Source organism: Conger conger, chromosome 2 (genome assembly GCF_963514075.1).
Source record: "Conger conger chromosome 2, fConCon1.1, whole genome shotgun sequence".
Lineage (NCBI taxonomy): Eukaryota > Metazoa > Chordata > Actinopteri > Anguilliformes > Congridae > Conger > Conger conger.
The window spans coordinates 72,514,119-72,586,207 of NC_083761.1; the positions used below are offsets into that span (position 1 = coordinate 72,514,119).

The 72,089-nt window shown below is 46.1% G+C and overlaps 1 protein-coding gene and 3 pseudogenes across 1 annotated transcript in view; 2 read left to right on the top strand and 2 right to left on the bottom strand.

Annotated features, from left to right (window-relative positions):
- Positions 1 to 785: 785 nt before the first annotated feature.
- On the bottom strand, positions 786 to 11,391 carry LOC133121306 (serine/threonine-protein kinase/endoribonuclease IRE1-like; annotated as a pseudogene).
- A 25-nt stretch (positions 11,392 to 11,416) lies between these two features.
- Positions 11,417 to 22,900, bottom strand: LOC133121307 (sterile alpha motif domain-containing protein 9-like; annotated as a pseudogene).
- Positions 22,901 to 31,106: 8,206 nt separating this feature from the next.
- LOC133121308 (serine/threonine-protein kinase/endoribonuclease IRE1-like) lies at positions 31,107 to 44,104 on the top strand (annotated as a pseudogene).
- Positions 44,105 to 57,973: 13,869 nt separating this feature from the next.
- LOC133121309 (serine/threonine-protein kinase/endoribonuclease IRE1-like) overlaps positions 57,974 to 72,089 on the top strand; it is a 21,602-nt gene continuing 7,486 nt past the window's right edge. Inside the window, exons 1-13 of the mRNA XM_061230511.1 lie at positions 57,974 to 57,988; positions 60,022 to 60,283; positions 60,905 to 60,995; positions 61,149 to 61,338; positions 62,729 to 62,828; positions 63,749 to 63,948; positions 65,874 to 66,021; positions 66,487 to 66,614; positions 69,967 to 70,090; positions 70,279 to 70,346; positions 70,578 to 70,772; positions 71,767 to 71,855; positions 71,938 to 72,089. The exon at positions 71,938 to 72,089 is cut by the window's right edge and continues 26 nt beyond it. Of these exons, the coding sequence (XP_061086495.1) occupies positions 57,974 to 57,988; positions 60,022 to 60,283; positions 60,905 to 60,995; positions 61,149 to 61,338; positions 62,729 to 62,828; positions 63,749 to 63,948; positions 65,874 to 66,021; positions 66,487 to 66,614; positions 69,967 to 70,090; positions 70,279 to 70,346; positions 70,578 to 70,772; positions 71,767 to 71,855; positions 71,938 to 72,089 (1,762 nt within the window). The remainder of the gene's footprint in view (positions 57,989 to 60,021; positions 60,284 to 60,904; positions 60,996 to 61,148; positions 61,339 to 62,728; positions 62,829 to 63,748; positions 63,949 to 65,873; positions 66,022 to 66,486; positions 66,615 to 69,966; positions 70,091 to 70,278; positions 70,347 to 70,577; positions 70,773 to 71,766; positions 71,856 to 71,937) is intronic.

The following is a 72,089-nucleotide window of genomic DNA, read 5'->3' on the forward strand; positions in this document are numbered from 1 at the left end:
TGCTACAAGCACAGCTCATAGCCACGATGATCATTATATACTTTTTAAATGTTGTAAATCCCTTTAAAAATAGTTTTAACCTACTATTTACCTACGGAGGCAAACATCTGACGCTTCATGATTCTGTGCACTATGTACTTGCCTCAAAGCACAGTAGATATGTCCGTTTAAACACTATTAGCACTGAAAGCCAGCCATCAGTTTTCACAAATAAACTGATAAACTTTTACAAGGTGATCTCCTGAAGCCATATCATATGTACCACATAAAACCACACGGGAGGGCGATTTTTAAATCTGCCCAAAATCTAAAAAACGAAACAAAAAAGACAAACAATAAACAAAAGAGTTACCCAATAATAAATTGGTCACCTTTGGAATTTAAACCTCACAACACTCCCTGTACCATAAAATGCCTCAGATTCCAGGCAGGTTAAAGGTATTGGCCACGCGGACGGTAAGCACTCCCACTGGAGTCCCACAGGTGAACGCAGGGGCAGTGTCGAGAGGATAAGGAACTTTGGCCACAGCGCATCATCCTTTATCAGAATCAATGCGACACACCCATAACACTCGCTAAGAAACACTGAGAATCGCACACAACAGCTGTAGTCCCCAGCTTCACACAAGTTTGCTGAAGCAAAGTGTATGACGCCCCGCCCCATCAACAGTTTTGGGGGGCGGGGCGGTGGGGTTTACTGGGAGTTTGCCAAAAATATAGACGAAATGAAAGGTACGCCTGGACCCATGTGATACTCGTTGAAAGCACAGTGCTCGCGAGCTCTTCTAGGCAGTGCCGTTTCCCGGCTCCACAGTGACGCAGCGAAGGCACTTGGGAAGGGGAGGCGCCCCCCGGAGGCGAGGTCCGAGCGCTGCAGGCTCTTCACCCACCGGCGCGGGGGAAGGCGGCCAGCCCTGGAATGCGTTCACCTCTTAAGGCAAGAAAATGCGAAAAGCCGCGGCCACGGACCGACCCCATCACCCGCCCGTCTCTCACACGGAGTCCGTTCTCCGGGCCTCCTGGACGGGCCAGCGCTGGGCTGGGCTGGGGGGAGGCAGGGCTGGGCTGGGGGGAGGCAGGGCTGGGCTGGGGGGAGGCAGAGTTTGTACAGAGAGAGGTGGGGCTTGTGCAAGGGGAGGCAGGGTTTCTGTTAGAGCAGTCTGGGCTGGTCTGTGGGGAGGCGGGGCTTGTGCAAGGAGAGGCGGGTTTTGAACTGGAGGAGGCGGGTTTTGTAAGGGGAGAGGCGTGGTTTCTGTTGGGGCAGGCTGGGTTTGTGTGGGGGGAGGCACGGTTTCTGTTGGGGCAGGCTGGATTACTGTTGGGACAGGTTGGGTTTGTGTGGTGGCAGGCATGGTTTGTGTGGGGGGATGCTGGGATTGTGTTGGGACAGGCTGGGTTTGTGTGGGGGCAGGCACGGTTTCTGTGGATGAAGGCTGGGATTGTGTTGGGACAGGCTGGGTTTGTGTGGGGGCAGGCACGGTTTCTGTAGATGAAGGCTGGGATTGTGTTGGGGCAGGCTGGGTTAGTGTGGGGGCAGGCTGGGTTAGTGTGGGGGCAGGCTGGGTTAGTGTGGTGGCTGGCATGGTTTGTGTGGGGGCAGGCTGGGTTAGTGTGGGGGCAGGTTGGGTTAGTGTGGTGGCAGGCATGGTTTGTGTGGGGGCAGGCTGGGTTAGTGTGGGGGCAGGCTGGGTTAGTGTGGGGGCAGGTTGGGTTAGTGTGGGGGCAGGCTGGGTTAGTGTGGGGGCAGGCTGGGTAGGTGCGGGGGCTGGTGCGGGGGTCCCTCTGCAGTGGTAGTAAGGCAGGAAGAGGCGCTCGTGTGCGCAGGTATGCATGGCCCTGTAGGTGTGCTGCAGCAGGTGGGGGAAGCGGGAGGTGAAGTAGGACACAAACTCAGCGGGGATGGAGCCCAGCGTCTCCTGCACGTCTGCGGGCAGCTCCCGGTAATGGTGCTTCTGTTGGGAGAAACAAGATGGAGGATGGGGAAGGTGTATCAGTGCACTGCTCAACACCGTCTTCTCAAAGAGCAGAACCAAGCACATGCATGGAGGTCGCGTGTAAACCCCAATGGGGAAGAAGTATGCAACTCACAGCCCATTCCACATCTCTTATAACACAGTCCACTACACACTACAGCCACACTACAGTCACACTACACACTACAGCCACACTACAGTCACACTACACACTACAGCCACACTACACACTACAGTCACACTACACACTACAGTCTCACTACAGTCTCATTACACACTACAGTCTCACTACAGTCACACTACAGTCACACTACACACTACAGTCTCACTACAGTCTCACTACACATTACAATCAGCTCATGAAACCTGCCTTATTCCTCATGGCTCGGAGCAGATCCCGGACTGATCCGCCTTTATATGAACGAAACTTGCGCAGATCTACCGGGAACAAAACATCATTGAAAGTCATTAACAAACAGAAAATACTTCAAATTACACGTCTATCAAAAATGCAGAATCACCACAGTCACATTGAAGAATTTTACCTAAAAACTGTTTGCAGTAGTCTGTGGTGTTAGGACAGCGTAGTACGCATTAACGACAGCAGCGCTTACCGGTCTGTAAGGGGACAGTGATGTGCTCCCTCCAGTCCCCCTGCACCACTGCCCGCCCCCCTCCCTCTAGCTGCCGGATGATTGGTCCGTCCAGCGGCTCCTTCTCTATCCTGTCACTCACGTCCTGCAGGAAGCACACAACACACAAATGAGTCAGACATACACTCACTGAGCACAACACACAAATGAGGCATACACTCACTGAGCACAACACACAAATGAGACATACACTCACTGCGCACAACACACAAATGAGACATACACTCACTGAGAACTTTATTAGGCATCTATTAGACTTATTTTTTAGACTTCAGCTGTTGTAGCCAATCTACTTAAGAGATTTGATGCATTCTGTGTTCAGAGATGCTCAGTGAGTGTACATGCAGCACTGTGTATCCACCAGAGAGAGAGATAGACAGAGAAAGAGAGAGACAAGAGAGATACAGAGAGAGACAGACAGAGAGAGAGAGAGACAGAGAGATTAGGAGAGAGATAAGAGATGGAGGGAGAGAGACAGAGATAGAGACAGGGAGAGAGAGAGAGAGAGAGAGAGAGAGAGAGAGACCTGGAAGAACTGCAGTTGCTTCTCCAGGCTCCAGAAGAAGGGGTGTTTGAGCACGCTCTCAGCAGATGGACTCTTCTGGGGCTCCATGCTCAGCATCTGCAGTATGAGATCAGTGGCCACGATGCCTTCTGCACAGACCAGAGCCAACGGACCAGCGTTAGTCACCACCAAGACGCCACTTCTCACTCCGTAATCCCAACCAAGTCAAATGGAAAGAACTCAGAACTGCAGTTTAGCCGACTAAATATGCTCGCTTTTACTATACATTCTCAAATGGCTGGGTGATAAACCGTATGGAAAGTTATCTAATGTTTTTTAAGCCAATAACAATTGGCGTATTGGTTTTTTTCTTTGGTCATACCTGATGCAGTAGTAAACCAATTCAGTGGCCACATTAAAATACCTCCGGGACAAAACATCACCTCAAATATCTAATGGGTGTTGATAAGGCAGCCAATCAGCCCTGAGGCCTTGCCAAAAATGGTTGGCATTTATATATAGTGCCTTTATCCAAAGCGCTGTACAATTGATGCTTCTCATTCACCCATTCATACACACACTCACACACCAACAGCGATTGGCTGCCATGCAAGGCACCGACCAGCTTATCAGGAGCATTTGGGGGTTAGGTGTCTTCCTCAGGGACACTTCGACACAGCCTGGGCGGGGGATCGAACCGGCAACCCTCCAACTGCCAGACACCTGCTCTGACAGCCTGAGCTAATGTCGCCCCACAAAAACACATCACATGATCAGATTGGCGGTTTTATCAACACCCAATGAAGTCTTTTTTTTTCTTTTCTTTTTTTTAAAGCATTTCACATGGTCTCAGAAGTTTGGCATTTGTTACCACATCCGGAATGATTCAAGAAAAAAAAAAAAAAACCAGACCTGAAAACCTAATACAATGATTATTATTACAAAAAAACAACAATAACAACAAAAACCAAGAACATTCCATAGCTGTGTGTATGGTTTATGGCCCAGCATGCACCACATTCCCATCCAGGGTGTCACAGTCAGAACGCTGGGAAGTGTGATAAAGAGAGGGTCTGACCGTGTCGGTCTGTCTGAAGCCGCTCCAGGCTGCAGGCTCCCAGGAGGATGTTGGCTTGCCGCTGCAGGGCCTTGCCATAGGGGTGGCAGCCGTGTGAGACCACGTAGTAAAACACACAGCCCGCGGAGAAGATGTCCACTGTACAGGTCTGCACAAGCACAGCGGCCGTTCAGGTCAATGCACAGTATCTCACGGACCCTGCTCTGCTCAGCTCACAAACATGAGCTGATGAACACAGTCTGGCAAACCAGAAGACATCCTATCCTAGGATAACTGCGTTGTCAGAATAAACAAGATTTTGAGGAATTCCCAGAATGCAGAATTTTTTCGGACATGGGACTAATGGGTTCTTGAAGGAAAACAACATCATGATATTTCCTTGTAGCCTATTGGTCAGCTGATCATAATTAAAATCATAAAAAATCATAATTAACTAATTGAAATGTTATTGAATAAAGCCACATTCATGGATATAATTTGTTTAATAACCTCACACAGATTGTGCTACTAACCCAATTTGATAACCAGAGGGCCCATCTCACCGAGCTCACAGTCCCATGTGTTATGACTCGAAACAGGTTTTGCACATTTCGCAAGAGATGCCTGGTCTGGCAGAGTGTGACTGCACTGCACACTTTAGGTGTGTACAACTTCCTCCCAACTGTAAACAGGAACTATCACGTTTGTCAGTTGAAAATACGTCAATTTTGTGAAGCGATACTTGCTGAAGGCATTGTGCGGGGAAGGCTAAATGAGGCTTTCAGGACGTGGGCGACCGGTGAAACAGGCAACCGCACAATGGCAGCCGCAGCAGTGGTTCACTGACATTTCTACTCATGGGCTCACCTGGCCAATCACAGATTCAGAGTGTTTTCAGCCCAACACTGCTCATTTGCAGCTTGTTTGTCAGATTATCGTTGGTAGGCCATTGTTGGACCACCGCCCAATTCTCTTATTAATAGCCGACTGTAAATGCATTTCTAAGGAAACAGATACCAATCCTTACTATTTTTTATGTCTCCAGTCAGGGTGTGTGTGTTATGTGCTGTAAACATACTCACTAGGGTGTGGCCCTAGTGTCTGTGTGTGGGTGGCGTGTGTGTGTGTGTGTGTGTGTTGTGTGCGTGGGTTTGTGTGTGTGTGTGTGTGTGTGTGTGTGTTATGTGTGTGGGGTGCGTGTGGGTGGGGTGCATGTGTGTGCGTGTGTGTCGCATGTGTGTGTGTGTTGCTTGTGTGTGTGTTGTGTGTCGTGTGTGTGTGGCGTGCGTGCATGTGTGTTTTTGTGTGTATATGTGTGTGTGTGTGTGTGTGGTGAGTGTGTGTGTGTGTGTTGCGTGTGTGTGGTGTGTGTGTGTGTGTGTGTGTGGTGAGCGTGTGTGGTGTGTGTGTGTGTGTGGTGAGTGTGTGTGTGTGTGTGTGGTGAGCGTGTGTGGTGAGTTTGTGTGTGTGTGTGGTGAGCGTGTGTGTGTGTGTGTGTGGTGAGCGTGTGTGTGTGTGTGGTGAGTTTGTGTGTGTGTGTGTGTGGTGAGCGTGTGTGTGTGTGTGTGTGTGTGTGGTGAGCCTGTGTGTGTGTGTGTGTGGTGAGCGTGTGTGTGTGTGGTGAGCGTGTGTGTGTGTGTGTTGAGCGTGTGTGTGTGTGTGTGGTGAGCGTGTGTGTCTGTGTGTGGTGAGCGTGTGTGTGTGTGTGTGTGTGTGTGTGTGGTGAACGTGTGTGGTGAGCGGGTGTGGTGAACGTGTGGTGAGTGTGTGTGTGTGTGTGTGTGTGTGTGTGGTGAGCGTGTGTGTGTGTGTGTGTGTGTGTGTGTGTGTGGTGAACGTGTGTGGTGAGTTTGTGTGTGTGTGTGTGGTGAGCGTGTGCGGTGAGTTTGTGTGTGTGTGGTGAGCGTGTGTGTGTGTGTGGTGAGCGTGTGTGTGTGTATGTGGCGTGCGTAACGCGCTGTGAACACACTCACCGGGTTGTCCTTGCAGTCTTCGCTCAGGACCTCGGGAGCGATCCAGCCCTCAGTGCCCGGCACGCCCGACCTCCTGCTGAAGCTGTGCCGGCCCACGGCCAGCTTCTTACACAGGCCGAAGTCTGAGATCATGGCCGTGTGCGCTGGGCATGGACACCAGGATGTTGTGTGGCTTCAGATCCCGGTGCACTGCAGGGGCCACACACAACACTTCACCACCAGAAAGAGGAACCGTGCGCTATTTCCGACCTTAACCTAGGAATTTGTATTTGTCTCGGTACTGTAGTTCCTGAAATTGTAGATGCCTTGTCAGGGTAGTTACAAACTAATCAGGCTTATCTACCTATCTACCTTGTGTACTCGGCCTTGCAACCAATCATATGTGAATTGTACCTTATCTGGCGCGTTCGGTTGTTTGTTCTATGACCCATTAATGTAATGTAATGAAAGGCAGTTGGAAAATGTTACAAAACTTGTAGAACTACAAACAGAGTTTGGGATCATTGGCACTGGTATAAATCTGATTGATGGATGGTAAAATGTATCTTTGGGGACTGTTTTACTGGAAGTGAGGCAGAGTGGAGGTTGGACTTCGGACCAGAAGAGGGCGACAGTTTACTTATAAACTACAATACCCATTGTCGTGTGTGCCTCCCAACAACCATTCCATACAAACATTGGGTTTCTACGTAACGGCGTGTTGTGACGCGCTGGTTGCTGCAGTCCCCTCCCGGCAGTGGTGCCCCCGTTGCTCACCGATGCTCAGCGAGTGCAGGTGTGCCAGCCCAGACATGGTCTGCTGCAGCAGCTCCACCGGTCCCAGGCCGTGACGCTGGAAGCCCGGCTGCTCCACGTACTGCCAGAGAAACACAAAGAGCACAGTCACCTCGCCTGTCAATCACAGCCGCTGGCGTCAGCCAAGCCCCGTCACGAGGAACCGCAGTCCCGCGACGCAGGAGAGTACGCAGTGTGCGCGTCTGTGTGCTTTGTGGTCGAAGACAAACATGTCAATCACACAGAAAACTAAACGGGAAAAATCTAACTGTACAAATGTATGTGGCATAATCCACTGTAGGGTGTAAAAAGGCATTGTGGTGCATCTTACGGTGGCAATTCAACTTCAAATTCGAACTTATTTCGAATGTTACAAGTGATTATAACTGCTTAAAATTATCATTTCAATAAGAAACTTACGCGGTATATTCCACTAATACTAAGTACATCAATTTCATGAGTCACATTTGCGTATTCAGCATATTTGTAAAATAATTTTGTAATGAAATGGATTGAATATCAACAAACTAATCGAATCACGGTGAAATGAGAGATTCCATGATGCACCGAATTCAAAATATTTCTAAAGAATCGCAAACGAATCTAATCACAGTGAGGTGGGGAGATTTACACCCCGACTCCACTGTAAATACAGAATCGCTTCAATCTGTGACCAGAGCAGGACGGGTACAGAGCAGGACTGGTACAGAGCAGGACTGGTACAGAGCAGGACGGGTCCAGAGCAGGACGGGTCCAGAGCAGGATGGGTACAGAGCAGGACTGGTACAGAGGGGTACAGACCAGGACGGGTACAGACAGGTCCAGAGCAGGACTGGTACAGAGGGGTACAGAGCAGGACGGGTACAGACCGGTCCAGAGCAGGACTGGTACAGAGCAGGACGGGTACAGACAGGTCCAGGGCAGGACGGGTACAGACGGGTCCAGGGCAGGACGGGTCCAGAGTTGGCCGTGTGGGGGGTCTCAGACACACCGTACACGTGGGGGGTCTCACAGACACGGTGGGGGGGCTCACAGACACACTGTACACAGTGGGGGGTCTCACAGACACGGCGTACACGGTGGGGGGTCTCACAGACACACCGTACACGGCGGGGGGTCTCACAGACACGGCGTACATGGGGGGGGGGTCTCACAGACACGCCGTACACGGTGGGGGGTCTCACAGACACGGCGAGCCTCACCTCCCGCAGCGTGGCGGCGCACAGCTCGATGGCGATGTACTGGAACTGCCGGTCGCGCTCGGTGCAGAAGTAGCGGATGACGTTGGGGTGCTCGTCCGACTCGCGCAGCAGCTGAACCTCGCGGTCGGCGAAGCTGAAGCATTCTGGGAGGATCCTCTTCACCGCCACGGGGCGGCTGTCAAACTGACCCCTGCGTCACAGAGGGAAGACGGGCGATTGGCCGAAATCTAATCCGAGAGAGCTCACTGGCTCAGAGCAGGTCATCACACCACGTTGCAGAGGTAAATGGGAATTACTCCACACTGATGTTTTTCTTGGTCGCGCCACAGTGTGGAAACGTACCTGTACACAATGGTTCCCTCAGCACCATGTCCCAGCACGTTTTTCGGACTGAAGGAGATGTTTCCGACTCGGACAATACTGGACTCCTCATCTCCTGAACACAGAGAGAGTGGGATCAGACACGAGTGACGCATTTATTCACAACAAATGACCTGCTTTCAAATGAATTTGGTAAGAAACGCCCTGTGCTTGCAGCAGAACGGTCATTTCTGATATAGTTTTCACTGTAAATGTGGCAGGCAGAGAATATTTGTATGCTATGTCTTAAGAGGTCTTATAAAAATCTGAACAAATAACAGTAACAAAAATCACAAACTCTGGAACAAAAGTCCATCTAGTGGAGAGATAGAGTGGTGCATGCCATAGTGTGGCTGACTCTCTCAACTCTTATATCAATCCCCCATGTCACCAGACCAACTGACAAACAGACAGAGACGCTTCTATATAGCTCTCCTCGCATACTCAAAAAGCACTTTACAGTGATGAGGGGGAACTTGCCTTAAACCCCAACCAATGTGTAGCACCCACCTCGGTGAAGCATGGCAGCCATTTTGTGCCAGAACGCTCACAAAAATACACAAGGAGGGAGGGTAAAAAAAAACAAGAGGAATCCCTCACGCCCATGCAAAAGGTGCAGCCTGTAGCCTAGTGGCTAAGGTGCTTGACACATTGCACCAGGGGAATTGGCCCCTGTGTAGTCGACAGTAAGTGTCAGCTAAGTAAGTGAACTAATAATGAAAAGGGAGTTCAGAGCAGGCTACCTGCGTCGTCCTGCTCGGGGCCGGAGGGCCCCAGCTCGTGCACGGAGGGGTGAGGCTGGGGCTGCTGTTGTTGGAGCTCTCAGCTCGCGCCCGCACCACGTCCAGGAAGTCGGCCGGGTCCAGCGGGAGGTCGGAGGGAGGCTGGAACACCAGCTGCTGCCTCTGGAGCAGGTCCAGCTTTTCCTCCATCTGCCTCTGGAACTGCTGGTGCTGGAGCTGCTGCTGCTTGTGCACGCTCTGCAGGGGGCGCACCACACACCACACACAGCCATTTTACACAACCACACACAGCCATTTTACACAAGCACACACAGCCATTTTACACAACCACACACAGCCATTTTACACAAGCACACACAGCCATTTTACACAACCACACACAGCCATTTTACACAACCACACACAGCCATTTTACACAACCACACACAGCCATTTTACACAAGCACACAGCCATTTTACACAAGCACACAGCCATTTTACACAAGCACACACAGCCATTTTACACAAGCACACACAGCCATTTTACACAAGCGCACACAGCCATTTTACACAAGCACACACAGCCATTTTACACAAGCGCACACAGCCATTTTACACAAGCACACACAGCCATTTTACACAAGCACACAGCCATTTTACACAAGCGCACACAGCCATTTTACACAAGCGCACACAGCCATTTTACACAAGCACACACAGCCATTTTACACAAGCGCACACAGCCATTTTACACAAGCACACACAGCCATTTTACACAAGCACACACAGCCATTTTACACAAGCACACACAGCCATTTTACACAACCACACACAGCCATTTTACAACCACACACAGCCATTTTACACAAGCACACACAGCCATTTTACACAAGCACACACAGCCATTTTACACAAGCACACACAGCCATTTTACACGACCACACACAGCTATTTTACACGACCACACACAGCCATTTTACACAAGCACACACAGCCATTTTACACAACCACACACAACCATTTTACACAAGCACACACAGCCATTTTACACAACCACACACAGCCATTTTACAACCACACACAGCCATTTTACACAAGCACAACACAGTCATTCAAATGGAGGGTTTAGTCATTCCATCTGGACATGGTGGACAAGGCTCAGAGCAGTATAGGGCGGGGATCATCCAAATCCAGCCCTGGTTTTCTTTTCTCCCGGATAATTGACTAAACAATTAGCACTGCTGATTGGCCAGACTGTCTTCACACCCGACTCCCAGGTAAAGGGAGGCAGGAAAAGCAGCCGTTCTGAGTCTATAGAGCTCTTTCTGAAGTGGGCCGTGTACAATTATGCTACCTGGTGGACGATCTTTGCACTGCAGCAGCAAGCCTGATACTTGGCTCGGTGTGAACCACAGTAGTACATTACATTACATTACATTATTGACATTCAGTTGATTAGACTAAGCAGGAGACAATCCTCCCCTGGAGCAATGCAGGGTTAAGGGCCTTGCTCAAGGGCCCAATGGCTGTGGGGATCTTATTGTGGCTACAATGGGATTAGAACCACCGACCTTACGTGTCCCAGTCATTTACCTTAACCACTACGCTACAGGCCGCCCCAGCAGTAGTAACAGAGGAGGAGCTCACCTTGGGATACGTGATGACAAAGGCCACCCATCCAGCCAAGAGGAAGGTGCAGAAGATGATGGTGGCCATATCCTTGAGCATGGAGTCCACGGGGTCCTCCACGCGCACCGGCCGGGCAGGCGTCTCTTGCACAGATGTGACCGGCGGCCGTGCGGGCTTGTCCTCCATATCACTGTCATTCAGCTTCTGCTGTACACAAGAGTGTGTGTGTGTGTGTGTGTGTGTGCACGGACAGATACAGATACACAGACACAGACGTTCACCAGTTTGTAGACTTCTTGACAATATTGAATTATTGAGGTGCCATTGAAGGAAATGTAACAATGACGTGAGCATAACGGTAGGTCAGCCATGTTTGCTCAAAAAAAAAGTGTCATCATTTGTCATCTGCACCCTGAGGGCATTTACAGTACAGGTAACTGCACACACAGAGTGCTGTACACCCATGCACACACAGAGTGCTGCACACCCATGCACACACAGAGTGCTGTACACCCATGCACACACAGAGTGCTGTACACCCATGCAGTACTCATCAACTGACTGATTGCTATTCGCTCATTGGGCTTATGGGATACTTGTAGCGAGACAGAGGCTCCTTCCCCAGTGTACTGCCTGGCGAGAGAGGACGTTATAGAGAACATCCTGGGGTGACAAACGTACAAACTGGGGGGAGCGCGTGTCAAAAAAGATTGAAAACCCCTGTGATGAAGGATGATGGTGATGAAACATTACATCCAATGATAATGTGGTAAAATTGGTTCATGTTCCAACGTGAATTGGTGTCAATAGATTTCTTTATCCTAAAACATTCATGATCTAAACATGGAATGTTGTTAAAGTAATCAGGATTCCTTGATAGTTAGATGCATCGTAATATCGTAATGAATGAAAATACAGTCGTATTTATTTATTTAGAAATGCGAATACTTTGAAGCTAAGTTGCGTCAATGTGAAAAAGTGATTTGTATTTTTACATTTTGTATGCTTTGACAACACATGTATTCATTTGTCATGCCATTAAAGCCAAAACTAAAATGGAGAAAGAGCAGTTCAGTTCAGTTTAGTTAAATGACCACAAACTGTTGGAATTTGCTTTCGGTACAGCTTTTTAAAAAAATAAATATGACGTGAAACGGTTCATATTTCACAAAGCAAAACAGAACTCTTTGGTACTATCAAAGTTACATGGTACACAGACAGTACAAATTACACTCAATAAATTAGACAGCATGGTAGCAAAACGCATGAAGTATGGAATGGCTATTTTTCCTTAAGATTGTCCACTTCATGGTCCCCCAGCTGATCTTCAATGGCAGTCAGCTGCTGCTTTGGGAGGTGTAACCAGATAGACTGCATTACATCACAACACTCACTCACGTCCGTGGCTGTATAATTATGTTACAGGTCTGCAATGTCATACTACACAATCCAGCTCAGGGAACAACAAAACAGTGCAAACAAAACTGTTGGAGAGTGAAAGGAGAGTGCATATCCAGTGTTGAACTACCGTCATAAAAAGTCTCCTCGGAGTGAACGTTTCGATTGCGGGAAATGTATTGCTTTTAAATGTTTTTTTGTTGAAAAGCGGGCAGAAGAGTGGGACATGATGTGGGACTGAACTGGGGATTCCCCATCCGTCTCTTTGAAAACCACAATAAAGGCGTTATAGATTCCCACAGGTAGAGGATGACAAAAAGAGAAATCAAACCCAGCAGTGTTTATAACAATCATGTGTTTCACTTCATTTGTGTTTTGCACTTTGAGCAGGCCACTGCCTTAAACCTGCTAGTCCCATAGTGGATTTACCGTACAGCTCAGACTCCCACTGTGGAGAGTTAATTCAAAGGACAGGCTGAGTTCCAAGCAAAGTTCTGAGTTCAGAGGTTCTTACAAGCAACTGATGCCTTTTTTTCCATTATTGGGGCCAGTTTACTTTTTGAATGAAATTGACTTACATTATACCAAAAGAAAATGTATTGACATGCATTCGGCTTTACATTTGATCATAATCCTGACGGAATGAACTGTTCTTAAAGTGTAAAGCCATTTGATTTCTGAGGTTATATTATTTTTTAGCACTTTGGGGAATGCATGTCTTGCTAATGTCCGATCCTGCACTTTCCCACAAACATTCAGCAGCCATTATACAATGGAGAGAGTTACTCTCCTGCAATACCTGCGTATCTTACTAGTTATTGCATATTTTACTAGTTATGGATTTGATGCTTTTAACCTGTGGAAAAACCTATACACTTGTAAGTCGCTTTGGATTAAAAGTGTCTGCCAAATGACTAAACTTTAAAAATGTAATATAAAAATGCAAGGTCCACACTTCTCAGGAAAAGGCCCCACTGCTGTCATCAAAGTTGTGGATTTACAGTGGATGTGGATGCTAGTGTTGAAGCCTGGTGATTCTGTTTATGCCTCAGTATCTCCCCCTGCTGGCAATATTGGAACTGCGTGTCCCAGTCATTTACCCTAACCACAACGCTACAGGCCGCCCTGCTATGGTCCAGACATTTGGTCAGAGGCAGAGAGCCTCCAGGCAGTGAAACGCACCTCTCATTTCACACAGTGATTAAGTTACTCTATGAGACACATTGAAATTTGTTTTTTTAAGAAAAGGAAATAGCTTGTCATACATGCTTGTACCATGGTTCTCTGTAATTGTATCTGTGTAGAGAGGATGCAAATTTACTACCCAGTCTCCTGGCAAGCTCCAGGTCTACTGTCATTTGATCATTGTCAAAAGTGTAGACATTTGTCTGAAATCAGTGTCAATTGATTCAATTGTAATTCAAAACAGATTTTTGACACAAAGGAAGGTGAGAATAAATTGCTTACTCTACAAATCAAACACAACAATACATTTTAGGTAAATAAGCTGGTGGATAGAAAAGAGAAAGCAATTAAGCTTGAGATTTGTCATCAGGACAGTATCTGCACGTGTGCGTAGGTGCTTGTGTGCGTGCGTGCGTGCGTGCGAGCGTGCGTGCGTGTGTGTGTCGAAAAGTATGAGAAAATGTTTGATGCAACAAGATGATCATGACACCACCACTAAACCAGCTGAACCAGTATAATCTGATTTGGTCATGGAGGCTTAACTGTCACTGCTGAAATAGGCAAAAACATAGTAGACATGCAACCATGAATAATAACCCAAGGTTTGTACAGAACACATTTAATTGATTTTCGTTAACAGATAACAGCACATATTTTACATGTTACCTTCAAGGGACACGTGTTGATATAATTTTAGAAGAATTTCCTCCTCTGCCACTCCTTGGTGGAACACCACCTCTGCCACGCCCGGGCTGTGTCGAAGTGTCCCAAGACACCTAACTCCTAAATGCTCCTGACGAGCTGGTCGGCGCCTTGCATGGCAGCCAATTGCTGTTGGTGTGTGAGTGTGTGTATGAATGGGTGAATGAGAAGCATAAATTGTACAGCGCTTTGGATAAAGGCGCTATATAAATGCCAACCATTTACAAAGCAATATTGTTCAAATGGGCACTTCTAATAGAAAACATCAGACACAAAATGCAATGTAATTATGTTTAATAAAAAATTAAACAAAAAAGGTTTATACACTGGAACATTTTCTACCATTTCTGTTCTTTTAGCTTGTACTCCAGCACATTGGATTTGAAATAAATAAATAAAAATGACTTTAAAATCCAGACTGTCACCTTTAATTTGAGGATATTTACATCCATATTGGGTGATCCCGTTGGAATTACAGTCCCTCATTTTAGAGAACCAAACATTTTGGACAGTTGGCTTGGTCAGCTGTTTCTGATTAGCCAATCACTAAGGAAGTGTATTCAATCACTTCCTTAGTACAGGTGTAAGAGCTTTCAGAATGTCATCCTGATTCTAGGCTTTTGATTGCCAATGGAGTCTATTATTGCCATTTGTTGCATGAACATGAAGTAAAGGAAGCCATTATCCATCCATCCATTATCTTAACACGCTTATCCTGAACAGGGTCACAGGGGGGCTGGAGCCTATCCCAGCATACATTGGGCGAAAGGCAGGAATACACCCTGGACAGGTCGCCAGTCCATCACAGGGCACACACACCATTCACTCACACACTCATACCTATGGGCAATTTAGACTCTTCAATCAGCCTAACCTGCATGTCTTTGGACTGTGGGAGGAAACCAGAGTACCTGGAGGAAACCCACGCAGACACGGGGAGAACATGCAAACTCCGCACAGAGAGGCCCCGGCCGACGGGGATTCGAACCCAGGACCTCCTTACTGTGAGGCGGCAGTGCTACCCACTGCACCATCCGTGCCACCAGGAAGCCATTATGAGAAATTAAAAAAACAGTCAGAGACATACACACAATGAGCACTTTATTAGGTATTTATAACTTATTTTTTAGACTTCTACTGCTGTAGCCTATCCACTTAAGAGTTATGATGCATCTCGTGTTCAGAGATGCTCTTCTGCATACCACTCTGGTATTGTGTGGTTATTTGCGTTACTGTCACCTTCTTGTCAGCTTTGACCAGTCTGGCCATTCTCCTCTGACATCTCTCATTAACAAGACATTTCTGTCTGCAGAACTGCTGCTCACTGGAATTTTAATTTTTCACCATTTTTTGCAAACTAGAGACTAGTATGCGTGAAAATCCAAGGAGATCAGCAGTTTCTAAGATACTCAAACCATCATGTCTTCCACCAACAATCATTCCATGGTCACATTTTTTCCCCATTCTGATGGTTGATGCGAACATTAACTGAAGCTCCTGATCCATATCTACATGATTGTGTATCTGATGCATTGCACTAATGCCACACAATTGGCTAATTAGATAATAGCATTAATAAGTAGGTGTAATAAAGTGCTCAGTGAGTGTAGGTTAAATAATAGGCTTGCGGAAATTTTTACTTGAGCAGAGAAGATGCTTCTGTAACTCTTAACAAATTACTAGCCTTTTATCCATAAATCTTACAAATCTGTGAGAAACATCTCATTTTAGTGCCTGAGGTACAGGAAGTAAAAGATTGGCACCTGTATGTGAAAAATCGTATTGTTTCTATACCGACATTTTATACAGTTTTTATATACAAATGTATACAAAATAAGCCCATACAACACATGCACTTGTTGGAACAGGACTTCGGAAAACAATGAATTATGTTCATTGCATGTTTACTATTTAATCCCACCAAAATGGAACATAAAAAATGATACAGTATCAAGATGGAAAAAAAAGATTAATTGGTTTTTAAGAGTTGTGACCCCAAATTGACCCCAAACATAATAGGAGGGTTAATGTATGCATTCTAGTTAAATGTTAACAACAAGTAAGGCTATAGTAAAATCATTGTGCTGCTACCTCAACGTTAACAGATTACAAAATCAATTAACTCTTGGAAATTAAAAGCACTACAATGTAACATTTGTGACCAAGTGCAAGAATTCAAAAATAATTAAAGAAAAACACATTTCCCTTGCCCTCTTCAAAAAGCAGGTGAGCAGTGAGTATACCTCTTGCGCAGGCAGGCTGTAGGTGTTCGATTGAATAAAGAAATGGTAACCAACCCTGTTCCTGGAGATCTACCATCCTGTACCTTTTTACACTAACCTTAGCAAAGCACACCTCATTCAACAGCTAGAGATTGAGCTGCCACTTAGTAGTCATGCAGGTCAAATTATGGTTGAAATGCAAACCTGCAGGATGGTATATCTTCAGGAAAAAGTTTGATTACCACTGGACCTTGCCTTGCTACTCCTGCTGATTGTAATGCCATGAGCAACTGGCCCTTGGAAAGTAAAACCCAGATAGAACTCAACATCCTCATTCTCATAAGGGATTGAATCTGAATTCAAAGCATGTATCGTGAATGGCTTCTTTTCAGCACCCTCAATGTAGACTTTTCCATCTTTTGTCCAACCTTGAACACGTTTCAGCAGAAGTTCAACCTCTGGCATTTTCCACACATCTCCACTTAGCCACTTCTGTCTCTTCTCAGACATTGAGAGAAGTTTGTTGAGCATTTCCAGCTTGCTCTTGTGAACAATCTTACTCAGTCCTTTTTCTTTGCCAAGAAAGAAATGAGTAAAAACCCTCTTTAATTTTGGTAAAGCTAAATCTTTCATTTTGCTGATGTAACCTTGTTTGAGACCATCAACAGCTGCCATGATGATTTCATATTTGGTATCTCTGTCATGGTTGTTATCATCATCTTCAGGCCAGAATAGCAGAGTTTGTAAAAAAAGAACATAAGGCAAATATTTACTTCTCTCTTTTTGGAACCTCCGGCTAAGTTCCTGAAGGGCTTGAAGTGTTACGGGTTTGGAGGAAGTTGCAGAAAGACAACTTAAGGCAATCTGTGACGATATGTATGTCACAATTTCACTTTGATCTAAGTTATGCTTATTGCCAGGATAAGCAGCAATGATCTGTTCTAACTGTGCACAATCCTTTTCAGACAAAAGTGAAAAGACGGCAGTCATGTTACCACCACCAAGGCTGCAAATGTTCATGCGCATCAACAGACTTTGGTTAAGTGTAGGCAATTTTACCTCTCCAAAAAGTTTACCATACCTGGATGTTCTTTTCGCTAGCCACCTTACTGGATTGTTTATCTTCATTTCAGTGCTGAGTGTTTCATGGTCTGAAGTGGGGGCAGTCTGGAAATATGCTAGGTTTTCAGATATCAGTTCAAGGGCTTGCCACATGTTTTTCTGAATGCTTTTCAGTTCGCTGTGAAAATGTATCCAGGGATGTTTCACAGCTTCTGGAATGTGATCTGAGAGCAGGTACTGCATACACTCTTCCTTTCTATTGCGAAACAGATGCAAAATGAGCTGCAAAATATCACATGCAAGGTCAACTTCTGCAAAGTAGCCTGTGATCACATTTTCTTTATCTGTGTTGGCTGCTGTCTGGCATGCTCTGAAGCACTGCATTCCTTTTAGTGCTGTTCCAATTGCACCCACAGTGCCTTCAGCAGTAATCTCGCCTTCAAGCACTTTGCATTTCGCTTTGAACCATCTCTTGTACACCTGGCCTTTTGTGTCTAAGAAAAAGGAATTGTTTGGTTTTTTTTGTTCTGCAATCTCTGCCCAGTGTTCAGCTTTTTCAAACATTTCTTCTGTGTAATGCAGTCGAGCAAGTTGCTGAACAAAGAGGGCATTGTCACCAAAACGCACATAGGCTTCCTGCAGAACTTCAACTGCCCTCTCTGTGGTTTCTGTCTTCAGAATATGTTCAATGAGAGGGGAAAAGGAACTGTCCTTTTCATCACCTCTACTGACCTTGCTGCGCGTCATGCAAAGATTCCGCAGAAATTTGCGGTAATCGTCTTTTTCAAAACTGTTCTCAAAAAGCACGTCTTCATGGAGGAGGTCTATGGCTACAGTGCTCTGCTGCACATCACTCCCTAAAAGCTGTTGGAGAAGTTCTTTGGCGACTAATGGATGAATGATGCGTATACATTTGATGTTTGTCGTCTCATTTCTCAAGTGTATGAAAAGAAGTTTGGCTTGTTCATTTAACGATGACTCAAACAAATGCCTTGAGAATGTGTCATTGCATTGACTCTGCGTTTCCAGTGTTTTGTTCAGGTGCATGGTCAGTAGCAAGAGAGCCTCACAATGAGACTGAGTGAGGTAAGATTTTTGAACATGTGTGTTGAGTAAAGCCACGTACAGTATGAGGCGAGTGGAAACAGAAGAGTGATCAATGCCTTCCAGCAAATCAGTCACAAATTTGGTAACATACTGCCCATCAAACTCTTCACTCATCAACACAAATGTCAAGAGGTGCTCCGGTGGATGCTGGTCTTTAAGTTCAATCATTTTCAGGGCAAATTGTTTTTTCTCACCTGGGGATAATTTGTGAGTCACAGCAAAGTTCTGTAAAGGTGAGTCCTTGCACATTTTTTCTGGGTCACGTGACTGTCTGCAGCTCAGAACAACAAAACACAGTGTTCCTTGATTGATTTTCTTGGCTTTCATTGCAACTTCCAATTCATTTCTGAGGCTGTCTAGATAGTCATTTTCATAGTCTTCCACCAGGAGGAGTACAGGAAGGCATTTCTGCGGGTCTTTTCCCTCATATTCACGCAGTTTTACAGCATGCTCTGCGACACGGGTCACTGGGAATGATGCTTTTACAACTCCACATCTTAGATCTTTTCTGTTGTTCCATAGTACATGTCGTGCAACGGTGCTCCCACCACTTCCTGGGTGGTGGTACATATTGATGCTGTTGACATGCATTTGGTCCTTACTCCATCTGGGAGTGTCATTCAGACATTTGGAAATCTCTTTATAGGTGTCCCTTTGGATAAACTCCCCAACCATTTTGTTTTCTGCAAGCCAGAAATTCACCCAACTTACTTTACCTCCCCTGTAAAACTGCATTTCAACTTTTTCTTTTTCATCCTCAAAGACACCAGTGGAATCATCACACTGGTCTACACACAGGATCTCCAAGGAAGACATCCTTTCTTCTTCAGTGGTTTCAAGCAGACACACTGCATTACCGTGGGTGGGTAAATGCCTGGAATTCACAGTGTGAGGCTGAACACGTTGTACTGTGTCATTCACATGGCTCATTTTCATCCCTACAACACTCTTGTTGTTTATCGTCTCAGGACTGCAAGATATCTGAGCATAGCCTGTCCATGTGATGTGATTTTCTTCAGATTCCGAAATACAAATGATGTCTTCATGGCCTTGCATCTCAGAGTAGAACTCATAGAAAGTGTGAAGCATTGGTAGCTCCACTGGTGAAGTGAGAAGAAAAATCACTGAAAAGGTGCCTGGGGGAAGAACGGTAATGGTAATGCTCCCAACTGTCCACTTATCTTCTCCACAACAATCTCCATGACCCGAACCAGTCTGGCTTCAAGAGTGGCCACTCCACTGAAACCGCCCTGCTCGCGGTCACTGAGGCACTCCACTCTGCTAAAGCAAAATCCCTCTCCTCTGTCCTCATCTTCCTCGACCTGTCAGCCGCCTTTGATACAGTCAACCATGAGATTCTGCTCTCATCGCTGTCTGGGATGGGTGTCACAGGTTCTGCACTCGCTTGGTTTTCCTCCTACCTCTCTGGTCGCTCCTACCAGGTGACTTGGAGGGGCGCACTCTCCGACCCTCAACCCCTACGAACTGGAGTCCCGCAGGGCTCGGTTCTTGGGCCTCTCCTCTTCTCGCTATACACCATGTCCCTTGGTTCTGTTATCTCTACCCACGGCTTCTCTTATCACTCCTATGCTGATGACACCCAACTCTTCATTTCCTTCCCCCCTGACACCCAAATCACCACACAGATCTCTGCCTGCTTGGCTGATATCTCTGCGTGGATGACTTCCCATCACCTGAAGCTCAACCTTGCCAAAACTGAGCTTCTCTACATCCCTGCTAAGTCCTCTCCGTCAATCGACCTCTCACTGACTGTGGAGGACTTTGTAGTTTCCTCCTCCCGTACGGCAAAGAATCTTGGGGTGACTCTTGATAACTGCCTCTCCCTGGCCCCACAAGTATCCTCCACTGCCAGAACCTGCAGGTTCTTTCTGTATAATATACGCCGCATCCGTCATCTCCTGACGGAGAAAGCCACCCAGCTCCTAGTCCAGGCGCTCGTCATTTCCCGCCTGGATTACTGCAACTCCCTCCTAGCCGGTCTCCCAGCGTGCGCCATCAAGCCCCTCCAGCTGGTCCAGAATGCTGCAGCCCGCTTGATCACCAGTCAGCCCAGGTCGGCTCATGTCACCCCGCTTCTCATTGGCCTCCACTGGCTTCCTATTGCCGCACGCATCCGATTCAAGGCCCTAGTGTTGGCATTTCAGGCTGCTAAGGGGACTGCCCCACATTACATACAATCCCTGATCACTCCCTACTCCCCAGCTAGACCACTCCGGTCTGCCAGCTCTGGTCGCCTTACGGTTCCCTCTCTACGGGCACCTGGCGGTCGAGCTGCACGTCCTGTTTTCCGTTCTGGTTCCTCAGTGGTGGAATGACTTGCCTACCACTGTCAGGACAGCAGAATCCCTCCCCCTATTTCGACGCAGACTCAAAACACACCTCTTCAAACTCTACCTTAGTCCTCCCTCCTGATTTACCCCGCCCCCCCCTTCTGATACCCCTATCCCTGTCTATCCCCCCACCAAAAAAAAAAAAAAAAAAAAAAAAAAAATTGCACTTATGATGACGACTATATGTTTAGAACAGCAGTCCAGGTGTATTTTCCTAGTTCTGGATGTGATGCTTTGACTTGTGGTAGAACCTATGCACTTGTAAGTCGCTTTGGATTAAAAGCATCTGCCAAATGACTAAAATGTAAATGTAAATGTAAGAACTTGTTTACAGATCACTGACACTGCCTCCTTCAGAAGAGTGTTTTCAGTCTTGATCCAGGTCATTTCATCACAGGGAGTTTCATTTCCACGGTAGCCATTTCGTCCATTGCAAAAAATCCAGCTGACCTGTTCAAACAAGTTCAAATGGCTCGCAAATGCACTGATGTTCATCTCACTTGAAATTTTGTAACTATGCAGGAAATGCAAGTTTGGGGCATGGTGATCATGGTATTTCTTGCATAATCCAGACAGGTTAGAATCAGGGTCAAAGTCAAAGACACAGAATATCTTCATGTTCACTATGAAGTCAATGGAACTCAAATGCTCACTTTCAAATTTGTTAGTGACAAGAATGTACCACTGGTCTTTGTCTATGACCTTTTTTCCACCAGTCACCAACTTCTCCAATTTTCTTCCAAGGTTTTGCACGATATTCGGTGTGTTGATCAGACAAGACTGTTCAGCCTTTTCTCTACTTGCATCTCTGTCTTTCATACGTTGGTAGAACATATCGTGATCACTAACTGGTTCTGTTTTAGCGCCTATTCTCTCATAGAAGATTTCCTTTTCAAACTCAACTTTGTTTGATGCTTTTTTGAAATTTGGTAGACGGACAGGGTAAACTCGGTTTTTCACAATGCTTATTTCTGGCACAATGTCAACTTCTATGACATAATGTTCCTCTGCGCAGTTCCCAACCTTTATAAACTCTGGTTCATGTATGCACTTTCGCACATGTTCACTGTTCTGCTTTGAGAATGTGATCAAATGCATCAATGTACATGTCTTTCTCTTTCACAGGAACACCTATTACCTCACCATGTACATAGCCAGTGTCACCTTTACTGTCCATCACTCCAAAATGTATGGTACCATTGGACCGCATATTCATGCATGCAGAGCCAAATTTAAAAACCTCTCTAGCAAACTTTGCTTGCAGGCTTTGACGGGATAACGTAGCTGCTATGGCTAATGATTTGTATTCATGACAAGGTGTGGTAAGGTCAGAAACACCAGATTCAGGCAGAAGTACACTGTGCTGTAAGTATGTACATTCAGAACCCTTTTTGCCTACAGGCCGTGGTTTACAGTCCCTCTTTGTAGATAACACACAAACTGACTGTTCCTGGTGTGACTTATTCTCTGGATCTGGAGGGACTTGTGTTGGCCCAGCATCTGTGTCATGACTGCCTATCGATTGCTGCTCCTTCTCATCTCCACCTTTTCTCTTTTTCAGGGCTTTTTGAGGTTCTTGCACTCGTGAAGACTCGATCAGCTCATTCCTTTTTTGGATTATCAAGTGAGCCTGCCCCGATTTCATTCCAATTTCTTCTTTCAGATAGTTTTGTGTTAGTCCCGGAGAACTTGCCCACTAACTTCCTCCTCATTCATTTTCTTAATGTAGTTCTCTTTCACTCCTATGGACTTCAACCAAGAGCTGACATCACATTCCTTCCATTTTTCAACTGGTTGACAGTTATGTCCTTCCACTAAATAAAAACACAAAAAGTATTTTTTCAACATTGTAACAAGTAGCTTGTTTGTAAAGCATTTATTATTTCTGAAATTGAATTAAAGTCCAATAAGAACTACATAAAAAGTATTTTTCATTCAATGATTTTTCACACTTACTCATTGTGAGGAGAGTGTTGCTGTTTTCATTTGTAGGCAGACAGAATAGTTTCACTTACTCAGCTCCATCAATCTGTGGAGAAAACAAAACCAGGAAGGAAACCTGGTTTAGCCGGACCCTGATGTAGCAAAGGGGAGTATATGTGGCAAAAGTGGAACTGGACCCTCAACTTTTTTATTAATAATATACATTTATAACATTATATCAGTCATATATTATATAACTGCTCTCCCATGAAACCAGAAGCAATGTTAAATATAACTCTCATTTATAGGCTACATTTACTTCCTTCATTGACACATTTTCCATCTCAGAATGTTGAAAAATGTGTTTAGTGGCTTTAAGAGCATTGCATTGTGGTTTTGATATGGTAGTAGCTTTGAGATTGCCATGGCAACATATAGTTTTGTATGTATTGATTCTATTAGGTATGTCTGGAATACTGTAGAAACAAAGAAGCTGCCAATACCATCTGCTTCACGGAATAAACACTGTTTGTTTCTTCACCACATAACGCAGTGGAATGAAGGGACATTTTATTAGTGGAGCTACCTCAAAATTTGGCTAGGCATCACCACATTCTGAACCTTGATTTTAAAGTTACAATAGGTAAGATTGTGTTAAAACATGGTTACAAGACCATTGTAAATCCCTTCCTATCATTGAAAAAGGCTTACTGACATGTTGACTCACCCTCTGCCTGTGTTTATAGTCCTTAAATTTGGGTTTCAAAATATACAGTTGGCCAACACACTGTATAGCTGTACAATAATTCAAGCTCATTGGTTGAAAATTGGTTCTAATTGCTAATTGCCACAGCCAATGGTGTGTGTGTGGGGGGGTTCAACGTCCGCGTGTTCACATAGAAAGGGTGGGATGAACAGTGTTGTGGTTTGAGGGGTGTTTATTGCTGCAATTCCTCTCTTGACCATTAGAAGTCTGAAATGACCTATTTCACCTTTAGTCAGTTGAAACTTCCCTGAAACTGTCCCAGTTATGGCCTGGAAGCAAAGTTTGTCAGGGGCTTTAATTTTGATTTAATTTAAATTATTATTATATATTCATGCTTCCATAAAAGGGAACCTCTGGTAACACAACATGTGCCTTTTTCCCAGTGAGCTGATTGGTCAGGGAATATTTCATTTATTTTTAATAATAATAATAATTAATAATTAATGTTATTTATTTTTTTTAATTTTTTTTTTTTTATTCACCATCCATCTAACCATTTTTATTTCATTTTATGTCTTTTTTTTGTATGACAATGAAATGAAATTTTGAAGCCACAACCAGGTATTTCCTTTTCTACTATAGTTCCACCTTATGTTCCGCTATCTCTCTTGGCTCAGTTTGGTTTCAAACCTGATTGAGGCTGTAGCATGTTGCAGGTTGACTCATACCAGCAAGGTCACGAGGAGCAGCACACGCCTTCAGAAATCAAGAAATAAGGCCAGCAGAATTGTTATACACTACTCTGATTTCTAAAGTGCACGCTAATTTCGCATAAAATTGCTATAACAGCTTCCGATGGGTGGAATAAAATACTTTAAAAATATTTAAAAGGGAATAAATCACAATTGTAGGATATACGCATATTGTCTAAGCTAGAACCACCTAAACTGAGATTTTACTCACCTTATGCTGGAAAGCGTTGGTCTGGAGTAGCCGATATGTAGATTTTTCTTACGCTATATGGATACAGTATAGGCGAGTTTACGCGCCAGAAGTAGCAGGACTTAGCCGATGTTATTAACCTACAAACAGAAGTAACCATGTTCAGTGAAAATCTCATTCACCAGGACAAACACGACACTTTATCTCAAGCATGTAGAGTTACGTATTTACTCATTATTTATTCATTGCCTAATAATAAAAATTTATTCAAAATCAATGAAGAATAACAGTAGCTATTCGAGAATATCATAATAATCACAGTTGTATGTTTCATTAGACATATAAATCTCTCTTATACAATAACAGAAATTATCTGAAGCACAAAAAAAGAACATGAACCCGAGGAGATTTCTTCAAGTGTCGCGACTGCATTCAAGACAAACTTTGTATGCAGCAGTCTAAAATCATAAATTTATAGAAACTGCTGCAATCTCAGCCCTCCGATTCTGATTCACCAAAAAGTCAACTGAATAGTTTTATTACTCCATAAGTTTCGATTTCCTGAGAGATATGCCCTAAAGTCAAAGAACTGCGGTAGGTTGTTTTCTTTAATGTGGATTTGGAGGTGGGATTCAAGCATAATTAGTCTTTAGGCAAAGATAGATGGAATGTTCATGGTTCAAGCTTGTTTATTTGTCACATACACAGAGATCCAATGTGCGGTTCGATTCACTGTGCGAGAAACAGTAAATAAAATAAGAAATATATCAATAAATTAAAATAAAATATAATAAATTAAATGTAAAGCAAGGAATTGGGCCGTTGGCTAGAACATTTTGTATTAACATATACCTGCAGTCGTGGCATAACCGTCCCCTTTATAATTGACAGTGTAAACGAAAACCTAAGTGGTGTGCTAAGAATAAATTATAAAGTGCATCTCACTGAATACATTTTGCATATGGCATGGGTGAGTCCAGATTCTGAATGCAAACTGAGTTATCATAGTGGATAGACTATATTGGGTGGCCTGTAGCATAGTGGCTAAGGTAAATGACTTGGACATGCGAGGTCGGTGGTTCTAATCCCGGGGTAGCCACAATAAAATCCGCACAGCCGTTGGGCCCTTGAGCAAGGCCCTCACTCTACAAATCAAACACAGCAATACATTTCAGGTAAATAAGCTGGTGGATAGGAAAGAGAAAGCAATTAAGCTTGAGATTTGTCATCTGGACAGTATCTGCGTGTGTGTGCGTGTGTGCGTGTGTGCGCGTGTGTGTGTGCCGAAAAGTATGAGAAAATGTGATACAACAAGATGATCATGACACCACCACTAAACCAGCTGAACCAGTATAATCTGATTTGGTAATGGAGGCTTAACTGTCACTGCTGAAACAGGCAAAAACATAGTAGACATGCAACCATGAATAATAACCCAAGGTTTGTACAGAACCAATTAAATGAGTTTTGTTAACAGATAACAGCACACATTTTACATGTTACCTTCAAGGGACACGTGTTGATATATGTTGATATAATTTTAGAAGAATTTCCTCCTCTGCCACTCCCGGTGTAGCCACAATAAAATCCGCACAGCCGTTGGACCCTTGAGCAAGGCCCTTAACCCTGCACTGCTCCAGGGGAGGATTGTCTCCTGCTTAGTCTAATCAACTGTACGTCGCTCTGAATAAGAGCGTCGGCCAAATGCCAATAATGTAATGTACATGTCATACATGTCATAAAACGTCTTTTTACCGTGAGAAGTCCCAACCTGTTTACATTTACAGAGAAAGATAGAATGTTCAAGGTTCAAGGTTGTTTATTTGTCACATACACAGAGATCCAATGTGCTGTTCGATTCCCTGTGCGAGAAACAGTGAATAAAATAAGAAATATATCAATAAATTAAAATGAAATAAAACAAATAAAATGTCCAGTGCAATATCAGTCTATATACATGCAAACAAATATACATACAAACCTAAATCATAAAACGTATTTTTACCGTGAGAAGTCCCGACCTGTTTACATTTAGACCAGGGGTCGGCAACCCTGGTCCTGGAGAACCGCAGGGTGTGCAGGCTTTCGTTGTTACTTAGCATTAATTGATCAATGAAAGCCGTTGATTGCACAGTTAACTCACCTCACCTGGTTTCTTGGGTCTGAATCGGTTGCTTATTTTAAGGTGGAGACGAAAGCCAGCACACCCTGCGGCTCTCCAGGACCAGGGTTGCCGACCCCTGATTTAGGCAGATGTGCATGCAAGTTAAATTGCTATCTTCGTTTTGGTCGCAGCACATTCGACACGCAAGATCCTTGTATTATTCTTACGGTGAAGAGTGCCTGACCGCAAATGTAGTTTAAAAATGTGTTTACTCAGCGTTTTTTTATTTTTAAGTCACCTCTTTAGATCAAACTTTAGATAAAACACTTTGAGGCTCAGGCACGTCATACCCGTAACGTTAGCTTGCACACAAGCTATTGTCTCTGAAATTTGTGGTATTCGTCTATTCCGAAACGCTTCTGAAAAAGCACGTCTTCATGGAGGAGGCCTATGGCTACAGTGCTCAGCTGCACATCACTCCATAAAAACCTCTTCAGTGACTGATGGATGAATGATGCATAAAGAACCGGTTTGTCTTCTTGCTCAAGTGTATGAAAAGATGTTTGTTGAGGCTTGTTCACTTCATGATGACTCCAACTGAATCTGTCATCCTATTTACTCTGAGTTACCTGTGTTTTGTTGACATGCATGATCAGGATCAGTGGCGTCTGGTGAGCTAAACATTTGTGGGGCACAAACCTTTCCTTTAAACGAATCGTTCATCTCAACCCGCTTTCATTCATTTTCATTGATTAACAAGCATGCCAAAGATCTCAATTGGAAATGAACACACATCCTCACATTCTGTTACAGAGATTAGGCTAAATGATTAATACAATTTAGAAAATCTGTTTAAATCACTAAGCAGAGGCGGAGAGTACATTTCCCCTGATTCTTCCTTGAGTATCAATACGATTAATTCACAAAATACCAAGTACCATCACATATAGCCAGCTCTCCTCAGACCTTATACATTTATTTATTTCATTATGAAATTGTGCATTTTATCAATATTATTTGCAGATACATGTAGACTTGTTTCTCCTCACACAGACTGGGGGAACAGACTAGAAAAGATCTACAATGTGTAGATCATGAACAATGTGAAGCGCAGGTTTTGTTTTTGGTGGTTAGATAGGGTAGATAAGAGTGGTGTATCTTTTTTGATAAGCGTAGGTTACATTGATTAAGATGTATTTTTAACAGATAACTTTTATGATTTAATCCGCCTAACAGGATACAAAGAAGCTATGTGCTACTTGATAATTGATTAGTCCTACCATCGGCACACTTGTTAATCCAGTGAAATGCATGAAAACCGGTTGGTTCAAATGGACCCACCTATTCTCAGCTCAGCAGATGCCACCGGGCAGTGGCAAGAGAACCTCACAATGAGATTGAGAGAGATGGGAGTTTTAAACGTGTGTTGAGTAAAGCCACATACAGAATGAGGCGAGTGGAAACAGAAGAATGATCAATGCCTTCCTGCAAACCAGTCACAAATTTTGGTAACATACTGCCTATCAAACTCCTCACTAATCAACAACATATGTCAAGAGGTACCTAGTGGATGCTGTTCATTAAATTCAATAATTTTCTGTGCAAACTGTATTTTTTAATCTGGGGATAATTTGTGAGTAATTTGTAATTTGTGAGTTCCGTAGAGGGGACTCCTCGCACATTTTGTTCAGGGTCATGTGACTGTCTGCAACAAAATGATGTTCTCGGACTAATTTTCTTGGCTTTCATTGCAACTTCCAATTCATATCTCAGGCTGTCTCATGAGTACTGAAGACATTTCTGTGGGTATTTTATTTTCATTTTAAAGCATGCTCTGCAACAAAGGTCACTGGGAGTGATCCTTTTACAACTCACAAAGGACCGGCTGCGCAACAGTGCTCCCAGCACTTCCTGGGTGGTGGTATATATTGGAGCTGTTGGAAGGTATTTGGTCCTTACTTCATCTGGGAGGGTCATTCAGAACTTAAAACATCCTAATGAGTGTCCCTTCGAACAAACTCACCAATAGGTTTTTTTTTTTTCTGCAAGCCAAAAATTAATCCAGCTTACTTTAGCTCCCCCGGAAAACTGCTAATCAACTTTTTCATCCTCAAAGACACCAGTGGAATCGTCACACTGATCACACCCACGATCTCTAAGGAAGGCATCCTTTCTTCTTCAGTGGTTTCAAGCAGACACACTGCATTACCGTGGGTGGGTAAATGCCTGGAATTCACAGTGTGAGGCTGAACACGTTGTACTGTGGCATTCACAGGGCTGTTTATTGTCTCGGGCCTAATAGCCTGTCCCATGTGCGGTGGTTTTCTTCCGATTCCAAAAACGCAAATTGTGCCTTAATGGTGGTACAATTTTACAAGCACAACAAATACCCCCATTCCCCAAATTATAATTAGAAGACGTTTGAAAACACATTGAATTAAATAAACAGTATGCTTATTTATTTGGATCTCAGCAGTTTGCATGTAATGTTTTGGGGAGCGTAAAAAATTAACAAAACTACAAGCTAATATTGGAGAAAAAAATATATAACTTAACACCACTAAAAACATTGGACACATTCTAATAGCATTTGAAAAGCAAATCCAAAAATTGAAATCCATTACAAAATCATTTGCAAAAAAAAAAAAAAAAACTTGAAAGTGAAAATCTCTTCCTCTTTAATACAAAATATATATTGGATGCTATACCGTGATTTGTTAATGCCTGTTTTTTCTTTGTATTTCATTGAATAAAATCATTTTGTGGAAAACTGCTACTCATAGCAGACACCAAAAAGGAGTAAAATTCTTCCTGAAGTATCATGTTCAAGTATTACCCTTCTGGATGGCAGTGGGAATTCTGGGTGTGAAAAATGACACAATACATTTACACCTTCATCTTCACGGTGACCTGTAGACTGGGAATGAGACACACACATTGCACACCCTGGTCCCAGAGATACTGTACATTACAGTTTTGACATAAAACAAGGCAATTAATATACAGATTTAAGAAAAAAATGTTGGAAAGGACAAAAGCAGCCAAGTGATAATACAAGTTTGGCAAAATGCTTTAAAACCTCATCAGACAGGAGTTTTATGGGGGCAGAATCAAGCAAATGTATAAATCAGCATTTACTCTTGTGTTTCCATACTCTTATTTAAGCAGAATACCCCTGCACATATATTTCACAGTGAGGTTATCCGTCTGCTACAAGCACAGCTCATAGCTACGATGATCATTATATACTTTTTAAATGTTGTAAATCCCTTTAAAAATAGTTTTAACCTACTATTTACCTACGGAGGCAAAGATCTGACGCTTCATGATTCTGTGCACTATGTACTTGCCTCAAAGCACAGTAGATATGTCCGTTTAAACACTATTAGCACTGAAAGCCAGCCATCAGTTTTCACAAATAAACTGATGAACTTTTACAAGGTGATCTCCTGAAGCCATATCATATGTACCACATAAAACCACACGGGAGGGCGATTTTTAAATCTGCCCAAAATCTAAAAAACGAAACAAAAAAACAAACAATAAACAAAAGAGTTACCCAATAATAAATTGGTCACCATTGGAATTTAAACCTCACAACACTCCCTGTACCATAAAATGCCTCAGATTCCAGGCAGGTTAAAGGTATTGGCCACGCGGACGGTAAGCACTCCCACTGGAGTCCCACAGGTGAACGCAGGGGCAGTGTCGAGAGGATAAGGAACTTTGGCCACAGCGCATCATCCTTTATCAGAATCAATGCGACACACCCATAACACTCGCTAAGAAACACTGAGAATCGCACACAACAGCTGTAGTCCCCAGCTTCACACAAGTTTGCTGAAGCAAAGTGTATGACGCCCCGCCCCATCAACAGTTTTGGGGGGCGGGGCGGTGGGGTTCACAGGGAGTTTGCCAAAAATATAGACGAAATGAAAGGTACGCCTGGACCTATGTGATACTCGTTGAAAGCACAGTGCTCGCGAGCTCTTCTAGGCAGTGCCGTTTCCCGGCTCCACAGTGACGCAGCGAAGGCACTTGGGAAGGGGAGGCGCCCCCCGGAGGCGAGGTCCGAGCGCTGCAGGCTCTTCACCCACCGGCGCGGGGGAAGGCGGCCAGCCCTGGAATGCGTTCACCTCTTAAGGCAAGAAAGTGCGAAAAGCCGCGGCCACGGACCGCCCCCATCACCCGCCCGTCTCTCACACGGAGTCCGTTCTCCGGGCCTCCTGGACGGCCAGCGCTGGGCTGGGCTGGGGGGAGGCAGGGCTGGGCTGGGGGGAGGCAGGGCTGGGCTGGGGGGAGGCAGAGTTTGTACAGAGAGAGGTGGGGCTTGTGCAAGGGGAGGCAGGGTTTCTGTTAGAGCAGTCTGGGCTGGTCTGTGGGGAGGAGGGGCTTGTGCAAGGAGAGGCGGGTTTTGTAAGGGGAGAAGCGTGGTTTCTGCTGGGGCAGGCTGGATTTCTGTTGGGACAGGCTGGGTTAGTATGGTGGCAGGCACGGTTTCTGTGGATGAAGGCATGGTTTGTGTGGGGGCAGGCTGGGTTAGTGTGGTGGCAGGCATGGTTTCTGCGGATGAAGGCTGGGCTAGTGTGGTGGCAGGCATGGTTTGTGTTGGGACAGGCTGGGTTAGTGTGGTGGCAGGCATGGTTTGTGTGGATGAAGGCTGGGATTGTGTTGGGACAGGCTGGGTTAGTGTGGGGGCAGGCATGGTTTGTGTGGGGGCAGGCTGGGTTAGTGTGGGGGCTGGCATGGTTTGTGTGGGGGCAGGCTGGGTTAGTGTGAGGGCTGGCATGGTTTGTGTGGGGGCAGGCTGGGTGAGTGTGGGGGCTGGCATGGCTTCTGTCAGGGTCCCTCTGCAGTGGTAGTAAGGCAGGAAGAGGCGCTCGTGTGCGCAGGTATGCCTGACTAAACTCTCCATTTGAAGGGCTGTGTTGTTGTTATGTAAAATGGCTGTGTGTGGTTGTGTAAAATGGCTGTGTGTGGTTGTGTTAAATGGCTGTGTGTGGTTATGTAAAATGGCTGTGTGTGCTTGTGTAAAATGGCTCTGTGTGCTTGTGTAAAATGGATGTGTGTGGTCGTGTAAAATGGCTGTGTGTGGTTGTGTAAAATGGCTCTGTGTGGTTGTGTAAAATGGCTGTGTGTGGTTGTGTAAAATGGCTGTGTGTGGTTGTGTAATATGACTGTGTGTGGTCGTGTAAAATGGCTGTATGTGGTTGTGTAAAATGGCTGTGTGTGGTTGTGTAAAATGGCTGTGTGTGGTGTGTGGTGCACCCCCTGCAGAGCGTACACAAGCAGCAGCAGCTCCAGCACCAGCAGTTCCAGAGGCAGATGGAGGAAAAGCTGGACCTGCTCCAGAGACAGCAGCTGGTGTTCCAGCCTCCCTCCGACCTCCTGCTGGACCCGGCGGACTTCCTGGATGTGGTGCGGGCGCGAGCCGAGAGCTCCAACAACAGCAGCCCCAGCCTCACCCCCCGGGCCTCCAACCACTCCGACCTGTCCGTGCACGAGCTGGGGCCCTCCGCCCCCGAGCAGGACGACGCAGGTAGCCTGCTCTGAATACCCTTTTCATTATTACTTCACTGACATTACATAACATTACATTATTGGCATTTGGCAGACGCTCTTATCCAGAGCGACGTACAACAAAGTGCATACCCAAAACCAGGGATAAGTTCGCTGAACGACCCTAGAGGGAAGTACAATTTCAACTGCTACCTGTACAACAAAGATAAGGACGAGGGCCAATTCTTTTATTTTTTATTATTATTATTTTTTTTCAAACAACAGAGCAAAAGTGACCAAAGTTCACTATCCAAACACTGCTTACCTAGCTAACTAAAAATACCGATACACAAAGCAAGTCACAGAGACAACAATTAAGGTTCACAGGGAGGTCGGGAGGGATGGGGAGAGGTGTTGCTTGAAGAGGTGTGTCTTCAGCTTTCGCTTGAAGGTGGGGAGAGATTCTTCAGTTCTGACCTCAACGGGGAGTTCGTTCCACCTCCGTGGAGCCAGAACAGACAGTAGTCGTAAGCGTGAGGTGGAGTTTCGGAGAGGGGGAGGTGCCAAGCGGCCTGTGGAGGCTGAACGAAGAGGTCTGGCAGGGGTGTAGGGTCTGATGATTGTTTGTAGATAAGCTGGGGAAGACCCCTTAACTGCTTGGAAGGCTAGCACCAATGTTTTGAAATTGATGCGAGCCATGACAGGCAGCCAGTGGAGGGAAGTAAGCAGGGGGGTGACGTGTGAGTATTTGGGAAGGTTGAAGACCAGACGAGCTGCTGCATTCTGGATAAGTTGGAGGGGTCTGATGGCGGACGCTGGGAGGCCAGCCAAGAGGGAATTGCAGTAGTCCAGGTGGGATAGAACCATCGCTTGGACCAGGAGCTGGGTCGAGTAGGGGGTGAGAAAGGGGTGGATTCTCCGTATGTTGTATAGGAAGAACCTGCAAGACCGGGTCACCGCCGCAATGTTATCGGAAAGGGACAGTCTGCTGTCCATCACCACGCCAAGGTTTCTTGCACTGGGTGATGGCGTGAGTGTGGTATCCCCGAGGGAAATGGAGAGATCCAGATGAGGAGAGGTATTAGCAGGGATGAGTATGGCTCGTTCTATAGTTTTAGAAAGGAAAGGAAGAAGAGATACTGGGCGGTAGTTCTGGATGATGGAGGGATCCAGAGTAGGCTTTTTTAGCAGCGGAGTGATGTGGGCCCTCTTGGAGGATGCCGGAAAACAGCCGGAAGACAGGGAGGAGTTGACAAGGGAGGTGACAAATGGGAGAATGTCAGGTGTGATAGTCTGGAGAAGAGAAGAGGGGATAGGGTCAAGGGCACAGGTTGTAGGGCGGTGGGAAAGCAGGAGTTGAAAAACATCAATCTGTAAGGGGGGAGAAAGTGGAAAACGAAGGGATGGGCCTAGAGGGGGTGAAGGGCACAGTGAGGGGGGCAGTGGTTGTAAAGGATCTGCGGATGACTGTGACCTTCTCATCGAAGAAATCAGCAAAGTCATCAGCAGCAAAGGAGGACTGAGGAGGAGCGTTGAGGAGAGAGAAGAAAATAGAGAAAAGTTTCCGGGGGTTAGAAGCGGAGTTCTGAATTTGTGTTTGATAGTATTTTGCTTTGGCGGCAGTGACAGCGGAAGAGAATGCCGCCAGGAGAGACTGGTAAGTCGTGAGGTCTGAAGCGTCTCTGGATTTCCTCCACTTCCTCTCCGAGGCTGGCCCTGGAGGTACGGAGGGTGTCAGATATCCAAGGGGACGGGGGGGATGTGCGAAGCGGCTTTGAGACAGGGGGACAGAGGGAGTCAAAGGCGGAGGAGAGAGATGAAAGGAGGGTGGCAGATGCAGAGTCAGCGGGGAGTTTGGAGAAGGATTTGAGAGGGGGGAGTGAGGCGGTGACAGTGGTGGCAAAGGAAGAGGGTGAGAGGGAGCGGAGGTTACGGCGGGCTGAGGAAGGGTAGGTGGGAGGAGGGGGAGGAGGATGGGGAGGAAGAGGGAGGGAGAATGAGATGAAGTGGTGATCAGATGTATGCACAGGGGTAACCATGAAATCAGAGCATGAGCAGTTCCTCACAAAGACAAGGTCTAGGACATTGCCTGCCTTGTGGGTTGGAGGAGAGTGTTGCAGGGAGAGGCCGAAGGAGTGGAGTAGTGGTAGGAAGGCAGCAGCCTGGGAGGCTTCAAGGTGGATGTTGAAGTCTCCAAGGAGAATCAGCGGGGTGCCATCCTCAGGGAAGGAGCTGAGAAGGGTGTCTAGCTCATCAAGGAAGCTTCCCAGGGGCCCTGGGGGGCGATAGATAACTGTAATAAAAAGGTTAGTAGGGTAGGATACTGCAACAGACTGGAATTCAAAAGTGGATATGGACAGGTCAGAGAGGGGGAGAACAGAGAATTTCCACGAGGGGGAAATTAAAAGACCAGTACCACCGCCACGGCCGGAAGGCCGGGGAGTGTGCGAGAAGGAGAAGGAGGATGAGAGGGCAGCGGGAGTGGCGGTGTTGTCAGGTGTGATCCAGGTCTCAGTTAGGGCAAGGAATTGTAAGGACTGGAGGGAGGCATATGCAGGGATGAAGTCAGCCTTCCGAGTGGCAGACTGGCAGTTCCATAGTCCCCCTGTGACAGCAAAGTCCTTACAGGAGGTCAGCGGGGGGTAGCTGAGGTTGGAGGGGTTCCGGCGCCGTGGAGGCCCACGTTGCAGGGGGTGTCTAAGTGTCTGACTTAGCTGACACTTACTGTCGACTACACAGGGGCCAATTCCCATGGTGCAATGTGTCAAGCACCTTAGCCACTAGGCTACAGGCTGCATCTTTTGCATGGGCGAGAGAGATTCCTCCTTTTTTTTTTACCCGCCCTCCTTGTGTATTTTTGGGAGCGTTCTGGCACAAAATGGCTGCCATGCTTCACCGAGGTGGGTGCTACACATTGGTCGGGGTTTAAGGCAAGTTCCCCCTCATCACTGTAAAGTGCTTTTGAGTATGAAAAGAGAGCTATATAGAAGCGTCTCTGTCTGTTTGTCAGTTGGTCTGGTGACATGGGGGATTGATATAAGAGTTGAGAGAGTCAGCCACACTATGGCATGCACCACTCTATCTCTCCACTAGATGGACTTTTGTTCCTGAGTTTGTGATTTTTGTTACTGTTATTTGTTCAGATTTTTATAAAACCTCTTAAGACATAGCATTTACAAATATTCTCTGCCAGCCACATTCGCAGTGAAAAGTATATCAGAAATGACCGTTCTGCTGCAAGCACAGGGCGTTTCTTACCAAATTAATTTGAAAGCAGGTAATTTGTTGTGAATAAATGCGTCACTCGTGTCTGATCCCACTTTCTCTGTGTTCAGGAGATGAGGAGTCCAGTATTGTCCGAGTCGAAAAACTTGCTGGGACATGGTGCTGAGGGAACCATTGTGTAAAGGTACGTCTCCACACTGGCGCGAACCTGAGATAAACGTCAGTGTGGAGTAATTCCCATTTACCTCTGCAATGTGGTGTGATGACCTGCTCTGAGCCAGTGAGCTCTCTCGGATTAGATTTCGGCCAATCGCCCGTCTTCCCTCTGTGACGCAGGGGTCAGTTTGACAGCCGCCCCGTGGCAGTGAAGAGGATCCTCCCAGATTGCTTCAGCTTCGCCGACCGCGAGGTTCAGCTGCTGCGCGAGTCGGACGAGCACCCCAACGTCATCCGCTACTTCTGCACCGAGTGGGACCGGCAGTTCCAGTACATCGCCATCGAGCTGTGCGCCGCCACGCTGTGGGAGGTGAGGCTCGCCGTGTCTGTGAGACCCCCCACCGTGTACGGTGTGTCTGTGAGACCCCCCACCGTGTCTGTGAGACCCCCCGCCGTGTACGGTGTGTCTGTGAGACCCCCCGCCGTGTAGGGTGTGTCTGTGAGACCCCCCGCTGTGTACGGTGTGTCTGTGTGCCCCCCCACCGTGTCTGTGAGACCCCCCGCCGTGTACGGTGTGTCTGTGAGACCCCCCGCTGTGTACGGTGTGTCTGTGTGCCCCCCCACCGTGTCTGTGAGACCCCCTGCCGTGTCTGTGAGACCCCCCACCGTGTCTGTGAGACCCCCCACCGTGTCTGTGAGACCCCCCGCCGTGTACGGTGTGTCTGTGAGACCCCCCGCTGTGTACGGTGTGTCTGTGTGCCCCCCCACCGTGTCTGTGAGACCCCCTGCCGTGTCTGTGAGACCCCCCACCGTGTCTGTGAGACCCCCCGCCGTGTCTGTGAGACCCCCCGCCGTGTCTGTGAGACCCCCCGCCGTGTCTGTGAGACCCCCCACCGTGTACGGTGTGTCTGTGAGACCCCCCACCGTGTACGCCGTGTCTGTGAGACCCCCACCGTGTCTGTGAGACCCCCCGCCGTGTACGGTGTGTCTGTGAGACCCCCCACCGTGTCTGTGAGACCCCCCCCGTGTACGCCGTGTCTGTGAGACCCCCCGCCATGTACAGCGTGTCTGTGAGACCCCCCGCCGTGTACGCCGTGTCTGTGAGACCCCCCGCCATGTACAGCGTGTCTGTGAGACCCCCCGCCGTGTACGGTGTGTCTGTGAGACCCCCCCGGTGTAAATCTCCTCACCTCACTATGATTAGATTCGATTGCGATTCTTTAGGAAACAAATATGCTGAATACGCAAGTGTGACTCATGAAATTGATGTACTTCGTATTAGTGGAATATACCGTGTATGTTTCTTATTGAAATTATAATTTTAAGTAATTATAATCACTTGTAACATTCGAAATGAATGCAGTTGAATTGCCACCGTAAGATGCATCACAATGCATTTTTACACCCTACAGTGTATTATGCCACATACATTTGTACAGTTTGATTTTTCTCGTTTAGTTTTCTGTGTGATTGACATGTTTGTATTCAACCACAAAGCACACAGCGGGACTGCGGTTTCCTCGTGACGGGGCTTGTCTGACGCCAGCGGCTGTGATTGACAGGCGAGGTGACTGTGCGCTCTGTGTTTCTCTGGCAGTACGTGGAGCAGCCAGGCTTCGAGCGTCACGGCCTGGGACCGGTGGAGCTGCTGCAGCAGACCATGTCTGGGCTGGCACACCTGCACTCGCTGAGCATCGGTGAGCAACGGGGGCACCACTGTCGGGAGGGGACTGCAGCAACCAGCGCGTCACAACACGCCGTTACGTAGAAACCCAATGTTTGTATGGAATGGTTGTTGGGTGGCACACATGACAATGGGTATTGTAGTGTATAAGTAAACTTTCGCCCTCTTCTGATCTGAAGTCCAACCTCCACTCTGCCTCTCACTTCCAGTAAAACAGTCCCCAAACATACTTTTTACCATCCATCAATCAGATTTATACCAGTGCAAATGATCCCAAACTGTTTGTAGTTCTACACGTTTTGTAACATTTTCCAACTGCCTTTCATGGCATTACATTCATGGCATTTGGCAGACGCTCTTATCCAGGGCGACGTTCAGTTGATTAGACTAAGCAGGAGACAATCCTCCCCTGGAGCAATGCAGGGTTAAGGGCCTTGCTCAAGGGCCCAACGGCTGTGCGGATCTTATTGTGGCTACACCGGGGATTGAACCACCAACCTTGCGGGTCATGTACCTTAACCACTATGCTGCAGGCCTTTCAAGTTCACAATACTCGCATATACCCCAAACACATAGTAATTATGTATTTATTTATCTTGCATAACATGGTTCAATGTTAGGTGTTAATGTGCGATAGAAAAATGGCCAGGTAATGAATGACGATTAATTGAGTGCAGTTCATTACATTTTATCCAAAGCGACGTACAAAATGGTGCATATCAGGGTCCTAGAACAAACAACCGAACGCGCCAGATAAGGTACAATTCACATATGATTGGTTGCAAGGCCGAGTACACAAGGTAGATAGGTAGATAGGCCTGATTAGTTTGTAACTACCATGCCAAGGCATCTACAATTTCAGGAACTACAGTACCGAGACAAATACAAATTCCTAGGTTAAGGTAGGAAATAGCGCACGGTTCCTCTTTCTGGTGGTGAAGTGTTGTGTGTGGCCCCTGCAGTGCACCGGGATCTGAAGCCACACAACATCCTGGTGTCCATGGCCAGCGCACACGGCCGCGTGCGGGCCATGATCTCAGACTTCGGCCTGTGTAAGAAGCTGGCCGTGGGCCGGCACAGCTTCAGCAGGAGGTCGGGCGTGCCGGGCACTGAGGGCTGGATCGCTCCCGAGGTCCTGAACGAAGACTGCAAGGACAACCCGGTGAGTGTGTTCACAGCGCGTTACACATGCCACATACACACAGACACGCTCACCACACACACACGAAACACAAGCAACACACACGCACACATCTTCTCCGTGGGCTGTGTGTTTTACTACGTGGTCTCACACGGCTGCCACCCCTATGGCAAGGCCCTGCAGCGGCAAGCCAACATCCTCCTGGGAGCCTGCAGCCTGGAGCGGCTTCAGACAGACCGACACGGTCAGACCCTCTCCTATCACACTTCTCACTTCCTCATGGTCAGCGTTCTGAATGTAACGCCCTGATTGTACTGCTTCCTGCACCCTGGATGGGAATGTGGTGCATGCTGGGCCATAAACCATGCACACAGCTATGGAATGTTCTTGGTTTTTGTTGTTGTTTTTTGTAATTATAATCATTGTATTTTGTATGTTTTCAGGTCTGTTTTTTTTTTTTCTTTAATCATTCCGGATGTGGTAACAAATGCCAAACTTCTGAGACCATGTGAAATGCTTTAAAAAAACAAGACTTCATTGGGTGTTGATAAAACAGCCAATCTGATCATGTCATGTGTTTTCGTGGGGCGACATTAGCTCAGGCTGTAAGAGCAGTTGTCTGGCAGTTGGAGGGTTGCCCGTTCGATCCCCAGCGAATGTGTCAAAGTGTCCCTGAGCAAGACACCTAACCACCAAATGCTCCTGATGAGCTGGTCGGTGCATTGCATGGCAGCCAATCGCTGTTGGTGTGTGAGTGTGTGTATGAATGGGTGAATGAGAAGCATCATGTACAGCGCTTTGGATAAAGGTGCTATATACAAATGCCAACCATTTTTGGAAGCTGCAAGGCCTCAGGGCTGATTGGCTGCCTTATCAACACCCATTAGATATTTGAAGTGATGTTTTGTCCCGGAGGTATTTTAATGTGGCCACTGAATTGGTTTACTACTGCATCAGGTATGACCAAAGAAAAAAACCAATATGCCAATTGTTATTGGCTTAAAAAACATTAGATAACTGACTAGATTTAGTCAGCTAAACTGCATTTAGAGTTCTTTCCATTTGACTTGGTTGGGATTACGGAGTGAGAAGTGACGTCTTCATGGTGACTAACGCTGGTCCGTTGTCTCTGGTCTGTGCAGAAGGCATCGTAGCCACTGATCTCGTACTGCAGATGCTGAGCATGGAGCCCCAGAAGAGACCATCTGCTGAGAGCGTGCTCAAACACCCCTTCTTCTGGAGCCTGGAGAAGCAACTGCAGTTCTTCCAGGTCTCTGTCTCTCTCGGTCTCTCTCAGTCTCTCTCGGCCTCTCTCTCTCTCTCACTCTCCCTGTCTCTCTCTCTGTCTCTATCTCTGTCTCTCTCTCTCCGTCTCTGTCTCTCTCCATCTCTTATCTCTCTCCCAGTCTCTCTCTCTGTCTCTCTCTCTCTCTGTCTCTCTCTTTCTCTGTATCTCTCTGTCTCTCTCTCTCTCTCTCTCTCTGTCTATCTCCATCTTATCGTTCTCTGTGGTGGATACACAGAATGCATCAAATCTCTTAAGTAGATTGGTTACAACAGCTGAAGTCTAAACAATAAGTCTAATAGATGCCTAATAAAGTTCTCAGTGAGTGTGCTCTGACTCATTTGTGTGTTGTGCTCAGTGAGAGTATGTCTGACTCATTTGTGTGTTGTGTTCAGTGAGAGTATGGCTGACTCATTCACGTGTTGTGCTCAGTGAGAGTATGCCTGACTCATTAGCGTGTTGTGCTCAGTGAGGGTATGCCTGACTCATTTCTGTGTTGTACTCAGTGAGAGTATATCTGACTCATTAGTGTGTTGTGCTCAGTGAGAGTATATCTGACTCATTCACATGTTGTGCTCAGTGAGAGTATGTATGTCTCATTTGTGTGTTGTGCTCAGTGAGAGTATATCTGACTCATTCACGTGTTGTGCTCAGTGAGAGTATGTCTTACTCATTTGTGTGTTGTGCTCAATGGGAGTATATCTGACTCATTAGCGTGTTGTGCTCAGTGAGAGTATACCTGACTCATTTATGTGTTGTGCTCAGTGAGTGTATATCTCATTTGTGTGTTGTGCTCAGTGAGTGTACATCTGACTCTTTTGTGTGTTGTGCTCAGTGAGAGTATATCTCACTCATTTACATGTTGTACTCAGTGAGAGTATGTCTGACTCATTCACTTGTTGTGCTCAGTGAGAGTATGTCTGACTCATTTGTGTGTTGTACTCAGTGAGTGTATATCTGACTCTTTTGTGTGTTGTGCTCAGTGAGAGTATATCTGACTCATTTGTGTTTTGTGCTCAGTCAGTGTATATCTGACTCATTAGCGTGTTGTGCTCAGTGAGTATATATCTGACTCTTTTGTGTTTTGTGCTCAGTGAGAGTATATCTGACTCATTTGCATGTTGTGCTCAGTGAGAGTATATCTGACTCATTTGCATGTTGTGCTCAGTGAGTGTATGTATCATTTGTGTGTTGTGCTCAGTGAGAGTATGTCTGACTCATTTGTGTGTTGTGTGCTTCCTGCAGGATGTGAGTGACAGGATAGAGAAGGAGCCGCTGGACGGACCAATCATCCGGCAGTTAGAGCGAGGGGGGCGGGCAGTGGTGCAGGGGGACTGGAGGGAGCACATCATTCTACCTTAGTCCTCCCTCCTGATTTCCCCCGCCCCTCCTTTCTGATATTCCTATCCTTGTCTAACCCCCCCCAAAAAAAAAAGAAAAAAAGAAATTGCACTTATGATGACGACTATATGTTTAGAACAGCATTCCATGTGTATTTTCCTAGTTCTGGATGTGATGCTTTGACTTGTGGTAGAACCTATGCACTTGTCGCTTTGGATTAAAAGCGTCAGCCAAATGACAAAAATGTAATGTAAAATGTAATGTAAATGTCCCCTTATAGACCGGTAAGCGTTAATGTCGTTAATGCATTCTACGTAGTCCTATCACCACAGACTACTACGAAACAGTTTTTATGTAAAATTCTTCAATATGACTGTGGTGATTCTGCATTTTTGACAGACGTGTAATTTGAAGTATTTTTTGTTGTTTGTTAATGACATTCAATGATGTTTTGATCCCGGTAGATCTGCGCAAGTTTCGTTCATATGAAGGCAGATCAGTCCGGGATGTCCTCCGAGCCATGAGGAATAAGGCAGGTTTCATGTGCTGACTGTAGTGTGTAGTGTGACTGTTGTGTGACTGTAGTGTGTAGTGTGACTGTAGTGTGTAGTGTGACTGTCGTATGTAGTGAGACTGTAGTGTGTAGTGTGACTGTTGTGTGACTGTAGTGTGTAGTGAGACTGTAGTGAGACTAGTGTGTAGTGTGACTGTAGTGTGTAGTGTGACTGTAGTGTAGTGGACTGTGTTCTAATAAGAGATGTGGAACGGGCTGTGAGTTTCATACTTCTTCCCCATTGGGGTTTACACCCGACCTCCATGCATGTGCTTGGTTCTGCTCTTTGAGAAGACGATGTTGAGCGGTGCACTGATACACCTTCCCCATCCTCCATCTTGTTTCTCCCAACAGAAGCACCACTACCGGGAGCTGCCCGCAGACGTGCAGGAGATGCTGGGCTCCATCTCCGATGAGTTTGTGTCCTACTTCACCTCTCGCTTCCCCCACCTGCTGCAGCACACCTACAGGGCCATGCATACCTGCGCACACGAGCGCCTCTTCCTGCCTTACTACCACTGCAGAGGGACCCCCGCACCAGCCCCCGCACCTACCCAGCCTGCCCCCACACTAACCCAGCCTGCCCCCACACTAACCCAACCTGCCCCCACACTAACCCAGCCTGCCCCCACACTAACCCAGCCTGCCCCCACACAAACCATGCCTGCCACCACACTAACCCAGCCTGCCCCCACACTAACCCAGCCTGCCCCCACACAAACCATGCCTGCCACCACACTAACCCAACCTGCCCCCACACTAACCCAGCCTGCCCCCACACAAACCGTGCCTGCCCCCACACTAACCCAACCTGCCCCCACACTAACCCAGCCTGCCCCCACACTAACCCAGCCTGCCCCCACACAAACCATGCCTGCCCCCACACTAACCCAGCCTGCCCCCACACAAACCGTGCCTGCCCCCACACTAACCCAACCTGCCCCCACACTAACCCAGGCTGTCCCAACACAAACCATGCCTGCCACCACACTAACCCAGCCTGCCCCCACACTAACCCAACCTGCCCCCACACTAACCCAGCCTGTCCCAACACAAACCATGCCTGCCATCACACTAACCCAGCCTGCCCCCACACAAACCGTGCCTGCCCCCACACTAACCCAGCCTGCCCCCACACTAACCCAGCCTGCCCCCACACTAACCCAACCTGCCCCCACACTAACCCAACCTGCCCCCACACTAACCCAGCCTGTCCCAACACAAACCATGCCTGCCACCACACTAACCCAGCCTGTCCCAACACAATCCCAGCCTTCATCCACACAAACCATGCCTTCATCCACAGAAACCATGCCTTCATCCACACAAACCATGCCTGCCCCCACAAACCCAGCCTGCCCCCACACAAACCATGCCTGCCACCACACTAACCCAGCCTGCCCCCACACTAACCCAACCTGCCCCCACTCTAACCCAGCCTGTCCCAACACAAACCCAGCCTTCATCCACACAAACCATGCCTTCATCCACAGAAACCATGCCTTCATCCACACAAACCATGCCTTCCCCCACAAACCCAGCCTGCCCCCACACAAACTGTGCCTGCCCCCATACTAACCCAACCTGCCCCCACACTAACCCAGGCTGTCCCAACACAAACCATGCCTGCCACCACACTAACCCAGCCTGCCCCCACACTAACCCAACCTGCCCCCACACTAACCCAGCCTGTCCAAACACCAACCATGCCTGCCATCACACTAACCCAGCCTGCCCCCACACAAACCGTGCCTGCCCCCACACTAACCCAGCCTGCCCCCACACTAACCCAACTTGCCCCCACACTAACCCAACCTGCCCCCACACTAACCCAGCCTGTCCCAACACAAACCATGCCTGCCACCACACTAACCCAGCCTGTCCCAACACAATCCCAGCCTTCATCCACACAAACCATGCCTTCATCCACAGAAACCATGCCTGCCCCCACAAACCCAGCCTGTCCCAACACAAACCATGCCAGCCACCACACAAACCCAGCCTGTCCCAACACAATCCCAGCCTTCATCCACAGAAACTATGCCTGCCACCACACAAACCCAGCATCCCCCCACACAAACCCAGCCTGTCCCAACAGCAATCCAGCCTGCCCCAACAGAAACCATGCCTCCCCACACACAAACCCAGCCTGCCCCAACAGAATCCGTGCCTCCCCCCACACAAACCCAGCCTGCCCCAACAGAAACCATGCCTCTCCCCTTACAAAACCCGCCTCCTCCAGTTTAAAACTTGCCTCTCCTTGCACAAGCCCCGCCTCTCCTTGCACAAGCCCCGCCTCCCCACAGACCAGCCCAGACTGCTCTAACAGAAACCCTGCCTCCCCTTGCACAAGCCCCACCTCTCTCTGTACAAACTCTGCCTCTTACTGCACAAGCCCTGCCTCCCCCCAGCCCAGCCCAGCACTGGCCCGTCCAGGAGGCCCGGAGAACGGACTCCGTGTGAGAGACGGGCGGGTGATGGGGTCGGTCCGTGGCCGCGGCTTTTCGCATTTTCTTGCCTTAAGAGGTGAACGCATTCCAGGGCTGGCCGCCTTCCCCCGCGCCGGTGGGTGAAGAGCCTGCAGCGCTCGGACCTCGCCTCCGGGGGGCGCCTCCCCTTCCCAAGTGCCTTCGCTGCGTCACTGTGGAGCCGGGAAACGGCACTGCCTAGAAGAGCTCGCGAGCCCTGTGCTTTCAACGAGTATCACATGGGTCCAGGCGTACCTTTCATTTCTCAAATGGTCTATATTTTAACTTGTGGGTGGACGTGTGAAGCTGGGGACTACAGCTGTTGTGTGCGATTCTCAGTGTTTCTTAGCGAGTGTTATGGGTGTGTCGCATTGATTCTGATAAAGGATGATGCGCTGTGGCCAAAGTTCCTTATCCTCTCGACACTGCCCCTGCGTTCACCTGTGAGACTCCAGTGGGAGTGCTTACCGTCCGCGTGGCCAATACCTTTAACCTGCCTGGAATCTGAGGCATTTTATGGTACAGGGAGTGTTGTGAGGTTTAAATTCCAAAGGTGACCAATTTATTATTGGGTAACTCTTTTGTTTATTGTTTGTCTTTTTTGTTTCGTTTTTTAGATTTTGGGCAGATTTAAAAATCGCCCTCCCGTGTGGTTTTATGTGGTACATATGATATGGCTTCAGGAGATCACCTTGTAAAAGTTCATCAGTTTATTTGTGAAAACTGATGGCTGGCTTTCAGTGCTAATAGTGTTTAAACGGACATATCTACTGTGCTTTGAGGCAAGTACATACAGAATCATGAAGCGTCAGATCTTTGCCTCCGTCGGTAAATAGTAGGTTAAAATTATTTTTAAAGGGATTTACAACATTTAAAAAGTATATAATGATCATCGTAGCCATGAGCTGTGCTTGTAGCAGACGGATAACCTCACTGTGAAATATATGTGCAGGGGTATTCTGCTTTAATAAGAGTATGGAAACACAAGAGTACATGCCGATTCATATGTTTGCTTGATTCTGCCCCCATAAAACTCCTGTCTGATGAGATTAAAGCATTTTGCCAAACTTGTATTATCACTTGGCTGCTTTTGTCCTTTCCAACATTTTTTCCTCAAATCTGTATATTAATTGCCTTGTTTTATGTCAAAACTGTAATGTACAGTATCTCTGGGGCCAGGGTGTGCAATGTGTGTGTCTCATTCCCAGTCTACAGGTCACCGTGAAGATGAAGGTGTAAATGTATTGTGTTATTTTTCACACCCAGAATTCCCACTGCCATCCAGAAGGGTAATACTTGAACATGATACTTCAGGAAGAATTTTTGTCCTTTTTGGTGTCTGCTATGAGTAGCAGTTTTCCACAAAATGATTTTATTCCATGAAATACAAAGAAAAAACAGGCATTAACTATTTCAATTTTTGGATTTGATTTTCAAATGCTATTAGAATGTGTCAGATGTTTTTAGTGGTGTTAAGTTATATATTTTTTTCTTCCATATTGGCTTGTAGTTTTGTAAATTTTTTATGCTCCCCAAAACATTACATGCAAACTGCTGAGATCCAAATAAATGAGCATACTGTTTATTTAATTCAATGTGTTTTCAAACGTCTTCCAATTATAATTTGGGGAATGGGGAGGGGGTATTTGTTGTGCTTGTAAAATTGTACCGCCATTAAGGCACAATTTGCGTTTTTGGAATCGGAAGAAAACCACCGCACATGGGACAGGCTATTAGGCCCGAGACGATAAACAGCCCTGTGAATGCCACAGTACAACGTGTTCAGCCTCACACTGTGAATTCCAGGCATTTACCCACCCACGGTAATGCAGTGTGTCTGCTTGAAACCACTGAAGAAGAAAGGATGCCTTCCTTAGAGATCGTGGGTGTGATCAGTGTGACGATTCCACTGGTGTCTTTGAGGATGAAAAATAAAATGTTGAGAAGCAGTTTTACAGGGGAGCTAAAGTAAGCTGGATGAATTTTTGGCTTGCACTTGAGAAATGAGAAGACAAACATCAAAACTATAGGCATCATTCCACAAATTACCACAAATTTCTGCAGGATCTTTGCATGAGGCGCAGCAAGATCAGTAGAGGTAATGAAAAGGACAGTTCCTTTTCCCCTCTCATCGAACATATTCTGAAGGCAGAAACCACAGAGAAGGCAGTTGAAGTTCTGCAGGAAGCCTATGCGTGTTTTGGGGCGATGCCCTCTTTGCTCAGCAACTTGGTTGACTGCATTACACAGAAGACATTTTTGAAAAAGCTGAACACTGGGCAGAGATTGCAGAACAAAAAAAACCAAACAATTCCTTTTTCTTAGACACAAAAGGCCAGGTGTACAAGAGATGGTTCAATGCGAAATGCAAAGTTTTTTAAGGCAAGATTACAGCTGAAGGCACTGTGGGTGCAATTACAACAGCACTAAAAGGAATGCAGTGCTTCAGAGCGTGCCAGACAGCAGCCAGCACAGATCAAGAAAATATGATCACAGGCTACTTTGCAGAAGTTGACCTTGCATGTGATATTTTGAAGCTAATTTTGAGTGTGTTTCGCAATAGAAAGGAAGAGTGTATGCAGTACCTGCTCTCAGAACACATTCCAGAAGCTGTGAAACATCCCTGGATAAATTTTCACAGCCAACTGAAAAGCATTCAGAAATACATGTGGGAAGCCCTTGAACTGATATCTGAAGAGCATATTTCCAGACTGCCACCACTTCAGGCCATGAACCACTCAGCACTGAAATTAAGATAAACAATCCAGTAAAGTGGCTAGCGAAAAAATCATCCTGGTATGGTGAACATTTTGGAGAGGTACCATTGCCTAAATTTAACCAAGGTCTGTTGATGCGCATGAACATTTGCAGCCTTGGTGATGGTAACATGACTGCCGTCTTTTCACTTTTGTCTGAAAAGAAATGTGCACAGTTAGAAGAGATCATTGCTGCTTATCCTGGCAATAAGCATAACATCTGCTGAAATGTGTTCAAGGTTGCAAAAAAGATGGAAATATCTACATTGAGGGTGCTGAAAAGAAGCCATTCACGATACTTGCTTTGAATTCAGATTCAATCCCTTATGAGAATGAGGATGTTGAGTTCTACCTGGGTTTTACTTTCCAAGGGCCAGTTGCTCATGGCATTACAATCAGCAGGAGTAGCAAGGCAAGGTCCACTGGTAATCAAACCTTCTCCTGAAGATATACCATCCTGCAGGTTTGCATTTCAACCATAATTTGACCTGCATGGCAGCTCAACAAAATCTCTAGCTGTTGAATGAGGTGTGCTTTGCTAAGGTTAGTGTAAAAAGGTACAGGATGGCAGATCTCCAGGAACAGGGTTGGTTACCATTTCTTTATTCAATCGAACACCTACAGCCTGCCTGCACAAGAGGTATACTCACTGCTCACCTGCATTTTTAAGGGAGCAAGGGAAATGTGTGTTTTGTTAATTATTTTTGAATTCTTGCACTTGGTCACAAATGTTACATCGTAGTGCTTTTAATTTCCAAGAGTTACTTGATTTTGTAATCTGTTAACGTTGAGGTAGCAGCACAATGATTTTACTATAGCCTTACTTGTTAACATTTAACTAGAATGCATAAATTAACCCTCCTATTATGTCTGGGGTCAATTTGGGGTCAATTTCCAGTGTACAAACTTTGCTATTAGAAGTGCCGATTTTAACAATATTGCTTTGTGTGCTAATGAAGCCATTTTGGACAGTGGCCATGTTTTACCAGAGTTATGCATAGTTTTGTTTGTTTATGGAGCTTTTGAATTGGTTGCTGATAACTAGGTTTATTATCATGAATAAACATCAAAAATGCCCTTTTTAACATGCACAAATAAGGTGAGAATCGTCTGATGAAACAGATCCAGTAAAAACACAACAATAGCTATTCTTCTATTTAACTTTCGTATTTATTTGCAAAGAAATGACAGAAAGTGAGAAAGCTTACCGGCTTTCTGATTTGAATCAGACATAGAAAGACTCTTATACACACTTTTACAGAAGGGGGGGCTTTACCAAAACAAAAGACATGAAGCTGGCCACAAACATTTATCAGTATTTTGTCTTCTGAATACCCCTTGTTGACCTTGCTGTAAGACCGGAATGTGCTAGCTGAGAAGCAGAGACATTAAGGTGAAAGGCTGTCTGTCTGCTGGAGAGAGACGAAGAAAAACTCATAGTAAGCACTTAATTCAGAAAGTGGTCTAATAGTAATAAGTGTTATCACTAAAAGGTTATTTGTAATCATGTGATTGTCTTTATGTTAACACACATTGTCAATTAAGAATCAATTAAGAAAATTACCCTTACAAATGCAAGGAGTGGCAGAGGTGGTGTTCCACCAAGGAGTGGCAGAGGAGGAAATTCTTCTAAAATTATATCAACACGAGTCCCTTGAAGGTAACATGTAAAATGTGTGCTGTTATCGGTTAACGAAAATCTATTAAATGTGTTCTGTACAAACCTTGGGTTATTATTCACGGTTGCATGTCTACTATGTTTTTTCCTATTTCAGCAGTGACAGTGACACACACACACAGATACTGTCCTGATGACAAATCTCAAGCTGAATTGCTTTATTTTTTCTATCCATCAGCTTATTTACCGAAAATGTATTGCTATGTTTGATTTGTAGAGAGAGGGCCTTGCTCAAGAGCCCAACGGCCCAACAGCTTGTATTGTGGCTACACCGGGATTCGAACCACCGACCCCGCATGTCCAAGTCGTTTACCTTAACCACTATGCCACAGGCCGCCCGATATAATCTATCCACTATGATAACTCAGTTTGCATTGCATTGGACTCTTACCCTTGCCATATGCAAAATTTATTCGGTGAGATGCACTTTACAATTTATTCTTAGCACACCACTTAGGTTTTTGTTTACACTGTCAATAAATAAAGGGGACGGTCATGCCAGGACTGCAGGTATATGTTAATACAAAATGTTCTAGCCAACGGCCCAATTCCTCGCTTTACATTTAAATCATTGCTTTCTACATCTCTACATAATGAATATAAATCAACTCAACTGATCAATAGGTACAGCAGGCAGCATACATTTTCAATTTTGAGTAGCGTTTACGCATGCACTGCATATTAGTATTGTAGTAGTATGATTAAAATCTGGCATTGTCACTCAGTGCACTGGTCAGCTTCCTGGCTTCCTCTGGTACTGTGGCAATATGTGGCTGTAAAGTAATTTAACCCCAGGAACATACACCATTAGCCCCCATCGTCTCCGCACCCATACGGGCAGGAGCCTGTGGGGGAAGACTCAGGCATCCGTTTTCTTGAGAAGCTACCCCCCTCTCTTGTCTCATTTTCTAATCAGGCCTCCAGCTGTAAAACCCGTTACGACAGGGGGCAACATCCTTTACAGCGCGTGAAGGCTTCAGGAAGCATGGCCTGTTGGGCCCAGACTATTCTCTTCGACCCCCCTTCCTTACTCCCTCCCTCTCACATCTCCCTCATTCCTCAGTTTCCCTGAAAGTACGCATAAAGCATCGGATGTTTCATGACAAAGTCAGTTTAAATAATATTCATGTTTAGTATTATTCTGATTGTTTCAGTGCGACTGGTGCAATGGTTTCATTTCTGCAACAGCAAACCTTGGACATCATAACCAACCAGGAACCAAGGAAAAACTGTGTGGAGCTCTGCCCCAGTGAAAGCCATGTGCCTCAACCCCCCTGATCAGATCTTGTTTCCTGGGGAGGCCTGGCTCCAAATTCCAAATGGTTATAAAACGCCAGATGGTTCATTGGTTCATTGTGGAGCCATTTTTAGAGTCAACACCAAAGGCCTGGATTTTGGATTTAAGGACAGTAAACCAACCAATCTGGGAGGATGCAATCAGACTCCCGTTGCGCACCATGCACGTAATTTCTAGGTACAGGGTGTCTGTAGCCAGACTCCCGTATGTAGCTTTTATTACCAGGTATGACTTTTAAGACTCTGTAAGTTTCCTTTGTCATGATTTTATGCATATTTTGATTTGGAACTAGAGTGTAATTATGTATGTAACCTGCCTGGTAAAATAAATTGTTAAAACTTGATCTGTTTGGTTTTCCTTACTGACACTCAATGTTACACAGGGAATGCTTGGTTACCCCCTCGAACTGGTCTAGGGAGGATGAATATTTACGCTTAATGTATCACGGGGTATAGCACCCGTAGACCTACCATGGTAAATCCCTCACCTCCGCGTGGTAGTTCATTCATGTCGAGCACAGCCGTAGCTATGTTGGTCTGCTTGGGTCCCTAGACTGTAATCAGATATACCCAAGAGTAGCTATTCCTGCGACCTCTAATAACTGCAGATATCTAGTCAGTTCGTGAGACGTGCACATTACGCGCGATGTGACATGCGGTAGTTCCAGCAGAGGACTGTTCAGATGAGTAAATCTCAGTACAGGATTCCTATAGCGATCAAGTCAAAATTATAAATAAGACATCCACCAAAGGTGGACAACTAATCTAAATTATTATTCAAATGCAGTCAGATAAACGAAGGTGAATGTATTGGCCCTATTGTGGAGATTCTTGGTCAGCCGGACCAGTAAAGAGAGGAAGGCAGAGTGGTACTACTGTCTTTGTATCGTGGTTTTGTTACGGCAGGGAGGACAGAGAAACCAGAAGCAGACACAGGAATGTGGAAAATGGCAAGTTTACTCACAGGTGATGAGGCAGACAGAGCGTAGTCACAAAACAGGCCAAGGTCAAAATCCAGGGGGTCAGTCCAAAAAGGCAGAGGTACAAATATCCAAAAAGCAAAGAAGAGTCCAGGGAAGCAGGCAGGGGTCGGAAACAAGGAAACAAGGAAACAAGGAAACAAGGAAACAAGGAAACAAGGAAACAAGGAAACAAGGAAACAAGGAAACAAGGAAACAAGGAAACAAGAACTGGGGAAGGAATACAGGGCTCAGGACTCAAAACAGGACAAGATGAACTAGCAGCGTGCAACTGAAAAGGACAGGTATAAATACACAGGGGAATGAGACAAAACTAGGCGGGGCATGGGAGTGAGGGCGGTCTAACAAATAAACATCAGGTGAGACACATGAAAGGGTAATAGGACATTAACGAGGGGGAAACGAAAACGTGGACTGGATTCACAAAGACACACATGTAATACAAACGGCTCCGGACTAGGGAGTAGACAATTTGCAGAGAATCAGGAGATGCAGAGATACAGAGAGACAGGTGCGAATACTTCGCTGAAACTAAGCAAGTAATCAGTGATAGAATAGGGAGGCGGAGTTACAGAACAGAATTGAAACTGGAGATGCATTAGTAAGTTAGTTAAGTGATTTAAATTACAAATACCCAAAACTAGTGAATGTTAGTTTGTTAGTTTGACAAACATATTAGTGTGTTAGTATAATTAGTACTGTACAAATTCTATGTTAGTTGGGATTAGTATATTAGTGCTATGTACAAACATGAAATGGAGAGAAAGCAGGAAGTAAGGAATGCAAGATTGGAAGGAAGGTTGAACCCCGGAACTACCGTAAACACCCGAATAGAGGGGCACGCAGACAAGGGAGTGACTGGGCTAGTAAACATTCAGACTCAGACATCACAGGGGAAGACGAGTGCAAAGACTAATGACTATAAACAGAACAACAGACATGAATATGAAAAATAATAAATAACAAGAATAACAATGATAAACTAACAGAGGACAGAACACAGGAACATAACAGGTTTATTTATTGGCTGATCTAGACTCTCCGCATAGGAGCCACTCATTTTTAACCCTATCAATATTCTTTCAGCAACACCAGAAGGACGAGCACGCTGATACCTTCAGCCCTCGCTAAATTCCGTTGTTGGGTTAGCGTGGGGTTTTACAGTATTCAGCGTGTGTGTGTGCGTGTTCAAAATACATTAGCACATGACATTTCATCAAAACATATTTATTAAATCAGGCTGAAAATGAAGTAAAACAAGAATAGAGGGTTAGAGTGGACCCATCTGTCCTTAAATTCTGCAGTTCTGTACAGGTCCTTTGTCCTGGGAGGAGGAACTAATTGAGAGTGAGTGCACAAACCAACAGTATGTGTAAAGCTGTAGTCCTCAAAGGTTTGCACAGAAAGTCATAAAATGAAGCCAGATTTCCTTGGAATGATGATTTCTCCTTAACACTCCTCACACACTGCTCCGGTCATTGATAGCCATTTGTTTAAATTGATTGTCGATTAGCGTTCCTTTCATTTTTGCTTTCTTTTCCTCCAGTTCGGCCAGCTCTTGCAGTCTCTTCTTGCTCATGCCCTTCCTTTCAAGCTGCTTCTCAATTACTTTCGCATTCTGGCCATATGAGTCAGCAACTTCTCTCGCCTCAATCTCCTCCTCTTCCTCATCAATGGTGGAAACGGTGACAGAACTGAACTTTCCCACGTCTTTGGTTCTCTTTGTCATCATCACCCTGACTTTTTTGGGAGCCTCTTGCTTTTGGCTGTACACACTGGTATTCCCAAATCCCTGGCCAAACTGTACCACAGCACCATCCACAATGAACGTAACGGGGGTGTTTTTCAACTGATGCTGGTAGAAAAGAAGTAGACCACACTTTCAACATTTCTTTCGAAACTGTCTCTCAATTCCATCTGGTCTTTTGAGGTAAACATATATACCATAACCACTACGCTACCGGCCGGATTTAGATTTGTATGTATATTTGTTTGCATGTATATAGACTGGTATTACACTAGACATTTTATTTATTTTATTTTAATTTATTTATATATTTTATTTACTGTTTCTCGCACAGTGAATCGAACAGCACATTGGATCTCTGTGTATGTGACAAATAAACAACCTTGAACATTCTATCTATCTTTGCCTAAAGAATAATTTTGCTTGAATCCCACCTCCAAATCCACACTAAAGAAAACACAACCTACCGCAGCTCCGTGACTTTAGGGCGTATCTCTCAGGAAATCAAAACTTATAGAGTAATAAAGCTATTCAGCTTGACTTTTTGCTGCGACCAATATGAAGACAGCAATTTAACTTGCATGCACATCTGCCTAAATGTAAACAGGTCGGGACTTCTCACGGTAAAAAGACGTTTTATGACATCGTGTCATGTACCAGTCATATACCATAACCACTACGCTACCGGCCGGATTTAGATTTGTATGTATATTTGATTGCATGTATATAGACTGGTATTGCACTAGACATTTTATTTGTTTTATTTTATTTTTTATTTTTTTTATTTACTGTTTCTCGCACAGTGAATCGAACAGCATATTGGATCTCTGTGTATGTGACAAATAAACAACCTACCGCAGCTCCGTGACTTTAGGGCGTATCTCTCAGGAAATCGAAACTTATGGAGTATATATAAATACGTAACTCTGCAAGCCTCTTGTTTGTCCTGGTGAATTCGATTTTCACTGAACATGGTTACTTCTGTTCATAGGTTAATAACATCAGCTAAATCCTGCTACTCATGGCGCGTAAACTCGCCTATACCATATCCAAATAGCGTAAGAAAAATCAACATATAGGCTACTCCAGACCGACGCTTTCCACCACAAGGTGAGTAAAATCTCAGTTTAGGTGGTTCTGGCATAGGCAATATGCGTATATCCTACAATTATGCTGTGATTTCTTCCCTTTTTCCCTTTTAAATATTTTAAAGTATTTTATTCCACCCATCGGAAGCTGTTATTGCAATTTTATGCGAAATTACAATTAGCGTGCACTTTAGAAATCAGAGTCGTGTACAGCTTTATTTCTTGATTTCTGAAGGCGTGTGCTGCTCCTCGTGACCTTGCTGGTATGAGTTAACCTGCAACATGCTACAGCCTTCATGAGATTTGAAACCAAACAGAGAGAGATAGTTGAACATAAGGTGGAACTATACTAGAAAAGGAAATACCTGGTTGTGGATTCAAAATTTCATTTCATTGTCATACAAAATACAGATAACATAAAATAAAATAAAAATGGTTTGATGGATGGTGAATAAATAAATAAAAATAACATTAATTATTCATTATTATTATTATTCAAAATGAATGAAATATTCATTTTCTAGACTAGTGATGCAGTAATCTTTGGTCTCACCCAATAGACCTAAACAGTTGTGTCTTCTCATTCATTCCTTCATGAGAATTTCATGTCTGTTCAGAAGATGAGAGAAGATGAAACCATTCAAGAGTAATTCATCAAGGGTGATATTTCAGAGCATCCACCCTTGATATATACTACCCCTCAATAGTACTCTATGCAACCACTGTCCATTTTCACACTATACCAGAGTTCCATTTGAAGTGAAGCTACAGTGCAGCGTGTAAGTATTTGGACAGTGGTACAATTTCTGTCATTTTGGCTGTGTATCCCAGCACATTGGATTTGAACTGAAACCAGGCCATTTCAAAATCTGTGTTTTACACTATTTCACTATTTCACTGATACAAATAGCCTAAATATTTGTGTCATAATAAGCACGCAATAATAACTGAATAATTGCAATATATAATTTTTTTTTTTTTTAACTGCTCAAGAAAAGTTTTGAAACAGCTGCTAGCTGGTTGACCAGTTCAGACCAGGGGCCTATATCACTAAGCAGTCTAAGTAGGTTAGCCGGCTAACTTTGCTTAGACTGGAGTTTCTGGGTCTACAAAAGTCTCTCTCTTTTGATCAGTGTAAGTCAACGTGGTGACTTATGCTGCAGAGCTAAACTGCTCCCTAGCAGTTTTTTGTTTGGGCTATATTCCACCCCATATAAAGAAACCCCCCCTGACCAATCAGCTCACTGGATAAAAGGCACATGTTGTGTTACCGGAGGTTCCCTTTTATGGAAGCATGAATATATAATAATATTTTAATAACTGACTTGGATTAAAGGTGAACATGCTGACCCCCCCCCACACACACACACACTCACACCATTGGCCGTGGCAATTAGCAATTAGAACCAATTTTCAACCAATGAGCTTGAATTATTGTACAGCTATACAGCGTGTTGGCCAACTGTATATTTTGAAACCCGAATTTAAGGACTATAAACACAGACAGAGGGTGAGGCAACATATCAGTAAGCCTTTTTCAATGATAGGAAGGGATTTACAATGGTCTTGTAACAATGTTTTAACACAATCTTACATATTGTAACTTTAAAATCAAGGTTCAGAACGCAGTGATGCCTAGCCAAATTTTGAGGTAGCTCCACTAATAAAATGTCCCTTCATTCCACTGCGTTATGTGGTGAAGAAACAAACAGTGTTCATTCCGTGAAGCAGATGGTATTGGCGGCTTCTTTGTTTCTACAGTATTCCAGTATACCTAATAGAATCAATACATTCAAAACTATATGTTGCCATGGCAATCTCAAAGCTACTACCATATCACAACCAAGACCACAATGCAATGCTCTTAAAGCCACTAAACAAATTTTTCAACATTCTGAGATGGAAACATTCTGAGATATATCTATCTATATATATATATATATATATATATATATATATATATATGGAACATTCTGAGATATATATATATATTTGTAAGTGGGAGCAATAATTATTTGATCCCTTGCTGATTTTGTAGGTTTGCCCACTTACAAAGAATGGAACTGTGTAGAATCATACGTACATTTTAACATTGAGAGATCCCCTATCAATCAGCACTAATTCTGGCTCCCACAGACCAGTTATTTTTCCATTAAGAAGCACTCCTAATCTCAACTCATTACCCAAAACACCTGTGTCAACTCGTTACATCGTTATGTAGCTGTATAAAAGACACCTGTCCACACAATCAATCAGATTCCAACATTTCCACCATGGCCAAGACAAAGGAGCTGTCTAAGGACATCAGGGACAAAATTTTAGACCTGCACAAGGCTGGGATGGGCTACAAGAAAATAAGCAAGCAGCTTGGTGAGATGTTAACAACTGGGATATCATTGATCATGAGAAAGGTCAGGGATCAGCCCAGTACTACACAGGAGGAGCTTGTTAATGACCTGAAGGCAGTTGGGACCACAGTCACGAAGAGAACCATCAGTAACACACTACACCGTGAAGGATTAAAATCCTGCTGCGCGTGCAAGGTTCCTCTGCTGAAGAAGACACATGTACAGGCCCGTCTGAAGTTTGCCAAAGAACTCCTGTGTGGTGGGAATTTTAAATTATTCCTGTAAGAAAACACTCAGAGACAGAGACGGTAAATAAAATCCAATCTTTACTATGCATAGGGTCCAAGTTGTTTTCCATAGGGTTTTTCTCCTTTGTCCGGATATGTATGCGCGGAGCGCAACAAATGTACGCCCCCTTTGATTAACATTCCCAATGATCAATATTCAAAGACAATCCCCCACTCTTCCCCTTACTAGAGATTGTTTATTCATATCTCCCCCCTTCAAGGTACGGTTTATGCAGATATATGTTCTCGGAACATTCCAGCACGATGTATACGCAGGGGCCTGCGCATTCCCTGCGCGTCTGAGCAGTTTTATCTTATCTTGTTTTAACTCCCTGATAATGGTAACCTCCATCCTGAGGTCTTATGTTTTTGGTTCTGAAGGCTCACAGGCTCTCAAGACAAGATAATATAGAACACACAGTTTATGGCCGTAGCCTTGGAGGTCCACAGGGTACAGAAAGGGAGAGACATCTCAACTCACACAGTTACAGAAAATAATATTCATTAGCACAAAGCAAGTTATGATACTTTAATAATTATGTATGATCTGGATCACTCCAGGATAAGCAATTAATAATAAAATAATCACATAAATGTATAATGTCAACAACACCTGGATGATCCAGAGGAGGCTTGGGAGAAGGTGATGTGGTCAGATGAGACCAAAATAGAGCTATTTGGCATCAACTCGACTCGCCGTGTTTGGAGGAAGAGAAATGCTGAGTACAACCCCAACAACACCATCCCCACTGTGACGCATGGAGGTGGAAACCTTATGCTTTGGGGGTGTTTCTCAGCTAAGGGGACAGGACGACTTCACCGTTTCGAGGGAAGGATGAATGGGGCCATGTACCAGGAAATTTTTGGCAACAACCTCCTTCCCTCAGTGAGAGCACTGAAAATGGGTCGTGGATGGGTCTTCCAACATGACAATGACCCAAAACATACGGCCAAGGCAACAAAGGAGTGGCTCAAAAAGAAGCATATTAAGGTCCTGGAATGGCCTAGCCAGTCTCCAGACCTTAATCCCATCGAAAATCTGTGGAGGGAGCTGAAGCTTCGAGTTGCCAAGCGACAGCCTCAGAACCTTCAGGATTTGGAGAGGATCTGCAAAGAGGAGTGGACCAAAATCCCTACCAAGATCTGTGCAAACCTGGTGAAAAACTACAACAATCTGACCTCTGTGCTTGCCAACAAAGGTTTCTCCACCAAGTCCTATTGTTCTATGGATCAAATACTTATTTAATGTGAAAATATTATATAAAATTTATAAAATTTATATGATGTTATTGTGGATTATTTTGTGATATTCTGTCTCTCAATGTTAAAATGTACCTATGATTAAAATTCTACACAGTTCCATTCTTTGTAAGTGGGCAAACCTACAAAATCAGCAAGGGATGAAATAATTATTGCTCCCACTGTATACATACATATATATATATAAAGTAATATATGACTGATATAATGTTATAAATGTATATTATTAATAAAAAAGTGGAGGGTCCAGTTCCACTTTTGCGCTGACAGGCATGGGTCAACCCATATAGTTTCTGCCACACATACTCCCGTTTGCTACATCTTGCCTGGTTCTGTTTTCTCTACAGATTGATGGAACTGAGTAAGTGAAACTATTCTGTCTGCCTACAAATGAAAACAGCAACACTCTCCTCACAATGAGTAAGTGTGAAAAATCTTTTTCTGTAGTTCTTTTGGACTTTAATTCAATTTCAGAAATAATAAATGCTTTACAAACAAGCTACTTGTTACAATGTTGAAAAAATACTTTTTGTGTTTTTATTTAGTGGAAGAACCAATTGTAAATTGGGAGGAATGTGATGTCAGCTCTTGGTTGAAGTCCATAGGAGTGAAAGAGAACTACATTAAGAAAATGAATGAGGAGGAAGTTAGTGGGCACGTTCTCCTGGTACTAACAGAAGACTATTTGAAAGAAGAAATTGGAATAAAATCGGGGGAGGCTCAAATGATAATCCAAAAAAGGAATGAGCTGATCGAGTCTTCACGAGTGCAAGAACCTCAAAAAGCCTTGAAAAAGAGAAAAGGTGGAGATGAGAAGGAGCAGCAATTCATAGGCAGTCATGACACAGATGCTGGACCAACACAAGTCCCTCCAGATCCAGAGAATAAGTCACACCAGGAACAGTCAGTGAGTGTGTTATCTACAAAGAGGGACTGTAAACCACGGCCTGTAGCCAAAAAGGGTTCTGAATATACGTACCACAGCACAGTGTACTTCTGCCTGAATCTGGTGTTTCTGACCTTACCACACCATGTCCCTTGAAGGTAACATGTAAAATGTGTGCTGTTATCTGTTAACAAAAATCAGTTAAATGTGTTCTGTACAAACCTTGGGTTATTATTCATGGTTGCATGTCTACTATGTTTTAGCCTATTTCAGCAGTGACAGTTAAGCCTCCATGACCAAATCAGATTATACTGGTTCAGCTGGTTTAGTGGTGGTGTCATGGTCATCTTGTTGTATCTCACATTTTCTCAGACTTTTCGGCACACACACACACACACACACACACACATACACACACACACACGCACGCACAGATACTGTCCTGATGACAAATCTCAAGCTTAATTTCTTTCTCTTTTCTATCCACCAGCTTATTTACCTAAAATGTATTGCTGTGTTTGATTTGTAGAGAGTATTGTTAATTGTTTAGTTAATTATCCGGGAGATAAGTAAATTATCGAGGGGCGGCCCTTAGCGTAGTGGTTAAGGTAAATGACTGGGACACGTAAGGTCGGTGGTTCTTATCCCGGTGTAGCCGCAGTAAGATCCGCACAGCCATTGGGCCCTTGAGCAAGGCCCTTAACCCTGCATTGCTCCAGGGGAGGATTGTCTCCAGCTTAGTCTAATCAACTGTATGTCGCTCTGGATAAAAGCGTCTGCCAAATGGCAATAATGTAATGTAATGTACTACTGTGGTTCACGCCAAGCAAAATATCAGGCTTGCTATTGCAGTGCGAAGCGCATCCACCAGGTGGCCTAATTGTACACGGCCCGGTTCAGAAAGAGCTCTATAGCAGCCCTTTACCTGGGAGTCGGGTGTGAAGACAGTCTGGTCAATCAGCAGTGCTAATTGTTTAGTTAATTATCCGGGATAAAAGAAAACCAGGGCTGGATTTGGATGATCCCTGCCCTATACTTCTCTGAGCCTTGTCCACCATGTTGGGATGGAATAACTAAACCCTCCATTTGAATGACTGTGTGTGGTCGTGTAAAATGACTGTGTGTGGTTGTGTAAAATGGCTGTGTGTGGTTGTGTAAAATGGCTGTGTGTGGTTGTGTAAAATGGCTGTGTGTGCTTGTGTAAAATGGCTGTGTGTGGTTGTGTAAAATGGCTGTGTGTGGTTGTGTAAAATGGCTGTGTTGTGGTTGTGTAAAATGGCTGTGTGTGGTTGTGTAAAATGGCTGTGTGTGGTTGTGTAAAATGGCTGTGTGTGGTTGTGTAAAATGGCTGTGTTGTGGTTGTGTAAAATGGCTGTGTGTGCTTGTGTAAAATGGCTGTGTGTGCTTGTGTAAAATGGCTGTGTGTGGTTGTGTAAAATGGCTGTGTTGTGGTTGTGTAAAATGGCTGTGTGTGCTTGTGTAAAATGGCTGTGTGTGCTTGTGTAAAATGGCTGTGTGCTTGTGTAAAATGGCTGTGTGTGGTTGTGTTAAATGGCTGTGTGTGGTTGTGTAAAATGGCTGTGTGTGGTTGTGTAAAATGGCTGTGTGTGGTTGTGTAAAATGGCTGTGTGTGCTTGTGTAAAATGGCTGTGTGTGCTGGTGTAAAATGGCTGTGTGTGCTTGTGTAAAATGGCTGTGTGTGCTTGTGTAAAATGGCTGTGTGTGGTTGTGTAAAATGGCTGTGTGTGCTTGTGTAAAATGGCTGTGTGTGGTGTGTGGTGCGCCCCCTGCAGAGCGTGCACAAGCAGCAGCAGCTCCAGCACCAGCAGTTCCAGAGGCAGATGGAGGAAAAGCTGGACCTGCTCCAGAGGCAGCAGCTGGTGTTCCAGCCTCCCTCCGACCTCCTGCTGGACCCGGCGGACTTCCTGGACGTGGTGCGGGCGCGAGCCGAGAGCTCCAACAACAGCAGCCCCAGCCTCACCCCCCGGGCCTCCAACCACTCCGACCTGTCCGTGCACGAGCTGGGGCCCTCCGCCCCCGAGCAGGACGACGCAGGTAGCCTGCTCTGAATACCCTTTTCATTATTACTTCACTGACATGGTGCAATGTTTCAAGCACCTTAGCCACTAGGCTACTGGCTGCATCTTTTGCATGGGCGAGAGAGATTCCTCCTTTTTTTTTTACCCGCCCTCCTTGTTTATTTCTGTGAGTGTTCTGGCTCAAAATGGCTGCCATGCTTCACCTAGGTGGGTGCTAGACATTGGTTGGGGTTTAAGGCAAGTTCCCCCTCATCACTGTAAAGTGCTTTTGAGTATGAAAAGAGAGCTATATAGAAGCGTCTCTGTCAGTTGGTCTGGTGACATGGGGGATTGATATAAGAGTTGAGAGAGTCAGCCACACTATGGCATGCACCACTCTATCTCTCCACTAGATGGACTTTTGTTCCAGAGTTTGTGATTTTTGTTACTGTTATTTGTTCAGATTTTTATAAAACCTCTTAAGACGTAGCATTTACAAATATTCTCTGCCAGCCACATTCGCAGTGAAAACTATATCAGAAATGACCGTTCTGCTGCAAGCACAGGGCGTTTCTTAGCGAATTCATTTGAAAGCAGGTAATTTGTTGTGAATCAATGCGTCACTCGTGTCTGATCCCACTTTCTCTGTGTTCAGGAGATGAGGAGTCCAGTATTGTCCAAGTCGGAAACATCTCCTTCAGTCTGAATAACGTGCTGGGACGTGGTGCTGATGGAACCTTTGTGTACAGGTACGTTTCCACAGTGTGGAGCGAACCAAGAAAAACGTCAGAGTGGAGTAATTCCCATTTACCTCTGCAACGTGGTGTGATGACCTGCTCTGAGCCAGTGAGCTCTCTCGGATTAGATTTCGGCCAATCGCCCGTCTTCCCTCTGTGACGCAGGGGTCAGTTTGACAGCCGCCCCGTGGCGGTGAAGAGGATCCTCCTGGAATGCTTCAGCTTCGCCGACCGCGAGGTTCAGCTGCTGCGCGAGTCGGACGAGCACCCCAACGTCATCCGCTACTTCTGCACCGAGCGGGACCGGCAGTTCCAGTACATCGCCATCGAGCTGTGCGCCGCCACGCTGCGGGAGGTGAGGCTCGCCGTGTCCTGTGAGACCCCCCGCCGTGTACGGTGTGTCTGTGAGACCCCCCACCGTGTCTGTGAGACCCCCCGCCGTGTAGGGTGTGTCTGTGAGACCCCCCGCCGTGTACGGTGTGTCTGTGTGCCCCCCCACCGTGTCTGTGAGACCCCCCGCCGTGTACGGTGTGTCTGTGAGACCCCCCGCTGTGTACGGTGTGTCTGTGAGACCCCCCACCATGTCTGTGAGACCCCCCGCCGTGTACGGTGTGTCTGTGAGACCCCCCACCATGTCTGTGAGACCCCCCGCTGTGTACGGTGTGTCTGTGAGACCCCCCGCCGTGTACGGTGTGTCTGTGAGACCCCCCACCGTGTACGGCGTGTCTGTGAGACCCCCCGCCGTGTCTGTGAGACCCCCCACCGTGTCTGTGAGACCCCCCGCCGTGTACGCCGTGTCTGTGAGACCCCCCACCGTGTACGGTGTGTCTGTGAGACCCCCCACTGTGTACAGTGTGTCTGTGAGCCCCCCCACCGTGTCTGTGAGACCCCCCGCCGTGTACGGTTTGTCTGTGTGCCCCCCCACCGTGTACGCCGTGTCTGTGAGCCCCCCCACCGTGTACGCCGTGTCTGTGAGACCCCCCGCCGTGTACGCCGTGTCTGTGAGACCCCCCACTGTGTACAGTGTGTCTGTGAGCCCCCCCACCGTGTCTGTGAGACCCCCCCGCCGTGTCTGTGAGACCCCCCGCCGTGTCTGTGAGACCCCCCACCATGTACGGTGTGTCTGTGAGACCCCCCGCCGTGTACCGCGTGTCTGTGAAACCCCCCACCGTGTCTGTGAGACCCCCCACCGTGTACCGTGTGTCTGTGAGGCCCCCACCGTGTACGGCGCGTCTGTGAGACCCCCTGCTGTGTACGGCGCGTCTGTGAGACCCCCCACACGGCCAGTCCTGGGCCCATCCTGCCCTGGACCCGTCCTGCTCTGGTCACAGATTGAAGCGACTCTATATTTGGAGTCGGGGTGTAAATCTCCTCACCTCACAATGATTAGATTCGATTGCGATTCTTTAGGAAACGATTCAGTGCATCATGGAATCTCTCATTTCACCATGATTCGATTCGTTTGTTGGTATACAATTCATTTCATTACTAAATTATTTTTAAAAATGTGCTGAATACGCAAATGTGACTCATGACATTGATGTGCTTAGCATTCGTGGAATATACCATCTAAGTCTAAGTTTCTTATTGAAATTGTGTTTGTATTCGACCACAAAGCACACAGACGCGCACACTGCGTACTCTCCTGCGTCGCGGGACTGCGGTTCCTCGTGACGGGGCTTGGCTGACGCCAGCGGCTGTGATTGACAGGCGAGGTGACTGCGCTCTTTGTGCTTCTCTGGCAGTACGTGGAGCAGCCGGGCTTCCAGCGTCATGGCCTGGGACAGGTGGAGCTGCTGCAGCAGACCATGTCTGGGCTGGCACACCTGCACTCGCTGAGCATCGGTGAGCAACGGGGGCACCACTGCCGGGAGGGGACTGTAGCAACCAGCGCGTCACAACACGCCGTTACGTAGAAACCCAATGTTTGTATGGAATGGTTGTTGGGAGGCACACACGACAATGGGTATTGTAGTGTATAAGTAAACTGTCGCCCTCTTCTGGTCCGAAGTCCAACCTCCACTCTGCCTCTCACTTCCAGTAAAACAGTCCCCAAAGATACATTTTACCATCCATCAATCAGATTTATACCAGTGCAAATGATCCCAAACTGTTTGTAGTTCTACAAGTTTTGTAACATTTTCCAACTGCCTTTCATGGCATTACATTAATGGCATTTGGCAGATGCTCTTATCCAGGGCGTGATTAGACTAAGCAGGAGACAGTCCTCCCCTGGAGCAATGCAGGGTTAAGGGCCTTGCTCAAGGGCCCAACGGCTGTGCGGATCTTATTGTGGCTACACCGGGGATCGAACCACCGATCTTACGGATCATGTACCTTAACCACTATGCTGCAGGCCTTTCAAGTTCACAATACTCGCATATACCCCAAGCACATAACATGGTTCAATGTTAGGTGTTAATGTGCAATAGAAAAATGGCCATGTAATGAATGACGATTAATTGAGTGCCGTTCATTACATTTTATCCAAAGCAACGTACAAAATGGTGCATATCAGGGTCATAGAACAAACAACTGAACACGCCAGATAAGGTACAATTCACATATGATTGGTTGTAAGGCCGAGTACACAAGGTAGATAGGTAGATAGGCCTGATTAGTTTGTAACTACCATGCCAAGGCATCTACAATTTCAGGAACTACAGTACCGAGACAAATACAAATTCGAAAAGTCCTAGGTTAAGGTAGAAAATAGCGCACAGTTCCTCTTTCTGGTGGTGAAGTGTTGTGTGTGGCCCCTGCAGTGCACCGGGATCTGAAGCCACACAACATCCTGGTGTCCATGCCCAGCGCACACGGCCGCGTGCGGGCCATGATCTCAGACTTCGGCCTGTGTAAGAAGCTGGCTGTGGGCCGGCAGAGCTTCAGCAGGACGTCGGGCGTGCTGGGCACTGTGGGCTGGATCGCTCCCGAGGTCCTGAGCGAAGACTGCAAGGACAACCCGGTGACACAGCGCGTTACTCATGCCACATACACACACACACGCTCACCACACACGCTCACCACACACACACACGCCACATACACACACACACACTCACCACACACGCTCACCACACACACACGCTCACCACACACGTTCACCACACACACACGACACACAGGCAACACACACACACACGCACAGACATAGACACACACACACACACACAAACACACACACACACGCACGCGCAACTCACGCTCACCACACACACGCACGCTCACCACACACACACACACACACACACACACACTCACCACACACACACACACGCTCACCACACACACACACACACACACACACGCAACACACACACACGATCACCATACACACGCTCACCACACACACACACACACACACTCACCACACACACACACACACACGCAACACACACACATGAACGCCATACACATGCTCACCACACACACACACACACACACACACGCTCACCACACACACACACACACACACACACACACACACACACGCACACAAACACACACACACACACGCAACACACACACACGCGCTCACCACACACATGCAACAGACACACATACACATACACACACACACAGACACCTGCGCCACACACACGCACCACAAACACAACACACACAACACACACACGCACACACACACAGACACTAAGGCCACAACCCAGTGAGTGTGTTTACAGCACATAACACACACACCCTGACTGGAGACATAAAAAATACTAAGGATTGGTATCTGTTTCCTTAGAAATGCATTTACAGTCGGCTATTAATAAGAGAATTGGCGGAGGTCCAACAGTAGCCTACCGACAATAATCTGACAAACAAGCTACAAATGAGCAGTGTTCGGCTGAAAAGGCTCTGAATCTGTGATTGGCCAGGTGAGCCCATGAGCAGAAATGTCAGTGAACCACTGCTGCGGCTGCCATTGTGCGGCTGCCTGTTTCACTGGTCGCCAACTTCCTGGTCGCACTATGCCTTCAGCAAGTTTCGCTTCACAAAATTGACGTATTTTCAACTGACAAACGTGTTTCTCAACACTTTGCACCTCTGCTTTGTTATGTCAGAGGGAACACAGCCAATTCTGCTGGAATTCCCCCCCTAATTTTTTTTTTTCCCTTTGTTTCACATTATTGTTTTGGGTTTGACTCATGTTCATAACATTGAGGTAATAGAGGAAGAACTCAGAAAGTATCATCTGTGTCATTCATCTTTGAGAAATAAAGTCTCTCAAATGTCTAACTGAGACTGTAACGAGATTAACGAAGCTATATATGTCCGTTCTGGAGTGCCAATCCCGGTGGAAAAATATTTTTCTCTCTACCCTTGACAAAGGATAGAGATTTCCCTCCCATTGATAGTTCCTGTTTACAGTTGGGAGGAAGTTGTGCACACCTAAAGTGTGCCGTGCAGTCACTCTCTGCCAGACCAGGCATCTTGCGAAACATGCAAAACCTCTTTCGAGTCATAACAGATGGGACTGTGAGCTCGGTGAGATGGGCCCTCTGGTTAGAAAATTGAGTTAGTAGCACAATCTGAGGTTATTAAACAAATGATATCCATGAATGTGGCTTTTTTCAAGAACATTTCAAGGTATTTCCCTCGATACAGATATCTGTGGATATCAGCCGATGTTATCAGCTGAGCAATAGGCTACAAGGAAATATCATGATATTGTTTTCCTTCAAGAACCCATTAGTCCCATGTCCGAAAGAATTCTGCATTCTGGGGAAGCCTAAAAATCTTGTTTATTCTGACAACGCAGTTCTCCTAGGATAGCATGTCTTCTGGTTTGCCAGACTGTGTTCATCAGCTCATGTTTGTGAGCTGAGCAGAGCAGGGTCCGTGAGATACTGTGCATTGACCTGAACGGCCGCTGTGCTTGTGCAGACCTGTACAGTGGACATCTTCTCCGCGGGCTGTGTGTTTTACTACGTGGTCTCACACGGCTGCCACCCCTATGGCAAGGCCCTGCAGCGGCAAGCCAACATCCTCCAGGGAGCCTGCAGCCTGGAGCGGCTTCAGACAGGCCGACACGGTCAGACCCTCTCCTATCACGCTTCTCAGCTTTCTGACTGTGACACCCTGGATGGGAATGTGGTGCATGCTGGGCCATAAACCATACACACAGCTATGGAATGTTCTTGGTTTTTTTGTTCTTGTTTTTTGTAACAACAATCATTCTATTAGGTTTTCAGGTCTGTTTTTTTTTTTTGAGGTGATGTTTTGTCCCAGAGGTATTTTAATGTGGCCACTGAATTGGTTTACTACTGCATCAGGTATGACCAAAGAAAAAAACCAATACGCCAATTGTTATTGGCTTAAAAAACATTAGACAACTGTCTATACGGTTTATCGTCCAGCCATTCGAGAATGTATAGTGCATATTTAGTCAGCGAAACTGAATTTAGAGTTCTTTCCATTTGACTTGGTTGGGATTATGGAGTGAGAAGTGGCGTCTTGGTGGTGACTAACGCTGGTCCGTTGGCTCTGGTCTGTGCAGAAGGCATCGTGGCCACTGATCTCATACTGCAGATGCTGAGCATGGAGCCCCAGAAGAGACCATCTGCTAAGAGCGTGCTCAACCATCCCTTCTTCTGGAGCCTGGAGAAGCAACTGCAGTTCTTCCTGGTCTCTGTCTCTCTCGGCCTCTCTCTCTCTCTCTCTCTCTCTTTATCTCTCTGTCTCTCTCCATCTTATCTCTCTCTGTGGTTGATACACTGTGCTGCATGTACACTCACTGACCATCTCTGAACACAGAATGCATCAAATCTCTTAAGTAGATTGGCTACAACAGCTGAAGTCTAAAAAATAAGTCTAATAGATGCCTAATAAAGTTCTCAGTGAGTATACAGTGGGAGCAATAATTATTTGATCCCTTGCTGATTTTTTAGGTTTGCCCACTGACAAAGAATGGAACTGTGTTGAATTTTAGTCATACGTACATTTTAACATTGAAAGACAATATCACAAAATAATCCACAATAACAACATCATATAAATTTTATAAATGTATTATTGTATTTTTGCATGAAATAAGTTTTTGATCCCCTACCAATCAGCAATAATTCTGGCTCCCACAGACCAGTTAGTTTCCATTAAGAAGCACTCCTAATCTCAACTCATTACCCAAAACACCTGTGTCAACTCGTTACATCGTTATGTAGCTGTGTAAAAGACACCTGTCCACACAATCAATCAGATTCCAACATTTTCACCATGGCCAAGACAAAGGAGCTGTCTAAGGACATCAGGGACAAAATTGTAGACCTGCACAAGGCTGGGATGGGCTACAAGAAAATAAGCAAGCAGCTTGGTGAGAAGTGAACAACTGTTGGAGCAATGATTAGAAAATGGAAGTCCCCGCCAATCTCCCTCGGTCTGGAGCTCCACGCAAGATCTCACCTCATGGGATATCAATGATCATGAGAAAGGTCAGGGATCAGCCCAGTACTACACAGGAGGAGCTTGTTAATGACCTAAAGGCAGTTGGGACCACGGTCATGAAGAGAACCATCAGTAACACACTACACCATGAAGGATTAAAATCCTGCTGTGCGCCGAAGGTTCCTCTGCTGAAGAAGGCACATGTACAGGCCCGTCTGCAGTTTGCCAAAGAACACCTGGATGATCCAGAGGAGGCATGGGAGAAGGTGATGTGGTCAGATGAGACCAAAATAGAGCTATTTGGCATCAACTCGACTCGCCGTGTTTGGAGGAAGAGAAATGCTGAGTACAACCCCAACAACACCATCCCCACTGTGAAGCATGGAGGTGGAAACCTTATGCTTTGGGGGTGTTTCTCAGCTAAGAGGGTGGCCTGTAGCAGGGGGTGGCCTGTAGCATAGTGGTTACGGTAAATGACTGGGACACGAAAGGTTGGTGGTTCTAATCCCGGTGTAGCCACAATAAGATCCGCCCAGCCGTTGGGCCCTTGAGCAAGGCCCTTAACCCTGCATTGCTCCAGGGGAGGAGTATCTCCTGCTTAGTCTAATCAACTGTACGTCGCTCTGGATAAGAGCGTCTGCCAAATGCCAATAATGTAATGTAATGTAATGTTAGAGGACAGGACAACTTTACCGTATTGAGGGGAGGATGAATGGGGCCATGTACCAGGAAATTTTGGGCGACAACCTCCTTCCCTCAGTGAGAGCACTGAAAATGGGTCGTGGATGGGTCTTCCAACACGACAATGACCCAAAACATACGGCCAAGGCAACAAAGGAGTGGCTCAAAAAGAAGCATATTAAGGTCCTGGAATGGCCTAGCCAGTCTCCAGACCTTAATCCCATCGAAAATCTGTGGAGGGAGCTGAAGCTTCGAGTTGCCAAGCGACAGTCTCTGAACCTTAAGGATTTGGAGAGGATCTGCAAAGAGGAGTGGACCAAAATCCCTACCAAGATCTGTGCAAACCTGGTGAAAAACTACAACAAACATCTGACTATAAGGGTGGGGGTAGTGGGGAGAGCCAGTCGCGACTGAGACTAGTCCTGAGAGTGCAAACCCACAACGCGTATCGCTCAATTCCAAGACCAAAACAGAATAGAAAATATTCCCTACTCCCAAACAACGGGAGGAACAAAAGCTAACCTCTAGGCGATTCTTAATAAAGAAACAGAAATAAAGCCAACACAAACGGCTGAAGAAAATAAAGCGACCCTTAAAACACAGGGCGAGAATATCAACTGATAACTGTGCTTAAAGGCGAGCACAGAGTACACCAAAAGAAAGTACAATCTAGCACAAAACCGCTAGACAACCGGGGACAACGTCCCTCTACCCTGGCTCACACGAGCCCAAACAAAAGAAAAACCTTTTAGGAAGGCGCTGGTAACAAAATACCTAACCACACGCCTTCCTTACCTTAAATAGTAGTTGTGTAAATTGGTATAATACACACCAGCACAGTACCTGACTCTGAAACAACAAGAATCTACCTTGTGCTTTTACCGGCTGAATGTCACTCAAGCACTGAAGCCTAGTCAGGACTGGCTTTAAATGCTCTCATGGGAGGTAATTCCCCTGGCGCAAATGAGGAACAGGTGTTCCCAGTGATCCTCTGCCCTCTGATGGTCACAATAGGAATTACCCTCCCCATGACACTGACCTCTGTGCTTGCCAACAAAGGTTTCTCCTCCAAGTATTAAGTCCTATTGTTCTATGGATCAAATACTTATTTCATGTGAAAATATGATATTAAATTTATAAAATTTATATGATGTTGTTATTATGGATTATTTTGTGATATTCTGTCTCAATAATAAAATGTACGTATGATTAAAATTCTACACAGTTCCATTCTTTGTAAGTGGGCAAACCTACAAAATCAGCAAGGGATCAAATAATTATTGCTCCCACTGTATGTCTGACTCATTTGCATGTTGTGCTTAGTGAGAGTATGTCTGTCTCATTTCGTGTTGTGCTCAGTGAGTGTATGCCTGACTCATATGCATGTTGTGCTCAGTGAGTGTATGTCTAATTTAATGTTGTGCTCAGTGTGAGTATGTCTGACTCATTTGCATGTTGTGCTTAGTGAGAGTATGTCTGTCTCATTTCGTGTTGTGCTCAGTGAGAGTATGTCTGATTCATTTGCATGATGTGCTCAGTGAGAGTATGTCTGACTCATTTGTGTGTTGTGCTTAGTGAGAGTATGCCTGATTCATCTGCGTGTTGTGCTCAGTGAGAGTATGCCTGGCTTTTTAGCATGTTGTGCTCAGTGAGTGTATATCTGACTCATTAGCGTGTTGTGCTCAGTGAGTGTATGTCTGACTCTTTTGTGTGTTGTGTTCTGTGAGAATTTATCTGACTCTTTTGTGTTTTGTGCTCAGTGAGAGTATATCTGACTCATTTGTGTTTTGTGCTCAGTGAGAGTATGTCTGACTCATTTGTGTGTTGTGCTTAGTGAGAGTATGTCTGACTCATTTGTGTTTTGTGCTCAGTGAGAGTATGTCTGACTCATTTGTGTGTTGTGTGCTTCCTGCAGGACGTGAGTGACAGGATACAGAAGGAGCCGCTGGACGGACCAATCATCCGGCAGCTAGAGGGAGGGGAGCAGGCAGTGGTGCCGGGGGACTGGAAAGAGCACATCACCGTCGCCTTAAAGACCAGTAAGCGTTACTGCCGTTGATGCATTCTACGTTGTCCTATGGTACTATCACCACAGACTACTACGAAACAGTTTTTATGTAAAATTCTTCAATGTGACTGTGGTGATTCTGAATTTTTGATAGACGTGTCATTTGAAGTATTTTTTGTTGTTTGTTAATGACTTTCAATTATGTTTTGTTCCCGGTAGATCTGCACAAGTCTCGTCGATATGAAGGCAGACCAGTCCAAGATCTCATCCGAGCCATCAGGAATAAGGCAGGTTTCATGTGCTGACTGCAGTGTGTAGTGTGACTGTAGTGTGACTGTAGTGTGTAGTGGACTGTGTTATAATAAGAGATGTGGAACGGGCTGTGAGTTGCATACTTCTTCCCCATTGGGGTTTACACGCGACCTCCATGCATGTGCTTGGTTCTGCTCTTTGAGAAGACAGTGTTGAGCGGTGCACTGATACACCTTCCCCATCCTCCATCTTGTTTCTCCCAACAGAAGCACCACTACTGGGAGCTGCCCGCAGACGTGCAGGAGACGCTGGGCTCCATCCCCGATGAGTTTGTGTCCTACTTCACCTCCCGCTTCCCCCACCTGCTGCAGCACACCTACAGGGCCATGCATACCTGCGCACATGAGCGCCTCTTCATGCCTTACTACCACTGCAGAGGGACCCCGACAGAAGCCATGCCAGCCCCCACACTCAACCAGCCTGCCCCCACACTAACCCAACCTGCCCCCACACAAACCATGCCTGCCACCACACTAACCCAGCCTGCCCCCACACAAACCATGCCAGCCCCCACACTAACCCAGCCTGTCCCAACACAAACCATGCCTTCATCCACAGAAACCATGCCTGCCACCACACAAACCCAGCCTGCCCCCACACTAACCCAGCCTGCCCCCACACTAACCCAGCCTGCCCCCACACAAACCATGCCTGCCACCACACTAACCCAGCCTGCCACCACACAAACCCAGCCTGTCCCAACACAAACCATGCCTGCCCCCACACAAACCCAGCCTGTCCCAACAGAAATCCAGCCTGCCCCAACAGAAACCGTGCCTCCCCCCAAACAAACCCAGCCTGCCCCAACACAATCCCAGCCTTCATCTACAGAAGCCATGCCAGCCCCCATACTAACCCAGCCTGCCCCACACAAACCATGCCTGCCACCACACTAACCCAGCCTGTCCCCACACAAACCATGCCTTCATCCACAGAAACCATGCCTGCCACCACACTAACCCAGCCTGTCCCAACACAATCCCAGCCTTCATCTACACAAACCATGCCTGCCACCACACTAACCCAGCCTGCCCCCACACAAACCATGCCAGCCCCCACACTAACCCAGCCTGTCCCAACACAAACCATGCCTTCATCCACAGAAACCATGCCTGCCACCACACTAACCCAGCCTGTCCCAACACAATCCCAGCCTTCATCTACACAAACCATGCCTGCCACCACACTAACCCAGCCTGCCCCCACACAAACCATGCCTGCCCCCACACAAACCCAGCCTGTCCCAACAGAAACCACGCCTCTCCCCTTACAAAACCCGCTTCTCCTTGCACAAGCCCCTCCTCCCCAAAGACCAGCCCAGACTGCTCTAACAGAAACCCTGCCTTCCCTTGCACAAGCCCCACCTCTCTCTGTACAAACTCTGCCTCCCCCCAGTCCAGCCCTGCTTCCCTCCAGCCCAGCCCTGCCTCCCCCCACCCCAGCCCAGCGCTGGCCGTCCAGGAGGCCCGGAGAACGGACTCCGTGTGAGAGACGGGCGGGTGATGGGGTCGGTCCGTGGCCGCGGCTTTTCGCATTTTCTTGCCTTAAGAGGTGAACGCATTCCAGGGCTGGCCGCCTTCCCCCGCACCGGTGGGTGAAGAACCTGCAGCGCTCGGACCTCGCCTCCGGGGGGCGCCTCCCCTTCCCAAGTGCCTTCGCTGCGTCACTGTGGAGCCGGGAAACGGCACTGCCTAGAAGAGCTTGCGAGCCCTGTGCTT